The 67269-nt window shown below is 42.0% G+C and overlaps 1 protein-coding gene across 1 annotated transcript; it reads left to right on the top strand.

Moving 5' to 3' along the window:
• The first annotated feature begins 27467 nt into the window (after window positions 1-27467).
• Window positions 27468-60448, top strand: ATAD1 (ATPase family AAA domain containing 1). The gene is made up of 10 exons (XM_030569618.1): window positions 27468-27762; window positions 34190-34363; window positions 38151-38249; window positions 38710-38830; window positions 41011-41211; window positions 46401-46507; window positions 53727-53816; window positions 55610-55660; window positions 57998-58131; window positions 59218-60448. The coding sequence occupies exons 2-10, from the start codon at window positions 34202-34204 to the stop codon at window positions 59336-59338; spliced, it is 1086 nt and encodes a 361-aa protein (XP_030425478.1). The 5' UTR covers window positions 27468-27762; window positions 34190-34201; the 3' UTR covers window positions 59339-60448.
• The last annotated feature ends 6821 nt before the right edge of the window (window positions 60449-67269 follow it).

Consider the following 67269-nt stretch of genomic DNA (forward strand, 5'->3'; position numbering starts at 1 on the left):
ACTATTTGAAAACAGCATTCTCCAAATTCAGATGAGCTAGGTGGGAGAATGAGAATCCTGAGATAATATCTTCAAAGAAGCAGAATTACAAGGTAAGTAATCTTCTCTTCTTTAAAGATACTCTGTAAGCATAAGAATCCGGTGAAGACAGTAAGTAGCTTGAAGAATAGTGCAAATAAAATGAAAATAGTCTACACAATAGGCCTCTTAACAAAGACCTATTGAAAAACAAGAGCCATGTTCGTTTGCTTTTTCTTAAATAAAAGGCTGCAGTAGATAGCTACAACAACAATGAAGCATAAATACAAGAGTCCTTGAGGGGCTCCGTATGGACCCAAAAAAGAAAATACATCCAAATTAGCCAGAGTAGGGACTTCTTGAAATCACTAGTAAAGCCCGGTTGACTTCAATGTTGCAGAAGCAAGCCCATCAGACATCACCCATAACAATGTACTAGTAGTAGAAGGAAAAACAGTATCATGCCATGTGTATTCTACCTTACCTTGTTTAATGAGAGGTCAGGTCACTTGTATCTCTTCCACTATGATTTTTTAAATCCAAACAACTGATCAGTTGTGAAAAATATCCTCCCCATTGTTGTTCAGTGCAAGTGCTCAAAATCAGCACTTACATTAATTGCATGTATTATATTTATTTTTCAAAAATGTTCCCTTTCTCCATTGTAAATAAACAAACATAACCCAGCAAGTGTTCCAAATCTGTTTCCATTTATATTACTGGTTTCTAAACACATCTTTCACCAGGAAGTATACCATATGGGCTAGAACCTCAGATGTGGTTGACATAGGGTCAGCACATTTGGGGTGACAGCAACAGTGTCTCTTAGCCACCTTTGCATTTCCCTGATCTTGCCATCTGCCATGGGCATGTTTGGGCCCTGGAGTAACATGGATGTTGCTTTCGGTTACTCCTAACTTCCCACAACACAGAGGGTACATTCTAACAGCTCAGGCTTGCCAATAGCTTGGTGATGACCCGACTTCACTTTTTTTCTTCCATGGGGTTATGTTGGGCACTTTGATAGAGCCACTTCTGATAGCTCTGTGTAACGTGTGAGTTCCCCTTAAACAAATGGAGTCTTTAGGGACCTGGTTAATTCAACTTTCTAGTTGGTTTGTGAATGACACCAAACAGGTGGAACAGTCCTAGAAATTGGGCCCTATGTGTTTAGAAAGCTATAATATAATGCAGCAAAGACATTGACTTCAATGGGACTACTCATGTGAGTAAAGTTCCAATATATCCATATTTGCAGGATTGGCGAATCAGATTTTGGACATTTGTTTGTCAAAATTTGGGATTAGGATGTGGGTCCTTTAGGGGAAAAAATAAAAACCAAAACTAAAATTTTCTAATGTTTGTACTAGGGTTGACAAGTGATTAATCATTCAATTAAAAAAATTAATCGTACTGTTAATAATAGAATACCATTTATTTAAATATATTTTTATGTTTTCTACATTTCAAATATATTGATTTAAATTACAAAATGCACAGCACTCATTTTATATTTTTTTATTACAAATATTTGCACTGTAAAAAACAAAAGATAGTATTTTTCAATTCACGTAATACAAGTACAGTAGTGCAATCTCTTTGCCATGAAAATTGAACTTAGAAATGTAGAATTATGTACACAAAAATAACTGCATTCAAAAATAAAACAGGATAAAACTTTAGAGCCTACAAGTCCACTCTGTCCTATTTCTTGTTCAGCCAGTCACTTAGACAAACAAGCTTGTTTACATTTGCAGAAGATAATGCTGCCCGCTTCTTCACAATGTCACTGAAAGTGAGAACAGGCGTTCACATGGCACTAGGGTGACCAAATGAGAGGAAGAAAATATCGGGACACATGGGGGTCCACCGGCAGAGAATTAAAAAAAAAAAGCCGGTTGCTGTCAGTGGAGCGAAATATAGGGACAAATTGTGTTCTGACCAACGATCGGTCGGGACATGGGACAAACACCTAAATATCAGGACATCTGGTCACTCTACATGCCACTGTTGTAGCCAGCATTGCAAGATATTTACATGCCAGATCCACTAAAGATTCATATGTCCCTTCATGCTTCAACCACCATTCCAGAGGACAAGTGTCATGCTGATGATGGGTTCCGCTTGATAACAGTTCAAAACAGTGCAGACAGACACATGTTCATTTTCATTATCTGAGTCAGATGCCACCAGCAGAAGGCTCATTTTCTTTTTTGGTGGTTCGGGTTCTGTATTTTCCGCATCAGACTGTTGCTCTTTTAAGACTTCTGAAAGCATGCTCCACACCTCATCCTGCTCGGATTTTGGAAGGTACTTCAGATTCTTAAAACTTGGGTGGAGTGCTGTAGCTACCTTTAGAAATCTCACATTGGTACCTTCTTTGCATTTTGTCAAATCTACAGCGAAAGTGTTCTTAATACAAAGAATGTGCTGAGTCATCATCCAAGACTAATATAACATGAAATATATGGCAGAATGCAGGTAAAACAGAGCAGAAGACATAAAATTCTCCCTAAAGAGTTTAGTCACAAATTTAATTAACACTTTTTTTTTAACGAGCATCATCAGCATGGAAGTATGTCCTCTAGAAGGGTGGCCGAAGCGTAAAGGGATATATGAATATTTAGCATATCTGGCACGTAAATACTTTGCAATGCCAGCTACAAAAGTCCCACGCAAATACCTGTTCTCACTTTCTGGTGACACTGTAAATAAGAAATGGGCAAGGTTATCTCCCGTAAATGTAAACAAACTTGTTCGTCTTTGCGGTTGGCTGAATAAGAAGTAGGACTGAGTGGATTTGTAGGCTCTAAAGTTTTACGTTGTTTTATTTTTGAGTGCAGATATGTAACAAAAAAAATTACATTTTTCAAATTGCACTTTCAAAATAAAGAGATTTCACTACAGTACTTGTATGAAGTGAATTGAAAAATACTATTTCTTTTGTTTATAATTTTTACAGTGCAAATATTTGTAATAAAAAATAATATAAAGTGAGCAGTGTACACTTTGTATTGTGTTGTAATTGAAATCAATATCTTTGGACATGTAGAAAAACATCCAAAAATATTTAATACATTTAAATTGGTATTCTATTCTTTAACAGTGTGATTAAAACTGAGATTAATCATGATTAACTTTTTTTATCGCAATTACATTTTTTTAGTTAATCGCATTAGTTAAGTGCAGTTAATCAACAGCCCTAGTTTGTACCTTTATATTCACAGTACCTTTGGCCTAATGTTAGCTAACAATAGCAAGAAACTAAGGGATGAGAGTGCAGAGTCTATAAACAACTTTTCTTTTTGTATAAATCAGTGTTTACCAGCAACTATATTCCTTATCCCTTTCTGCAGGAGAATTTTACTTGAAGATATTGATTTAAATCTAAAGCCCAAATGCTGATCTGTGGGTGGACCTGCAGAGATTCACTGATTTTAGGGACCAGCCCTTATGCAGTCACTTGCAGGATCAGAGTATTAGAAGTAAGAAATGTTAGTGTTGTTTAATATGTTCAATTAGTTGTTTTAATAATGTATTTCTAAGGTTATGTTAAGTGAATCACTAGCTTTAACAGAATTTAATATGGAGTATATGGACCTGGACTCCACCCTTGAAAGCAAACGTTTACAGCTTAGACACTGGAGTCCTCTGGCTCAGACTGGACAGAACCAGTTTTTCCTGCCAAAAAGACTATATAAGAGCCTGCTCAGTGCCTGCGTGGGGCTATCCATTCCAGTGGCAGTGCATGCATGGTCAGATCTTCCTAACACTCCAGAGCTAGTGAGAAGAGTACCATCTATCCCACAGCGAGGTTGAGGAAGGAGAGGCCTGTCATCACTATCCCCGTCACAGCGAACTGAATCCATTTTACCTGTGGAGGATCCTGCTTTCCTGGTGTCCATCTTCCCAGAAGGTCTCCCACCTGCAACGAAGTCCAACAGTCATCGGGACTCCCCAGTAGTCCTCCTTGAAGGCTCTAAATCAGCTGGAGAGAAAGTCCTGGGTTTCGCACCTGTACGCTGTGTCCATTGCACCTAAATCATAGGAAAGGTTTCTGTATTGGGGTTTCTTTTATTGTTTTCTAAATGCCAAGGGAGGTTTTGTGGGTCTTAGCTTCAAGCTCCTAAAGCCAGTCACTGAATCACTGTATGGTTAAGTTTGTGTTTCTTCTCCTCCCCACCATTTTCCTCAGTTTTCTGTACCTTTGCCCTTAATATACTTACTTTTGTTTGCACCATATTACCTTGTCCCTTTTCATTTTTATTATATCACACAGGGAGGGAGGGACACCCTTATGATAAGCTAAATCCACTGGTGACAGACAGGGAAGGAAGTTGAGTCTGCTCTTCTGAGAAAAGGGGCTTTCCTTTTCCCCTACCATTTTTCTAGTATTTTCTCTCTGAAGCATTACCTTACTCCCCTTGGGGTAACAAGAGCCTAAAATGAAAAGTCCTGTGTTGAGCCTCCAATAGGGTGACCAGCTGTCCCAATTTTATAGGTACAGTCCCGATTTTTGGGTCTTTTTCTTATATAGGCTTCTATTACCCCTCACCCTCTGTACTGATTTTTCACATTTGCTGTCTGTTCACCCTAGCCAAGGATATAGAAAGTATTAAACTGATTTTGCTTCAGTAAGGCAGCAAATATTTGTACAAAAAACAATGTTATAAATAATGTTTAATTTTTGACAGAAATCAACACACAATCCAGTTTGTGTGGCATAAAACATAGGCATCAACCTTAACTTTGAAGTGACATTTGTTGGCTTGTGAAACAATTCTATTATTTTTCTTTGTGTACTTCTTCCAAAATTTTTCTTCATCTGTGAAGTTTAGTGCCAAAGTGGCCAAGCAGTTTAGTGCTAAGATTTGGATTTTAGAGTTATTTTGTTGTTGTTCTTCTAAAATGTGTATGTTTGAATTTAGTTTATTCTTAATTTCAGCAAACAGATCTTTTTGGGGAGGGGAGGAGAGGGGAAGAGAGGTGGAGCAGGGAAGAGTTCTAAATATTTTCCTAAGTGCTGGTAAACCAAACACAACAGCCATTATGCTAGTGCACAAAACACAGAAAGTAAACTGATCAGTTTAATTTCACTGTTCAAAATGAGCAAGTACAAAAAGTAAATAGTATAAATGGAGTAAATTAGTAATGCAAGATGTCATCCTCACATTTTTTTAATTTATGCTGATTCTCTTGACAGTGCTCTTTGAGGTTTTTAAAAAGAAACAGGAAAGAAAATATTGTCTAGATTATACATTTATTTGCCCTTTGAGACTGCAGCAGTTCTGAAAAAGGATGGTCTTGTGTAAACTGATATGCATATTTATGCTGTCATGGTCTCTCCCTGTCAGGCTCAGAGGGGGGCTACTCTGCCTCACTGCATCATACAGCAAACAGCCCGTCAGCGGTCTAGAGGCTCTGGCCTTCTTGGTGAGGCCACACAACACACAGACTTTAGGCCAGAGCCTCCCGGAAGGGGAAGACAGCAATTCACAGTCTAGGGGCCTTCGGCCTCCTGGCTGGGGGAGTCGACAAACCAGGCACAGGTCTTCTGGCCTAGAGTGAGTAAGCCACCACCCCAGAGGTGGGGGAACCTTGGCCCACCCTACTCCAGAGGGTCCCAGTCCAGCGCCCTAACAGTGGCAGGTGGTTTTGCCACTGGATCAGCGGGGATCCCACTGAAACATGTAGTCTCTGCATGTCTCACCGTTAGGGTATGTCTGGACTGCAAATGAAGGTGTGACTGTAGCACAGCTTTAATCTAGCTAACACAGGTAATAACAGCAGTGTAGATGTGGTGGCATGGGCTTCAGCACAGGCTAGGAACCTGAGTACAAGCCCTATACTGTATAGTAAATCCAGGTCTATGCTGGCCCTCCTGCCCCCCACCTACAGATCCACTCTTTCCAAGCTCGCACTTGAACATCCACATAATATTGATACATGAGCCTCATATCTGTGGTGATGCATCCATACTGCAGTATGCACACGAGTCAGATGCTGTGGTTTCTTGGGACATATCTCAGGGATCATTGCACCCTTACTAGCTATAGGTGCTCTAGGGCTTGGTTCATGGCGTATTGTGGGAAACCTGTCTGTCCATCCACAGTACTTGACTGGAAGTATTCTTAGACCATCAACACAATCAGCCAAGACATTTTTTAGGCGTGCATGCTCCCTGCAACTGGAGCCAACAATATGGCTCCAGCACCAGTGAAGAACTTCTGCTCACACTTTCACTCCTGTTTTAGGAATCAGGCAGAACATCTGTGAGGCGCTGGTGGACATTTTGGCAACAGTATTTGTCCTATCAAAGGCACCCCTCAAATGGGGGCACAGATAGCATCCATGACCCATCTGATGTTGCTCTGGCATAAGCACAGATTCCCCATATGTAGACTTGAGCTTCCAAAAACTGACACGAGCACAGACTGATGGGATCACAGGGACCTGGGATGACCAGCAATGGCTCCAAAACTTTTGCATGAAGAAGCAGATATTCTCAGAGCTGTGTGAGCAGCTTGCCCTGATCCTCCAGCATCAGACCACACACAGAGGGAGGCCATGCCAGTCCAGAAGTGGATCTCTATTGCCATCTGGAAGCTGGCTATCCCAGACTGCTATGGGACCATAGGTAGCCAGTTTGGTGTTGGCAAGTCAACTATGAGGATTGTGGTGGTGGAGGTTTGTGGGGCAATCAGGACTGTGGTTTTTCCAAAGATTGAGGACATAAACAATGTCCCTGAAATAATTGCTGGTTTTGAGAGAATGGACTTCCCAAGCTGTGCTGGGGCTATCAATGGCCATAGTGCCCTCTGTAAGGAGCACAAGAACAGAAACCACAAAGAGTACTAATCCATCATTATGCAGGCCCTGGTCACCCACAAAGCAGGTTCATAGGCACTACTGTGGGATGTACTAGCAAGGTGCATGGTGCCAGGATTTCCTGGAAATCATAACTTTACCTTTATAGACAAGCTTCACACATTATTTCTTCCAAAGAACATTGTTATAAATGAAGTCACCGTCCACACTGATATTCTAGGGTACACCAGGTATTTCCTTCTGCCATGGCTTACAAAATTGTATCCCAGGGGTCTGCAACCTTTCAGAACTGGTGTGCCGAGTTATCATACCTTTAGTCCCAGATTTGGACCTTAGCGTCCAAAATATGGGGGTTAGCATGAAAACCTCCAAGCTTAGTTACCAGCTTGGACCTGGTACTTGCTGCCACCACCCAAAAAATTAGAGTGTTTTGGGGCACTCTGGTCCCCCTGAAAAACCTTCCCTGGGGACCCCAAGACCCAAATCCCTTGAGTCTCACAACAAAGGGAAATAATCCTTTTTCCCTTCCCCCCTCCAGGTGCTTCTGGAGAGATACACAGACACAAGCTCTGTGAATCCAAACAGGGTGACTCCCCCTCTCTGTTCCCAGTCCTGGAAACAAAAGCACTTTCCTCTTTACCCAGAGGGAATGCAAAATTAGGCTAGCAATCCAACACACACAGATCTCCCCCTGATTTCTTCCTCCCACCAATTCCCTGGTGAGTACAGACTCAATTTCCCTGAAATTTCCCAGTAAAGAAAACTTTAACAGGTTTTAAAAAGAAAGCTTTATATAAAAAAGAAAGAAAAATACATACAAATGGTGTCTCTGTATTAAGGTGACAAAATACAGGGTTAATTGCTTAAAAGAAATATGAATAAACAGCCTTATTCAAAAAGAATACAAATCAAAGCACTTCAGCACTTATATTCATGCCAATACCAAAGAAAAGAAACCATATAATTTACTATCTGATCTCTTTGTCCTTACACTTAGAAACAGAAGATTAGAAAGCAGAAACTACTTCTCCAAAGCTCAGAGAAAGCAGGCAGACAGACAAAGACCTCAGACACAAAATTCCCTCCACCCAAAGTTGAAAAAATCCGGTTTCCTGATTGGTCCTCTGGTCAGGTGCTTCAGGTGAAAGAGACATTAACCCTTAGCTATCTGTTTATGACACGAGTCTTCATTTATTCACTGTAATTTAAGTTTTCACATGCCGATAATACATTTTAACATTTTTAGAAGGTCTCTTTCTATAAGTCTATAATATATAACTAAACTATTGTTGTATGTAAAGTAAATAAGGTTTTTAAAATGTTTAAGAAGCTTCATTTAAAATTAAATTAAAATGCAGAGCCTCCTGGACTGGTGGCCAGGACCTGGGCATTGTGAGTGCCACTGAAAATCAGCTCACGTGCCACCTTCGGCACACGTGCCATAGGTTGCCTACCCCTGCTGTATCCTGATCTCAGAGGGCCTTGTCAAAGAAAGTTTAACAACATACTCAGTCGCTGTAGGATGGTGGTAGAGTGTGCATTTGGCAGACTGAAATCCACATGGCAGTGCCTCCAAAAGCATTTGGATGTCAATGTCTTGTGCATTACTGGGGCGTGTGGTGCACTATACAACATCTGTGAGGCCAGAGGAGAGCCATTTCACCAGAAGTGGGCTCAAGACACTGTTGAATTGCTGTAATGGTGCATGAATTCAGAAAGTACACTTGTTATTACTGGAATAGGATCCACACACATAAGGGAAATCAGAGATGCTTTGTGTGCCCACATAATAGGTTTGCAGAATGACAGGATGAAGTTGAATGACATAGTATAATTACCCCACACTTAAATTATGCCCATTTATCCCACAATTTCTGAGGATAGGGCAGCTCAGGAAGATTTTTTTTAATGAATTTTATTATGCATTTTATGAAAACTGTTTATGTACCTCAACACACAGTTTATGGATTACTTTGTTTAATTTTAATTAATTTAACAGAACTTGCTCATGTACCCTTGTTTGCAAATTAGACACTTTATTTTAAACATGCACGTACATAAAAATAATTTTAAAACTTTTATAGGCAGACCAGCTGTCATGAAGATGTAAAAGACAGTAAACAAAAACTGTGCATGTTAAGAAAACGAACAAACAAAAGTGCAAAACAGCCCAACTACAGACATTGCAACCATAGCAGTTTCACTGTTGCTGGAATTGTGTCCTCCCTGGGTTCCCGTTCTCCTTGGCTCTTCTGGTGTGTTTTGCACATGTGGGTTGTAGCTGAACAGGCGAGGAGGAATGAACAAGGTACATTTGACTGTTTCACTGTAGTGTTCATTGCTTAGGCCAGGGGTAGGCAACCTGTGGCACATGTGCCAAAGGTGGCATGTGAGCTGATTTTCAGTGGCACTAACACTGCCCAGGTCCTAGCCACCGGTCTGGGGTAGCTCTGCATTTTAATTTAACTTTAAATTAAGCTTCTTAAACATTTTAAAAACCTTATTTACTTTACATAAAACAATAGTTTAGCTATATATTATAGACCTATAGAAAGAGACCTTCTGAAAACTTTAAAATGTATTACTGGCATGCAAAACCTTAAATTAGAGTGAATAAATGAAGACTCGGCACACCACTTCTGAAAGGTTGCTGATCCCTGGCTTAGGCCATCGACCAGCCAACCCCTGGATTGTCCAAAAGCTGCATAGGCTGAAGGACTTTGTAGCACTGAGCGGACTTAGTGTGGAGAGATTGGAACTAGAGCTTGCAGCGTGGTGGCCATGAGAGCAAGCTCTAGCTCCTTCTTCTTTCTCTGATAGCCAAGCTGTTCATTGGCTGTGGCCAACACATCCTGCATCTTTTCATCCCCAGCCAAGAGAGACAGGACACTGAACCACAGGGAATCAATAAATCAATTAAATGCTGTATTTGAAGGGAAGGGTGTATTTACCCCAGCTAATAAGCTGTAATATACTCTTTAAAAGAACAGCAAACTTAATATCTTCTGTGAATGTAGAGCAGGGGTTCTCACAACTAATTTTTGGTGGCCTCAGTGTGTGGCCACCAGCTCTTGTCTTTTTTCTTATTGTTTCTTTGGCTTTTTTGGTTTTGTTTTGTTTTTTAGTTTTGCTAGCTATTAAGTCTGCTGTGAAAAGTGATATTAACAAACACAAATATCACTGTATCAGAGGGGTATACGTGTTAGTCTGGATCTGTAAGAGCAGCAAAGAATCCTGTGGCATCTTATAGACTAACAGACGTTTTGGAGCATGAGCTTTCATGGGTGAATACCCACTTCGTCGGATGCATGTAGAGGAAATTTCCAGGGGCAGGTATATATATGCAAGCAAGAAGCAAACTAGATATAACGAGGTTAGTTCAATCAGCGAGAATGAGGCCCTGTTCTAGCAGTTGAAGTGTGAAAACCAAGGGAGGAGAAACTAGTTTTGTAGTTGGCAAGCCATTCACAGTCTTTGTTTAATCCTGAGCAGATGGTGTCAAATTTGCAGATGAACTGAAGCTCAGCAGTTACTCTTTGAAGTCTGGTCCTGAAGTTTTTTTGCTGCAGGATGGCCACCTTAGGATCTGCTATTGTGTAGCCAGGGAGGTTGAAGTGTTCTCCTACAGGTTTTTGTATATTGCCATTCCTAATATCTGATTTGTGTCCATTTATCCTTTTCCGTAGAGACTGTCCAGTTTGGCCAATGTACATAGCAGAGGGGCATTGCTGGCATATGATGGCGTATATTACATTGGTGGACGTGCAGGTGAATGAACCGGTGATGATGTGGCTGATCTGGTTAGGTCCTGTGATGGTGTCACTGGTGTAAATATGTGGGCAGAGTTGGCATCGAGGTTCGTTTCATGGATTGGTTCCTGAGCTAGAGTTACTATGGTGCGGTGTGCAGTTACTGGTGAGAATATGTTTCAGTTTGGCAGGTTGTCTGTGGGCGAGGACTGGCCTGCCACCCAAGGCCTGTGAAAGTGTGGGATCATTGTCCAGGATGAGTTGTAGATCCCTGATGATGCGTTGGAAGGGTTTTAGCTGGGGACTGTATGTGATGACCAGTGGAGTCTTGTTGGTTTCTTTCTTGGGTTTGTCTTGCAGTAGGAGGCTTCTGGGTACACGTCTGACTCTGTTGATCTGTTTCCTTATTTCCTCGTGTGGGTATTGTAGTTTTGAGAATGCTTGGTGGAGATTTTGTAGGTGTTGGTCTCTGTCTGAGGGGTTAGAGCAGATGCGGTTGTACCTCAGTGCTTGGCTGTAGTTTCTTGTACTTTCACCGTCTCCGACTCAAAGAATACTTTCAGGACAACACTGAATAGCGCACTGGTACACAGTTACCCTCCCACCAACAGCACAAGAAGAAGAACGCCACGTGGACTCCTCCTGAGGGTTGAAATGACAGTCTGGACCTATACATTGAATGCTTCCGCCGACCTGCACAGGCAGAAATTGTAGAAAAACAACATCGCTTGCCTCATAACCTAAGTCGTGCAGAACACAATGCCATCCACAGCCTCAGAAACCACCCTGACATTATCATCAAAGAGGCTGATAAAGGAGGTGCTGTTGTCATCATGAACAGGTCTGACTACCAAAAGGAGGCCGCCAGACAACTCTCCAATACCAAATTCTACAGGCCACTTCCCTCAGATCCCACTGAGGAATACACTAAGAAACTGCACCATCTACTCAGGACACTCCCTACACTAACACCGGAACAAATCAACATACCCTTAGAGCCCCGAACAGGGTTATTCTATCTACTACCCAAGATCCACAAACCCAGAAATCCTGGATGCCCCATCATCTCAGGCATTGGCACTCTCACTGAAGGACTGTTTGGATATGTGGACTCTCTACTTAGACCCTATGCCACCAACACTCCCAGCTATCTCCGTGACACCACTGATTTCCTGAGGAAACTTCAGTGCATTGGTGACCTTCCAGAAAACACCATCCTAGCCACCATGGATGTAGAGGCTCTCTACACAAACATCCCACACACAGATGGAATACAAGCTGTCAGGAACAGTATCCCTGATGATGCCACAGCACAACTGGTTGCTGAGCTCTGTGCCTTTATCCTCACACACAACTATTTCAAATTTGATGACAATATATATCTCCAGATCAGTGGCACTGCTATGGGCACCCGCATGACCTCACAATATGCCAATACTTTTATGGCTGACCTGGAACAACGCTTCCTCAGCTCTCTTCCACTCACGCCCCTTCTCTACCTACTCTACATTGATGACATCTTCATCATCTGGACCCATGGGAAGGACATCTCTGGAAAAATTCCACCACGATTTCAACAGCTTCCACCCCACCATTAACCTCAGCCCACAATCTACACGGGAGGTCTACTTCCTAGACACCATGATGCAAATAAGTGATGGTCACATTAACACCACCCTATACCGAAAACCTACCGACCGCTATGCCTACCTTCATGCCTCCAGCTTCCATCCCGGGCACACCACACGATCCATTGTCTACACCCAAGCACTGAGGTACAACTGCATCTGCTCTAACCCCTCAGACAGAGACCAACATCTACAAAATCTCCACCAAGCATTCTCAAAACTACAATACTCACACGAGGAAATAAGGAAACAGATCAACAGAGCCAGATGTGTACCCAGAAGCCTCCTACTGCAAGACAAACCCAAGAAAGAAACCAACAGGACTCTACTGGCCATCACATACAGTCACCAGCTAAAACCCTTCCAACGCATCATCAGGGATCTACAACCCATCCTGGACAATGATCTCACACTTTCACAGGCCTTGAGTAGCAGGCCAGTCCTCGCCCACAGACAACCTGCCAACCTGAAACATATTCTCACCAGTAACTGCACACCTCACCATAGTAACTCTAGCTCAGGAACCAATCCATGAAACGAACCTCGATGCCAACTCTGCCCACATATCTACACCAGCGACACCATCACAGGACCTAACCAGATCAGCCACATCATCACCGGTTCATTCACCTGCACGTCCACCAATGTAATATACGCCATCATATGCCAGCAATGCCCCTCTGCTATGTACATTGGCCAAACTGGACAGTCTCTACGGAAAAGGATAAATGGACACAAATCAGATATTAGGAATGGCAATATACAAAAACCTGTAGGAGAACACTTCAACCTCCCTGGCCACACAAGAGCAGATCCTAAGGTGGCCATCCTGCAGCAAAAAAACTTCAGGACCAGACATCAAAGAGTAACTGCTGAGCTTCAGTTCATCTGCAAATTTGACATCATCAGCTCAGGATTAAACAATGTGAATGGCTTGCCAACTACAAAACTGGTTTCTCCTCCCTTGGTTTTCACACCTCAACTGCTAGAACAGGGCCTCATTCTCCCTGATTGAACTAACCTCGTTATCTCTAGCTTGCTTCTTGCTTGCATATATATACCTGCCCCTGGAATTTTCCACTACATGCATCCGATGAATTGGGTATTCACCCACGAAAGCTCATGCTTGTCATAAACAGATAGCTAAGGGTTAATGTCTCTTTCACCTGAAGCACCTGACCAGAGGACCAATCAGGAAACCGGATTTTTAGACCAATCAGGAAACCGGATTTTTTCAACTTTGGGTGGAGGGAATTGGGTCTCTGAGTCTTTTGTCTGCCTGCCTGCTTTCTCTGAGCTTTGGAGAAGTAGTTCTACTTTCTAATCTTCTGTTTCTAAGTGTAAGGACAAAGAGATCAGATAGTAAGTTCTATGGTTTTCTTTTCTTTGGTATTTGCATGAATATAAGTGCTGGAGTGCTTTGATTTGTCTTCTTTTTGAATAAGGCTGTTTATTCAATATTCTTTTAAGCAATTGACCCTGTGTTGTATCATCTTAATACAGAGAGCACATTTGTATGTATTTTTCTTTCTTTTTATATAAAGCTTTCTTTTAAGACCTGTTGAAGTTTCTTTACTTCAGGGAAATTGAGTCTATACTCACCAGGGAATTGGTGGGAGGAAGAAATCGGGGAGATCTGTGTGTTGGATTGCTAGCCTGATTTTGCATTCCCTCTGGGGGGAATAGGAAAGTACTTTTTGTCTCCAGGATTGGGAACAGAGAGGGGGGAGTCTCTGTGTAGTTTCACAGAGCTTGTGTCTGTGTATCTCTCCAGGAGCACCTGGAGGGGGGAAGGGGAAAAGGATTATTTCCCTTTGTTGTGAGACTCAAGGGATTTGGGTCTTGGGGTCCCCAGGGAAGGTTTTCAGGGGGACCAGAGTGCCCCAAAACACTCTAATTTTTTGGGTGGTGGCAGCAAGTACCAGGTCCAAGCTGGTAACTAAGCTTGGAGGTTTTCATGCTAACCCCCATATTTTGGACGCTAAGGTCCAAATCTGGGACTAAGGTTATGATATGGTGTGCAGTGGTGGGATATAGACAGAATCCAGAAGCCAGTAGGAATATTATATTTTTCTTTTCTCTGCTAAGGGCTTTTTAGCAGAGAGAGAAACAGTTGGTTTTAAAAGGGAACCAGAGAGAATTTTTTTTTCTGCTCTCTCTGGCAGTTTGTGGCTTGCATGTTAAGCGAGAAGCCATTAAGAGACTGTTGAGGGTCTTTTGTCATGCAATAGCCCTCCCATTAGGAGGCAAGTACCAGCACTTATATGCATGCAAATAAAGTGGTTTTTCTGGTTTCCCTTCATTGAACATTAGCTAGAGAGAGAAAAGGAAAAAAGCACTGTTGCTAGGCAGACTTCAGGAGGCAACAGAGCCTGCAGTGCAGAAGATAAACACCGGAGGGCACCCCAACACAAGAAAACAGGAACCATGACTTCTAAGGCAAAAATTGACGCTGAAGAACAAATCAAAGAAGCTGAACACAGGCGACAGATGGAGATGAAAGAAAAGGAAGAAAGCATCAAACTGGCAGCCTTCCAAAGATAACAGGCAGCCCAAGAGGCAGCACACAAAAGAAAACTAGAAGAAGAAGAGGTGGCCTATCGAAGGAAACAAGCAGAAGAAGAGTTGGCCCACCGCCGAGAAATGGAAAAACAACAAAAAGAAATGGAAAAACAACAAAAAGAGAATGAAGAGAAGGAAAAACAGAGAAAACATGAACTGGAGATGGCAAAAGCTGGGCTGCATGTGCCAGCCAACCCTAACAACCCGGCGCCAATTATTGCTCCACAGCACAGGAAATTTCCCACCTACAAGGCAGGTGATGACACCGAGGCCTTCTTGGAAAATTTTGAAAGAGCCTGTCTTGGGTACAACATCCCCGAAGACCAGTACATGGTAGAATTGAGGTCACAGCTCAGTGGACCTTTAGCAGAGGTGGCAGCTGAAATGCCTAAGCTGCAAATGAATGACTATAAACTTTTTCAAACCAAGGCCAGATACCGAATGGGGATAACCCCAGATCATGCCCGTCGGCGCTTCAGAACCCAAAAGTGGAAACCAGAGGGGTCGTTTCCCAAACACGCCTAATACATTGCAAAAAACTATGAGGCCTGGATAACAGGAAACAACATTCAAACCTTGGAAGAACTGAACCTCCTCATACAAATGGAGCAGTTCTTGGATGGTGTTCCTGAAGACATCACACGGTACATACAAGATGGAAATCCCAAAGATATCGCTGAGGCGGGGGAGATTGGAGCCAAATGGATGGAACTGGCAGAAAGCAAGAAAGCTACTGTCAAGGGGAACGATTACCCCAGGGGGCACACAGACCATAAACCCTACAACCGAGGACAGCCAAAGACCCCACATACCACCCAAGTAAAGCCACAGATACCCTACCCTTCAACCTCACCAGTCTCCAGTAACTCACCTCGGCCCAGTGACCCATCAGATGGAAGATGCTTTAAGTGTAATGAACTGGGACATATCAAGGCAAACTGTCCCAAGAACACCATGCGAGTGCAATTCATTACACCACCATCACACCAAAGATCCCCAGGCCCGGATGCCTCTCAAAAACCCTTGGAGCGAAGGGAAAATTTGAGAGTGGGCGGAAAGAAGGTTACTGCGTGGAGAGACACGGGGGCACAAGTGTCAGCTATCCACCAATCCTTTGTTGACCCCAAATTCATCAACCCAAAGGCCAAAGTTACAATTTACCCCTTCATGTCACAAGCTGTAGACTTGCCTACAGCTCAACTGCCTGTCCAGTACAAAGGCTGGTCAGGAATGTGGACTTTTGCAGTCTATGACAATTATCCTATCCCCATGCTACTGGGGGAAGACTTGGCCAACCAGGTGAGGTGGGCCAAGAGAGTGGGAATGGTTACACGTAGCCAAACCAGGCAAGCTTCCAGACCCATTCCTGTTCCTGAGCCGTCCACAGACGCCCCGTCTGTGTTACCAGAGACCCAGACAGAGGTAGTGGATCCAGATTCCATGCCAACCACTGAAACAGCCACAGCATCTCCAGTCCCAGGCCCGGAACTGGAACAGCAACCAGCAAGTGCAACCACATCTTCAAACTCAACGCTAGAGGGCGCCAGCGAGCCAGAACTGGCAGAAGCAAAAGACAGCCATACCCAAAAGGCTCAGCCAGAGCCTGAAATACCCTCAGGTGCACCAGCGGAGAGCGGTTCACCAGCAACGGAAACAACCCCATCACCTACATCGCTTCCAGAGGGACCAAGCCCAAGTCCACAGTCTGAGGAAGAACTGGTGACCCCAGCCTCAAGGGAACAGTTCCAGACTGAGCAGGAAGCAGATGACAGCCTTCAGAAAGCGTGGGCGGCGGCACGGAGCACCCCACCGCCTCTCAGCTCTTCTAATCGATCCCGGTTCGTTATAGACCAAGGACTTTTATACAAGGAAATTCTTTCTGGTGGACACCGGGAAGAATGGCAGCCGCAAAAACAGTTGGTGGTTCCAACTAAGTACCGGGGGAAGCTCTTAAGCTTAGCCCATGATCATCCCAGTGGGCATGCTGGGGTGAACAGAACCAAAGACCGGTTGGGGAAGTCCTTCCACTGGGAGGAGATGGGCAAGGACGTTGCCAAGTATGTCCGGTCTTGTGAGGTATGCCAAAGAGTGGGAAAGCCTCAAGACCAGGTCAAGGCCCCTCTCCAGCCACTCCCCATAATTGAGGTCCCATTTCAGCGAGTAGCTGTGGATATTCTGGGCCCTTTCCCAAAAAAAGACGCCCAGAGGAAAGCAGTACATACTGACTTTAGTGGACTTTGCTACCCGATGGCCAGAAGCAGTCGCTCTAGGCAACACCAGGGCTAACACTGTGTGCCTGGCCCTAACAGACATCTTTGCCAGGGTAGGTTGGCCCTCTGACATCCTTACAGATTCAGGGTCTAATTTCCTGGCAGGGACCATGGAAAAACTGTGGGAAACTCATGGGGTGAATCACTTGGTTGCCACCCCGTACCACCATCAAACCAATGGCCTGGTGGAAAGGTTCAATGGAACTTTGGGGGCCATGATACAAAAATTCATCAACGAATTCTCCAATAATTGGGACCTAGTGTTGCAGCAGTTGCTGTTTGCCTACAGGGCTGTACCACATCCCAGTTTAGGGTTTTCACCATTTGAACTTGTGTATGGTCACGAGGTTAAGGGGCCATTACAGTTGGTGAAGCAGCAATGGGAGGGGTTTACGCCTTCTCCAGGAACTAACATTCTGGACTTTGTAAGCAACCTACAAAGCACCCTCCGACACTCTTTAGCCCTTGCTAAAGAGAACCTAAAGGATGCTCAAGAAGAGCAAAAGGCCTGGTATGACAGACATGCCAGAGATCGGTCCTTCAAGGTAGGAGACCAGGTTATGGTCTTGAAGGCGCAACAGGCCCATAAGATGGAAGCATCATGGGAAGGGCCATTCACGGTCCAAGAGCGCCTGGGAGCTGTAAACTACCTCATAGCATTTCCCAATTCCTCACTAAAGCCTAACGTGTACCATGTTAATTCTCTCAAGCCTTTCTATTCCAGAGACTTACAGGTTTGTCAGTTTACAGTCCAGGGAGATGATGCTGAGTGGCCTGACGGTGTCTACTACGACGGAAAAAAAGACGGTGGCGTGGAAGAGGTGAACCTCTCAACCACCCTGGAACGTCTGCAGCGGCAACAAATCAAGGAGCTGTGCACTAGCTTCGCCCCATTGTTCTCAGCCACCCCAGGACGGACTGAACGGGCATACCACTCCATTGATACAGGTAATGCTCACCCAATCAGAACCCCACCCTACCGGGTGTCTCCTCATGCCCAAGCTGCTATAGAACGGGAGATCCAGAACATGCTACAGATGGGTATAATCCGCTCATCTACCAGTGCATGGGCATCTCCAGTGGTTCTGGTACCCAAACCAGATGGGGAAATACGCTTTTGCGTGGACTACCGTAAGCTAAATGCTGTAACTCGTCCGGACAACTATCCAATGCCACGCACCGATGAGCTATTGGAAAAGTTGGGACGTGCCCAGTTCATCTCTGCAATAGACTTAACCAAGGGGTACTGGCAAGTACCACTAGATGAACCTGCCAAGGAGAGGTCAGCATTCGTCACCCATGCGGGGGTGTATGAATTCAATGTCCTTCCTTTCGGCCTTCGAAATGCACCCGCCACCTTCCAGAGGCTGGTAGATGGTCTACTAGCTGGACTGGGAGAATTTGCAGTTGCCTACCTCGATGATGTGGCCATTTTTTCAGACTCCTGGCCCGAACACCTACTACACCTGGAAAAGGTCTTTGAGCGCATCAGGCAGGCCGGACTAACTGTTAAGGCCAAAAAGTGTCAAATAGGCCAAAACAGAGTGACTTACCTGGGGCACCAGGTGGGTGGAGGAACCATAAACCCCCTACAGGCCAAAGTGGATGCTATCCAAAAGTGGCCTGTCCCAAGGTCAAAGAAACAGGTCCAATCCTTCTTAGGCTTGGCCGGATACTACAGGCGATTTGTACCACACTACAGCCAAATCGCTGCCCCATTGACCGACCTGACCAAAAAGACCCAGCCAAATGCCGTTAAGTGGACTGATGAGTGTCAAAAGGCCTTTACCCAGCTTAAGGCGATGCTCATGTCTGACCCTGTGCTCAGGGCCCCGGACTTTGACAAGCCATTCCTAGTAACCACAGATGCATCTGAGCGTGGTATAGGAGCAGTGCTCATGCAGGAAGCAACAGATCACAACTTCCATCCTGTCGTGTTTCTCAGCAAGAAACTGTCTGAGAGGGAAAGTCACTGGTCAGTCAGTGAAAAGGAATGCTATGCCATTGTGTACGCCCTGGAAAAGCTACGCCCATATGTTTGGGGACGGCGGTTCCAACTACAAACTGACCGTGCTGCACTAAAGTGGCTTCATACTGCCAAGGGGAACAACAAGAAACTTCTTCGTTGCAGTTTAGCTCTCCAAGATTTTGATTTTGAAATTCAACACATCACAGGAGCTTCTAACAAAGTAGCTGATGCACTCTCCCGTGAGAGTTTCCCAGAATTCAGTAGTTAAAAAGTGTTCTTAAAATGTAGAAGTCTGTTAGTTATATACTTAGGAGTATATGTAAAGGTCTATGTGTTGTATTAATCTGTTTATTTTCAAGTTCTAGAAGGAAATCGCCGCCAGTGAGCTTCCCCACTGTCTGCAATTTGGGGGGCGTGTCATAAACAGATAGCTAAGGGTTAATGTCTCTTTCACCTGAAGCACCTGACCAGAGGACCAATCAGGAAACCGGATATTTAGACCAATCAGGAAACCGGATTTTTTCAACTTTGGGTGGAGGGAATTGGGTCTCTGAGTCTTTTGTCTGCCTGCCTGCTTTCTCTGAGCTTTGGAGAAGTAGTTCTACTTTCTAATCTTCTGTTTCTAAGTGTAAGGACAAAGAGATCAGGTAGTAAGTTCTATGGTTTTCTTTTCTTTGGTATTTGCATGAATATAAGTGCTGGAGTGCTTTGATTTGTCTTCTTTTTGAATAAGGCTGTTTATTCAATATTCTTTTAAGCAATTGACCCTGTGTTGTATCATCTTAATACAGAGAGCACATTTGTATGTATTTTTCTTTCTTTTTATATAAAGCTTTCTTTTAAGACCTGTTGAAGTTTTCTTTACTTCAGGGAAATTGAGTCTATACTCACCAGGGAATTGGTGGGAGGAAGAAATCGGGGAGATCTGTGTGTTGGATTGCTAGCCTGATTTTGCATTCCCTCTGGGGGGAATAGGAAAGTACTTTTTGTCTCCAGGATTGGGAACAGAGAGGGGGGAGTCTCTGTGTAGTTTCACAGAGCTTGTGTCTGTGTATCTCTCCAGAAGCACCTGGAGGGGGGAAGGGGAAAAGGATTATTTCCCTTTGTTGTGAGACTCAAGGGATTTGGGTCTTGGGGTCCCCAGGGAAGGTTTTCAGGGGGACCAGAGTGCCCCAAAACACTCTAATTTTTTGGGTGGTGGCAGCAAGTACCAGGTCCAAGCTGGTAACTAAGCTTGGAGGTTTTCATGCTAACCCCCATATTTTGGACGCTAAGATCCAAATCTGGGACTAAGGTTATGATAATGCTCCAAAACGTCTGTTAGTCTATAAGGTGCCACAGGATTCTTTGCTGCTTTTACAAATATCACTTTTCACAGCAGACTTACTCAGCCCTAGCAATCGCATGGACAAATTGAGCCCTGGATGGGGCGGTGGGTAGAGAGGCAGCACAAGCCAGGGGCAATGAGATACTAGGGGAGGCAATGGGGATTAGGGGTGGTGGGAGCAGAGCCCAAAGCCCCGTGGCTGGAGCCTGCCATCCACCACCCCAGGGCTGAAGCCAGACCCCAGCGTTCCTGGGAAGATGGGAAACTCACTGCCTGCCGGCTCCTCCAGCTTGTGTGTCTGCAGATAGGGACTGCTGCTTCCCCCCCCCCAATAACCACACAGAAGGCTGTAGCCAAAAGAAAAGGCTTTGGTGGCCACATGCGGCCACTGTGGCCACATTTGAGAAACACTGTGAGTGATATGTGCTGTGCATTGCAGAGAGACATCTCTGAGAAGCTTGGAGACCGGAGTTCATTGATTATTACCTGCTAGGCAAGGTAAAGACTGACAGAGTCTCAAGGAGTTTGCAGGTAACAAAGACAGGCAGGGGTGGCAGAGAGCTAACACAAAGTCTAATCTCCAGTAAAGCTCACTCTTGCTGAGGCAGAGAGGTAACACAGTGGCTCACAACTCTGGTTATTCCAGCAGCATGCTATGGGTGCTAGCGCTTCTTGTGCAGAGGGCTGTTCCTCAGGACTGTCCACAAAGAGGTCTTCTGAATATGGCCCCAGGATGTGCTGAAGCTGCTCCAGTGGCATAGCCTGATCCAGGACAAATATCAGCAACAGAGTTATTTTGTGGGGGTTCATCCAGAGGCTGCAGGCTATCTACCAGTGGTGTCTCTGATTCTGGGGTTATAAACCTGCTCAGGAGATTGTCATGCAGCACTGCGGTCTCTGTGTGTGAGACAGTTCCCAGCACTTGATCGAATTTCTCTAGAAGAGACAGGCAGACAGGGCTTTCCTTGAGGTGAGGTTATCATCCATGGTTTGGCGGTAGGCAGTCTTGAGGTGCTTGACCCACTCCTAGCATTGGTTGGGTGGCTGGTAGATCCCCATTGCCACCAGCCTCTCCAAGATTCCTGTATGCAGATGTTCTTTTTTATGCTCTTGCTGAAGCCATGGCTTTTATTCTCTTCACATCACAGATTTACCAGAATCTGGCTGTATTCCTCTGGCCAGCTAGCAGCATGCTTAGCTTAGGTCTCTTAGTGCTGGTTATAACTAATACACAATAGGGTTAACTATGTTTACAGTTGAGCAGCCCATGTGGAAAGGAAGGGTTAAAATGCTTAGCAGCTGTATTTGGACCAGGAGGCTGTTTCCAGTTCTTGGGAATAGAGGGAAATTTGGGCATAGAAGGGCCAGGAAACACAGGCCTAGGGGATCATAGGACAGCATTGGTGGACTCTCTGAACATGAGCTTGGTGACCTGGGCTCTCACTACATCTACACTTTAAAATGAGTGGGCTTGAATCTGCCCCACAACAGGACTCAGGCTTGGACCCATGCCCCTGCAGGCCTGAGCCTTGAGAGGTTTCTGTTGCATTTCAGAAGGCTTCATGTGTGGACAGTAGGTGGGTTTGGGCTTAAACCTGCGTTTAAGGTTTTCTTTGTAGTGTAGACATACGTCTTGGAGATGCTTGGGTACTCTGGTTGCTAACCTATGCTGAAGCTCATGCCACCACATCTATACTGCTATTGTTACCCGTGCTAGCTAGCTACAATCAGACCTTCACTTGCAGTGTAGAGATACCCTTAGTAGAAGGGAGAGGTTGGATGAATCCTCCAGCTTCGGATACTGCTCTGCAGTGGATGATATTTAATAATATCCAGTAATAAAACTATTAACTTTGTAATAAACTACCTATCTTTCAATAGCCAAGGTGAAATAGAATCCCAAGTCAGTCAGTGGCTATTTTGACTTAGGTACTAACCCTCTTTCCAGCACACGAGAAATTCTAGGTAGGGACAAAATGGAGCCACACAGCTCTGTCTCAGAGATAGGCTAGTTTTAAAACACTGAAGAAAACAAATTAAACTGATGCAAGTACAGACTTATTGAAGACAACAGCAGATAAATGGCTCAAAACCTCAGAGTTTGTATTCATAACATGGCTTCTCCTTTAACTTTTTCTATTTTGTATTATTATTATTGTTGAAATTATAATATAAAATGAAAAAAATAGGAAGATGAGATTTGAAGAGAATTGCCTCAATGTCTCAGAGGGAGCAAAATTTTAATTCTTCAATTTATGTGACTTTCATCATGAGATATCCCAATGGGATTTGCAAGCTTCTCCATTTTCAGAAATTGCATTATTCACCTCTGAATTGCATTACTAACCACTTTGGAGATGAATTGGGCCAACTGTTTACCAGCACATAGAAACACTATATAGTAATTTAGGACAAGTAAAAAATATCACGGTAGTTCTCAAATTGTGGTTCATAGAGCATTTCCTGGTTGTCCACTGACAGCTAACTGGTCAAATGGCTTTGGTTCTCCTGCTTGTTCCCAGCTGCTAAATTACATGAAAAGACAGATAAAATTACATTAAATATTTTCCTAATGTTACATTTCTATGTAAGCAATTGCTGTAGTTGCCATGGGGATGTAATGTGATCTGGAAATGGAGGGGAAGTGGTCTATATGATCATGAAGGGAGGTGGTTCAAGCAGTTGTGGATGTGAGAAAAAGTGATACATGGGACAGTCTATTAGTGGTACACAATATGAAAAAGTTTGAAAAGTTGAGCAGTAAAGTGTATGATTTTCCTTTGAAACAAAATTCTGAGCTGGGTGGCTGGGGCTTCTAGCAACATTCCATCAGGATGCACCATGGCAACTAGACAGAAATGGAAAAAAAGTCTTTTGGAAAACAACATTCAGATGTGGGGATGAGGGGATGGGGAAGGAGCTGGAGGAGAGTCATCTGGGAAGAATGTGAAGATAAGAGCTACAGTGAGGATCAGTGGACATGAAAAGGACACCAAAGTAACCACAAGTAATGTAAAGTAAAAGAATTAAGAGCTAATTGCGGAGTCAGGTCACATGAAGAAAAAATGTAAGTAAGAAAGGAAATTTAATAATTAATTTGGAGTCAACTGGGAAAATAATGCCTAAGAATAAGTTATAAGAGTAAATAGCAGGAGCTATCACTGTAGCTTCTTGGTGGGTGAATAATGTTTGAATATCTTAAAGACCTAGGAAACCAAGGGAAAAAAATCTGATTTTCTAACAGGTATTTGAACTGCAGATAACAACTGAGGAATAGTGGTCCACATTTTCAGGACTGGCTGTCTGATGCCCAGTGTAGATTGGCGGGGAGGGGAGGAAGAAGAGGCTGCAAAGAAAGCTGTAAGTCACATTTTTATGGCTCCTTGGTCCTTGGGGCACTGGGTGCTGATCCAGTCCTGAAGGGCACCTTACAGCAGCTGCAGTTCTAAAGGGAGTTCCATATACTTCTCTTTGAGCAGAATTATGATGACATAAGGCACCAAAAGTAGAAGGTTGGTGAAAAGCACAATAATAAATCAGAAAAGTCCTCAGGGCTCCATGAGAGACATGAGACATTAGGGGGTAAGTATTAAAATAGTTATTTCATTAAAAAATGAACTAAAGGAAAAGCTTTCTCACAGTGTAGTTAATAAATAATATACTTTCCACTTATTTATATAGCACTTTCCATCTGAGGATCTCAAAGTATTTTACAAATGTTAATGAGTTAAGCATCACAAGACCCCTAAGTTAGATCTCCTTACCACCACTTTGCTGATCAGGCTAAAGCTGAAAAGATGATTACTAACTTGCCTAAGGTCACACAAGACATCAGGTCAGAACCAGGAAAAGAGCCAAAATCTCCTGGCTCACTGTTCTGTGCTTTCGTTGCAAGACCATTTTTTCCTTTATTTAAATTACACTGGAAGGGTTCCAGTCCGCCTTCTAATAGAGTACTTGTGAAATGGAAGAGTGAAGATCCTGTAACCTGTAATGACAATTTCATTTAATGAGGTATCTTCCAAAAGTAATCTTTCCAAACATATTTGCACTGATCACTTAGTCAAGCTGCTTGCTTTTAGGGTTAGAAACCCATCTTTTTTTCAGATTTTTAGAAATGAGATTAAGTGTCAACCCACCATTTTCCAAACACATTCAAGGGCATTTTCCCATATTCAGGTACATCTGAGAATGCAGGTGGCCTACTTACAGTAAAATTGCTCCAGGTTATAGAGATAGAGAAAAATGAGCACAGATGAATAGTTTGGAAACTGCAGCATCTGGAACCATTTTATGCCTCATCTATCAATCTGCGTTTGTGGGAATTGAAAATTAACATTTCAAACCACACTTCCTTACTTCATGACTGACGAATCCCAGATCTGAGGTCATTATTCCATCCCCAAAGCAATATGGAGAGATATTTGTAAAGGTCACACTAAAGAATCTTTGTTAACTCTCACTTATGTTGTCTTTTCAATTAAAAGGCAATAATGAAATATATATTGTTAAGGTTGTAAGAAACATTCTATTGCAAGTCCGTTTCCACCTTTCAACTTCTGTCAAAAATGCTTTTTAACTGATACTTCTCATAGTGTGGGTCTGAACAAAGATGAATATTTTTTCTGGAAAGTTTGAATAAAACCAAGTAAGTAGGTTACAAGATACATAAGATATATCACAAGTTTGTTCGTTCATTATTAATATTAAATATTTGTTCTCTGCTAGTAAAATAGCTTTGTATTACCAAATTAGAATTGTTTACATGTGTGGTACTGAGTGTCCACTTAATGCTAGGAAAAGTTTTTATACTAATAAGGTGTTTGAAGTGTTAAACTGTTTTTGCTATGCATTCTGGTCACACAACTATTTTATTATGGTTTTGCTAGTCAGACAGCTATTGTATTATTATTATGCGTGTGCTCGTCAGACACCTATTGTTTAATATGTGCACTTTGTTGATTTTACACCTGTTGTATTATGTGGCTGTTGGGTAGGCACACAATGTGAAAAAATTATCTAAATTATAACAATTGTACAAAATTTAAGATTTGGACCAGAAGAAAAGACTGGAGTGGGGTAGGGGTATGAAGAAGAGTGAAGGAAGACAAAAATGATTTTCACTAGTTCATCTTTCAGACTTCAAGAAGTATTACACAGCAACTGTATCTAAAAGGCATGGACAGTTTTTACTCAAGGCAAGACCTACTCAGACCTTTCTTTTTAGGTTTATTTACCATATATAACTAACACAGAAGGTAAGTGTATTAAAATCTTAATTTTTCACCCTTACTTTTTTTAAACTAGTAGATGGTCCTGCGGTAAACAGATAGCTGAGGCAATGAATTAAAAAACAAATAATAAATGCTTCTTGATTAAGTAGTTTCCTTAAATTTTATATATCACTAGCTATATAAAATCTTAGGGAGATTTGATGCTGTAACCTTCAATCCACTCAAATCCACCAAGTTAAACCCCTTCCATAAAAACTATATCCTTTTTTTGGTCAGAAAACCGCGGACATATTTTTCAAGTCTCTTCCCTTTATCAAAACCAGAGAAATGAGGATAATATTAACAATAACAAATGTGCCCAACCTGGAATTATATTATCAAATAGGAGATGTGAATTTTGGTTCTGAGCCAGCAGGAGATAGAAATACTTTGGGAGCAGAATGCTTCTCCCCTGGGGATAATCTTGCTCTTGACAAGCAACCCCACCCCATCATGCCTAATCCTAAGAGTGTCACTGATGGATTTGGGAGTGAACCATACAGACACATTCCTTTTTGGGTGAATGAAGAATCAAAACAATTTGATATTTTTGAAAGATGGGAGAGTAATGTTAGAAGAATCTGATAGATGACTGTCAAACCTTAGAAGTGAAGTTGGTGACAAACTAAAATACACATTTTCTGTATTTGGAATAAGATTAATTTTTTATTTATTGAGGTATTATAGTTTGTAATCATACAATTATTGTACTTTTAGCATAAAGCTACTATATCTTCACTTGGAATAATATTTCAGTCAATTTTAAATTAGAAGTTAAATAGGGAAGATCCTCAGCTGGTGTAAATTGTCATAACTCCTTTGAAGTCAATAAGCTAAGGATCTGTCCCATATTATTTGGGAAGCCAGTTAGCTGAAGCATGCTTATGGAATCCATTTTTGTCCATGTGATAAGACACAGCTCAGATATAATGGGTCCCAGTCTTAAAAAGATTTATGTATCTGCTTAACATTATTAGCATGAAGAACACCAATGAAGTCAATGAGAGTACTTGTGCATAAAGTTAAGCATGTATAAGAGTCAGAGGATCAGAGACAATCATTAATAATTTATATACCTCTATCTGCTTGTTCCGAGTAGATTAGTTGATCTATATCAAGCAGCTTGCACTTAGCTGTATGAAAACATATGTATTGCATTAGGAAAGTAGCATGTTGGTATATAGATGCTAGAACGCAGGACTAAGAAAGAACTGTTGGGAAAAAACATTCCCAGCCCTGTCACTTACTTCGTATGTGACCTTCAACAACTAATTTTCTCTCTCTGGGCCTACATTTTTTAATCTGTACAACGTGGATAGTAATCAAGGGCGGGTGTGTTCTGCACCAAGTCAGAGCTAAATTCCGCAGCAGTTCCACGTACTATTTAAAATGCAGGTCTTTATGCAATTAAATATAACAATGAATTATTCAATTATTGCAGCAGCACTTGTACTATTTACATTTGACAGTACGTTTAGCTTTAACTGAGTTGTATATTGAAAAAGGCGGAACTGTTGTCGCCGGGAGCAGGAGACTTTGGCAGGCGCGGCTGGGGGCACCTCAGGGCGCAGCGTGTAGAGCGGCTTTGGGGCTGTCCCAGCGATGTGCCGCGGAACGAAGAGTCCGGGGCAGAGGCTGTAGCGATTAGCGCGCAGGACCAGGCTGCCGCGGCGGGACCGGTTCCCCCTCAGCGCGGCGGCAGCGTGACTTGCCGGGGAGGCAGAGGCATCATTTCGCAGCCCAAGGTTGTCGCGCCTTTCGGCGGCGAAAGGGCCTCGGCCGAGGGGCCTGGGGCGACGCAGAGCCCCGCAGCGGGGGGCCCATCCGGCCGCGGGTGGTTGCCGGGCGGCGCTCAGCTGCCGGGATCCCTGGGGCCGGCAGCCCCCATGGGCAGCAGCAGGGTCCGCGTCGGCCTCCAGCTGTCGGTAGTGGCGGAGAGAAGCCGGCCCAGCTGCGCGCCCCGCGCCCCCTCTACACTGTGCGCGGCCGGCCAAGGCGGAACCTTTGTGCGGAGCCGCCTGCTGCAGGGCTGGGGGAGGGAGTTAACAGGCACTCGCCGCCGGGGCCGGCTGCTTCCTTCCTTCCGGCTGGCACGCGCCGCCCGTGACCCGCCGCCTCACGCTGCCGCCTGGCTCGGGGTGAGTGTCCCGTGCGGAGCGGGCTGTGGGCCGGGCTGTGGGCCGGGCCGGGGCGGGGCAGCGGGGAGGTCACAGGCGGGGAGTCCCGCACTTACTAGCGATCCTTGTTAACCCGCGGCTCGGGGTGGGGGAGGGAGAGCGAGACAGTGCTTCCTGCCCGCCACCCACCCGGCACTGCATCGCCGGGCTGCCCCCGGGCCTGGGTGCTCCTTCCCCCGCCCCTGCCCTCCTCCTGCATCGTTTCTCGCCCGCCTCTGCCCCGAGGCTCCAGAGGTCATTCCGGGCACTCTCTGGGCAGTCAGTGCTGCTTCCCCAGTCAGCAGCCACCCTGCTCAAGAGGTGCCAGCGCTAGTGCCCTTCAGTGACTGGCGAGAATATTGTGCCCCTATAGTCTTCTCTGTCTTCAGTTTTTAAAGCACTTTATACTCTGGGATCGTCCCAATACCCTGTCGCTCCTGTTTTGCAGATAGGGAATTTTAGTCTGTAGAGATTAAATTATTTGCACAGGGTTGCATAGGTGGTCTGCAGTTGAGCTGGGAATAGACCTGACATCTCCCGACTCTGCCGCTTTTGTTTTTTCCTAGTTTACCAAGTTTGGCGTGAACGGACAGTGTAGGCCCACACTGGTGATCAGCCTATGGTGTTCACACTAGGTGGGAAACAGCACGGATAAAAATCAGTGGTTTAAAAAAATGGAATTTTTTATTTAAATTGGGCGGAATAGATCTGGACAAAGAGAAGTCAAAATAAATGGGAGAAGGAAGGGACAGGCTGTAGAAACAAAAGTGAAACTGTTTGAGCAGTGTATTCTAGAAGTCTTGAGGTCTTTCTGAGCATAGCCTTCATTGATTTGAGATTGACTATACCTTGCTCTCACTGGAAGGGAAAACCTATAATAGCAGCAGGCCTTAAGAGACCCAGTTTGGGGCTCATCTCCCTCTGAATTGTGAAGAATATGTATTAAGGTTATAACAATGAACAAGAATGCACTTTTATGTAGAAATCCATGATTAAATTGAGTCTTCCTGACTAGTGATTTAAATGAAATCCACCCTGCTGGGAAGAGTCTGCATGTTGCTTGAGAGAATCCTTTAGCTCACCCAAACACTATCAAGCTTTCTTGTATTAGATCAAAATAGTCTGGGTTTAGACTTTGGTTGAAGGTGAACTGGTGATCTCGGGCATGTGTAAAATAAGAACAAAAAGTGGTTTGACAGTTTCCAGATGAGGAGAGGTGAGGGGAAAAATAAATTTGCAAATTATAAAAACAAATCTCTCCCTGTTTTTTTTTTGTTTTTTTTTTAAAGTACACCTCTACCCCAATATAATGCAGTCCTGGGGAGACACAAAAAATCTCACTGCATTATTTCGAACTTGCTTTGCTCCCTGCCGTTCTTTGTTCCCTGACCGCCCCCTCCAGAGACCCCTGTCCCTGATCACCCCCAGGACTCCACCCCCTAACCCAACCCTCCTGTCCTCTGACTGCTCCGACCCCTATCCACCCCCACTCCACCCCCGACAGGCACTCACCAGCAGCGGCCCCAGCCTGCTCCACTCCGCCACCTCCCAGCTGCGGCGCTCTGTTTCCCACTGCCAGTGAGTGTGGGGAGATTGTGGAAAGGATGCTCCCCTGCATTCAGCGTGTCGCTGTGGGGCAGCTGGGGAAAGGTCCTGCACTCACCTGCCTGGTGGGAAGTGGAGCACCATGGCTGGGAGCTGGCGGAGTGAAGCTGGCTGGGGCTGGGCTGCTCAGCTTCCCGCCACTGGTGAGTACAGAGGGCGTCCTTTCCCCAACCTCCCCGCACTCACTGGCGGCACCACTGCTGGTGAGTGCGGGGGGGACCCCTTCTCCCAAACCCCCTTCCCTGAGCGACACGCTAATCCCCCAGGCCACTCTAGGACTGTGGGGCCCCCAAAAGTGCCCTCCCACAGCTCCTGCCCCCCAGACCCTGGGGGGCGAGGGGGAAGTCCCTGACTACCCCCAAGACCCTCTGCCCCTTATCAAAGCCCTCGGCCCCGGTTTGGCCCGGCACCCTTAACATGCTGCTCAGAGAAGTGTGTCAGAGCTTTACCACCTTGTATGCGAACCCCCTTTATATCTGGTTGTGTTATATCAGGGTAGAGGTGCCATAACAGCTGGGAGATAAAAAGCTGAAATTGGCAGGAAAATAGGCCTTAGTTTGATGTTTGTAAGGAGTCAGATGAAAAACATGTTTTGATTTGACTGAGTTATTAGGATTAAAATTCAACATGGTCTTATGTACTACTGTACTATTTTTGGTGGTGTATAACTTTTTTAGCACTTTTTACTGACGGTCTGAGCAGAATTGGTATAGCTAATTTAACTGTTCAGGCACATACATGCTTCCAAACAGCGCATGTTGGATGAGCAGTTCTTCTATGGAGCCCATTTTTAACATGTATTGGCAGAGTTTTCTATGACCTTAAACCCTTTCCTCATTGACTAAAGTGCACATGCAAAAACCAGTGGTCCTTTGCATGAAGTGTTAGTTTATGCTACTATACCTGCCCTCTACTGTATATCCTATAGTCTTTATATGCTTTTGATATTGGGCAGATTATTTGGGGAGAGTCCCCTGAGAGGCACTGGATATTTTAAAAGCAGAGAAAGCATGCTGTAACCTCCCCACCAATCTTGTGACCTCCTGATGTCCTTGGTGTGGTCTCTGACTCTTTTCAGACAATTTTTCCCCAATAAAAACAATGTTATTTATAGTGAATGAAACAACAATTGGAAAGAGAAATGACACTTTTAGTACCTTTTTTTTACATTTATGTAAGAAACTATGTGTAACTTAATGAAGACTTCCATTATAAGCGAGCCAGGGGGCTTGTTTAGGGATTAGGATTTAAGGTAGCCAAGGACTGTATTGAGGTGTTTGGTATTACTGTGACAGATTCTGAAGACTTGATTACCAATGATTTTGGCACTCATACCTGCTGGTTAAAGAGGGGATGATGGAAAGCGGGGAGGGATCAGTGGTTTGAGCATTGGCCTGTTAAACTCAGAGTTGTGAGTTCAATCCTTGAGGGGCCCTTTAGGGATTGGTCCTGCTTTGAGCAGGGGGTTGGACTAGATGACCTCCTGAGGTCCTTTCCAACTCTCGTATTCTATGATTCCAAGAGAAGGGTGGAAAATATAGCAAATGGAAGAGAGGGAAGGTCGCTGAATAAAAGCACTCAGCTTACATCTTGAAAAGAGGAGCATTTGTTCTTGCAAAGATGTCCATGGGGAGAGTGTTTTTTTGTTGTTGTGTTGTTTTTGTTTTTTTTTTAATGAGAAGATAAGCAAAGTATGTCTTGGGAGAGCAAGAGAAACCAGAGCAGCTGCCCAATTTTGTATGCTTTTAGAGGGCTCTTGTACAGGCAGGTAGAATGGTGCAACAACAAACAAAATTAAAATAATTAAAATGCAGCCATTGGTCAGACAAAACTTTCTTAGAACAGTTAATCAAAGGTTCAATTCTTTCTCAGTGAACTGACAGAAAAATCCACTAAAATACATTGGGCAAAAGGTCTTAAAATACACCTCTACCACGATATAACGCTGTCCTCGGGAGCCAAAAAATCTTACCGCATTATAGGTGAAACCACGTTATATTGGACTTGCTTTGATTCACCGGAGTGCGCAGCCCCGCTCCCCCAGAGCACTACATTACCATGTTAATCTGAATTCGTGTTATATCGGGTCGCGTTAAATCGAGGTTGAGGTATAGTTTAGAAAAATTAACAAAAACCAGTTCTCAGTTTAAAAGCTTTTCTTATAGTGCAGTATTTCACTGCAAGCGATTTGATCATGCAGGGATTGCTAAATAAGCTTCTTATTGGAGATTCTTTGGTGTTGAGTGATTATTTTTATTCCCTTTGCTTCAACAAACCAAGTTTAACAAAATTAAACTGTCTACATGATTCTAATGAGTTAATCTCCTAAAAAGGCAGGCTGTATCTCATGTGTAAGTATATACTTGGAAATTTAAGACTAAAACATATTCCTAAAAGTAAAGATGACTTTAAAAGAGTTTAAAAAAAATTGTTTTAGTGATCAGTAGTAGAACATGTTAGCCAGCTCTAGCAGTCCTCTGGTAGGCATTGAACTGTAGTGTTTTTTTTATTGCGGTCTGCTGAATCCATGTATGGCAGTCACGCAGAACAGATTGGCATCACTGTCTTAACATGAGTGCAGGATCTTTGCATGTATGACTGAATAGCAGTTAGCCAGGAGAGGGAAAAAAATAAGGGTACTTTGGTTTTAAATCATCCAGTTTGGCCCTGGCTGTCAGCTCAGTTTGGAACTCAGCCGTGGAGCAGCAGAAATGGTTCATGTTGCTGAAGGATCTCTTACTCCGTCACCTGAGACCACTGGTCTCCAATCTTTTTATACCCAAAATCACTTTTTGAATTTAAGGGCAACCCAGGATCTTCCCTGAGGCACCCTGCCCCGCAAAGCATGCCCCCCCATTGCTTGCTCTCCCCCACCCTCACTCTAACCGGGATGGGGCAGAAGATTGGGAGGGGGTGTGTTGGCTTTGGTCTGGGGATGAGGAGTTCGCAGTGTGGGAGAGGGCTCTGGGCTGAGCCTGGGATGGGTTGGTATGCAGGAGCGGGTGAGGGGTACAAGATCTGAGAGGGTGTTTGGGTGCAGGAGGGGGCTCTGGGTTAGGGCAGGGGGTTGGGGTGAAGGAGGGGGTATGGGGTGCTGGCTCTGGGAGGGGTTGGGGTTACCTCTGTCAGCGGCGCAGCGAGGCTAAGGGAGGCACCCTGCCTGTTGCAGCCCCACACCGCTCCCAAAAGGGACCAACGTGCCCCTGTGGCCCCTAGGTGGGGGAGGGAGGCACGTGGCACTGTGTGCTGCCCACAAAACTCCCATTGGCTGGGAACAGGGAACTGTGGCCCATGGGAGCTGTGGGGATGGTGCTTGCAGGTAGGAACAGTGCGTAGAGACCCCTGGTCCCTTCCTCCAGGCTGTGGGGGCGTGCTGGCTTCTTCCAGGAGCGGCGTGGGGCCGCGGCAGGCAGGGAGCTCTGCTGTACCACAGCGGCCAGAGATCGCGATTGACTGGGAGAATTCCCCAGGATCGACAGGTTGACGACCATTGCCCTAAAAAGGAAGGCATCAGTGGTTGAATGAGGCTGCTGAAAGTTTTCAGACTTGAGACTCTCCTAGTTCAGTAGCACATAGTCCTGGTCTACACCTAAAAACTACATTGACCAAGCTACCTTGCTGAGGGCTGTGAAGTTTTGCAACCATGTGATGCCATTAAATTGAGATTTCCTTCACTGAGAAGCAGCTAGGTCAACAGAAGAATTCTTTCACTGACCTAGCTACCGCCTCTCAGAGGTGGATTACCTACATCGTTGGAAAAAAAAAACCCTTCTGTTGATATAGGAGGAGTCCACATTACTCCAGAATAGGTGCAGCACCATAGCTGTGCTGCTGTAATGTAGACATATCCATAGATGGTATCCTTCCACTGACCCCCAGATTGCAAATCTGATGATTTTTTACATGTTAGGACCAGGATAATTTATTACTTCTCCATATGGTGTCACACTTCTCCATATGATGGAGACTGCATCGCCGAAAGGAACTTTATCAAGGGATAAAGGTTGGCTTCAGAGAAGCCAACAGTAGAAAATACTGTAGTTAAGTCTGCTACAAAGCCAGCATTTACAGCCTTCTGGGGAACTCTACAAATCAAGAGTACAGATGTCTTGTAATGGATCCAGCCTACAATTCTCTACTTTCTAATACCCAAATGTGGACTACAGGTCTTAAAAATGTGACAGTGAGACACATACAAAAGTAGTAGAGGAAGAAGTTTGAAATACTGTGTTAAAGAAAGATATAACAGGCAGTTCTTTTCCTTGTCTTTTTGAGTCAACATTTTTGATGTTGTTAAATCACAGCAGTAAAGCAGCAGGCTTGAATAGGAATGGGCTAAACTTGGAACTAAAATGTGGCATGTTCCTATTAGTAAGATATTGTATGATTGAAAGGAATGCAAAATTTTTAGGAAACAACTTTTCTGAAATGAGGACCTTGTTGAATACATTAAAATACAGAAGCAAGGATTCAACTGGTTGTCTTTTGTACTCTAACAGAGATGAAAATGAAACCAGAGGTTGAGTAAGCATTTAACCCTTTCCATTCTAATTTTTGTGCTTCTGTTTCCAGTTTAAGGATGATCATAAGTTTACATATTGTCAATCACAAGTGTGTCCTTCAGTTGTTTAGTTCCAGATTTAACTAATTAGTTTAGCAAGAAGTTACATATGAGCTTGTGCCACCACTGTAAAAATAGTCTAACTGTTACATAAGTGGATAAATATTTCTAAAATGTTTTTTAAAGAAAATAAAGTGCATATTTTTCAAGGCTAAAGCTTTTTTTCTTCTGACTTCTGTTTAGTATTAAATCAAAATGGTTCATGCTGAAGCCTTTTCTCGCCCCCTGAGTCGGAATGAAGTTGTTGGTTTAATTTTCCGTTTGACGATATTTGGTGCGGTAACTTATTTTACCATTAAATGGATGGTAGATGCAATTGATCCAACCAGGAAGCAAAAAGTGGAAGCCCAGAAACAGGTAAGACCAAACTTTCATTTTTTTTGCTTTCTAAGAGCACTTTTGTACAAACCACTGTATACATGCACAGAAGCCAGTTCACCAACTGCTGAAGCACATTTAGGACAGAGATTGAAAGAATCCACTCAGTAGAAATGAGTGGGAACATTTCGTTGGCAGGTATTATGGCCTAAGCTGTCAGTCTCTGCAAAATTTAAATTTTAGTTTAAAATCAACTTCCTAGCTCATATAGTTGTGAAAACCTTCCAAATGTAAAGTGATGCAATGTTGTCTTCCTCAAGTCTGCAGACAGCTACAATACCTTTTATGCTGCTAATAGCTTTGCTTAATTAGCAGCAGGGTGAAATTAATACTCTGTCTCACTGCTGCTGTTTAAAACTTTGTGAGCAACTGTAAAACTAAAGAAACAGTCTAATTCTCTGGTACTGCTGCAGCTTTGGGGGAATTTGATAGGCAGTCATAGCAGATGTAGGATCAATGGGAAGAATAAGAAGAAGCCAGTGTGGCTCCATCAGGAGCTATTTACCTGAAAAAATCAAAAAGGAATCCTACAAAAAAAGTGGAGACTATGGCCACGTCCAGACTAGGTATTAAAATCGATTTTAGATACGCAACTTCAGCTACGGGAATAACATAGCTGAAGTCGAATTTCTAAAATCGAGGTACTCACCAGTCTGGATGGCGCGGCATCGATGTCCACGGCTCTCCGTGTTGATTCCGGAACTCCGTTTGGATTGATGGAGTTCCGGAATCGATGTAAGCGCGCTCGGGGATCGATACATCGCGTCCAGACTAGACGCGATATATCGATCCCCGAGCTATTGATTTTAACCCGCCGATGCCGCGGGTTAATCTGGACGAGGGCATGGATGAATTGCTAAAGAGGGGTGCAAAGGAATAGCACCAACATGTAGGATTGAAAACAGAAAGGCTAAAGCCCATGAGTTACACGTATCAAGTGACAGAAGGCAATAAGAAGGGATTCTTTAAATACATAGGAGCACAGGAAAGGAGGGGGAAAGTGTAAGTCCTTTACTTAACAGGAAAAGAAGAGCTAATAACAGATGCCATCAAGAAAGCTGAGGAGTTCAATGCCTAGTTTGCTTCAATCTTCCCTAAAAAGGTTAATGGTGAGCAGATACTCAACACAAGAAATATTAACAAGGGAGACTGGATGCAAGCCAAAATAGAAAAGACCAGATTAGAGTATTTAGATATGGTAGATGTATTCAAGTCGGCAGAGCCTAATGAAATTCATCCTAGGGTACTTAAGGAACTAGCTGAAGCAATCTAGGAGCCCTTAGCAATTATCTATGAGAACTTCTGGAGAACGGGTGAGGTCCCAAAAAACTGCAGAATGGCAAACAGAGTACCTATCTTTTAAAAAGGGGAACAAAGAGGGCCCAGGGAATGACAGACTAGCCTTACTTCGACACCTGGAAAGATACTGGAACAAATTATTAGACAATTAATTCATAAGCACCTGGAAGATAATGGTGATAAAGAATAACTAGCATGGATTTGTCAACTAATCTTGCCAAACCCAACCTAATTTTGTTCCTTGACAGGTTTATTGCCTGGTAGATAGGGAGGAAGCTGTCTATGATATGTCTTGATTTTCATAAGGCTTTTGACACAGTCCCACGTGACATTCTCATAGGCAGAGTATGGAAATGTGGTCCAGATGAAATGATTTCAAGATGGGTGCACAACTAGTTGAAAGAGTAGTTATCAATGGTTTGCTGTCCAATGGGAGGGGAGGGTGGTGTGGCATATCTAGTGGTGTCCCACAGGGGTCAGTTCTGGCTCTGACACTAGTCAATATTTCCATGAATGACTTAGATAATGGAGTGGAGAGTATGCTTATACAATTTGCAGATGACACCAAACCGGGAGTGGTTGCAAGCACTTTGGAGGACAAGATTATAATTCAAAATGATCTTGACAAATTGGAGAATTGTTCTGAAATCAACAAGACGAAATTCAGTAAAGACAAGTGCAAAGTAGTTCACTTACAAAGGAAAAAATTCAAATGCACAACTCCAAAATGGGGAATAACTGGCCAGCTGGAAGTATGCTGAAAAGGGGTTATAGTGGATCACAGATTGTATCAACATTGTGATGCAGCTGTGAATTAATCTGTTTCTGGGGTGTATTAACAGGAGTGTCATATAAGACATGGGAGGTAATTGTCCTGCTCTACTCAGCACTGGTGAGACCTTAGCTGGAGTATTGTGTCCAGTTCTGGACACCACACTTTAGGAATGAATCAAGAGGAGAGCAACAAAAATGATAAAAGGTTTAGGTCAAGTTTCCTTTGAGGAATGGTTAAAAACCTGAGCATGTTTCTTCTTAAGAGGATGGGGGCAGGAGTGGGGGGGGGGGAGAAGGAGCAGATCTGATAAGTCTTTCAAGTATGTTAAGAGCTGTTAAAAAAAGAGGACAGTGATCAATTGTTCATATCCACTGAAAGTAGGATAAGTAGTACTGAGCTTACTCTACAGCAAGAGATATTTAGGTTTGATATTAGGAAAAGCTTGCTAACTAAAAGGGTAGCTAAAATCTGGATTATGCTTTGAGAGGTTGTGGAATCCCCATGATTGGAGATTTTTAAGAACAGGTTGGACAAACACCTGTCAGGGATGGTCTGAGTTTACTTCGTTCTGCCACAATTCAGAAGGCTGGACTTGAAGACTTCTTGAAGTTCCTTCCAGACCTACATTTCTATGATTCTCTACAGGAGCTAAGATGCTCTGGACAGGAGAGAAGAGACAGAGACAAAAGCCTTCTTAGTGGGTAGAGTGGTTGGAGTTTTTAATTTCGATCACCTACTAACCAGAGGCTGATAGTCTTCAAGCAGAATCTGTCTACAGCACCCTAGTAGCAATCCCACATCCTCCCCATTCCCAGTACTTCTGGGAAGCAGTGGAGTAACCTGGACCTGGCTATTTCATTTCCTCCCTCCTAAGTCTCTTGCATCTATCTAAAGTTTAGTCTTTTGATTAGTAAGTGGTATAAATTTTTCAAGCCCTGATTTAAGACAGGAAGTGAACACTAGCGTATCCAACTGCAATTTTGTATTTTACGTAGTGCCTTGGTGCAAAGGACTTCTAGATAAATGGAGTATACTTACCCCATCATCTTGGCCAGACTAATTAGAGTTAACTCCTTTCATGGGTTCTTTGTTTGATAAGAAGTGGTCAGGACCGCTCTCCAGCATCATTTAACAAACTGCAGCTTTAATGCAAACTTCTTTATACTGCTGGAGCAGTACTTTTATACAGGCAGAGGGAGGAATACCCCCTACTGCAGAGGTCGGCAACCTTCGGCGTGCAGCCCATCAGGGTAATCTGAACATGGGCTGCGAGACATTTTGTTTATGTTGACTGTCCGCAGGCACGGCCCCCTGCAGCTCCCAGTAGCCGTGGTTCCCCATTCCCAGGCAGTGGGAGCTGTGGGAAGTGGTAGCCACCACCCATTAATGTGCCAGTTCTGAAGGACTGAGACAAAGCAGGATTTTTATGGCTTTTCAGTCTTGGATGTGTCTGCTGTGAGTGGCACTCGGAGTATTGTCTATGTAATTTTTTGATGTGACATTTGTTGGAAACTGAGACCACTGATTAACTTCACATAGGCCACTGAGTAGATGGACAGTAATGCCTTTTTATTGCAAAGGACTCAAGCCATATTGAATGAATGACTTCCTATCTCATTTCTAGCTCCTAACGTCCAACTGTTTAACCATTTTCTTTCTCTAATGTTCATGGCTTCTGTTCTCTCTTTCTAGGCAGAAAAACTAATGAAGCAGATTGGGGTGAAAAATGTCAAGCTTACTGAATATGAAATGAGCATTGCCGCACATCTAGTTGACCCTCTTAGCATGCATGTAAGACACTATATTCACTGCTCATTTTCCCTTCATTATTCCTATAAGAAGTATTGAATTTTATGTATGTATAAAACAGTGCAACATTTGATACGTGGAAACTCTTAACAGTGTCATTGGTAGTCAAATCTATCCTTCAACTAGGAATTATATTTTCATAAATATAGAACTTTGAAATTTTTAAAGCTCATCATTGTCCCAAGTGGAAAATAATTTTCTACTAGGAAATCTTAACTGCATCATAGAGAGAAACCTGCATTTTTCTCTTCATTTTGTTACATTATGTATAAAAATGATTAAATTTACATGGTTTTGAATATGAGGTTTCACACTGAATTTTTTTGTTGTTGTTTGTTTAATGATTCGCTAGAGGCCATTTAGGAATCAGGGTTATGTTTGCTGGCAGTGGGTATGATACATACATTAACTTTTTTTTTCCAATACTGGTTTTGTACATCAGGTAACCTGGAGTGATATTGCAGGTTTAGATGATGTCATTACAGATCTGAAGGACACAGTCATTTTACCCATCAAGAAGAAACATTTGTTTGAGAATTCCAGACTCTTGCAGCCACCAAAAGGTAAGGAGAAAGCATTCTAGATCAGGAGTTCTCAAATTGGGGGTTGGGACCCCTCAGGGGAACGTAAGGTTATTACATGGGGAGTTGCAAGCTGTCAGCCTCCACCCTAAATCCCACTTTGCCTCCAGCATTTATAATGGTGTTAAATATATTTTAAGTGTTTTTAATTTATGGAGTGAGTGCCGCACTTTGAGGCTTGCTATGTGAAAGGGGTCACCAGTACAAAAGTTTGAGAACCACTGTTCTAGATATAACTTGTCCGTGGTTTCTTTTATTAACAAAAATTGTAATGACTATCTAGGACAAAAAAATTATTTAAAATGTATGCTTTCAAGATGACTGTTCCAGACAAGTTGGGTATTATCAACAATGGCCTTGTGTTAAGAAGAAGGGTCAAATCACAACCTGATATTTAAAGTGTAATTCCTCAGAATGGTGTTTTTCTGTCACCCTAATTATGAGGATTGACATTATACAATCACCTTTTGCTTATTGCCTGAGGTTTTTTATTTCTTTTGTGAGATGGCCGTTTGTTTATGTTTAGTCTAAGATCTTTGCACTACTTCACAAACGGTCTTCAGTTATTATATAATGTCAATTTTTATTGACGTCATATCCATGCATGTTCTACCAATCCAAATACACATTTCCAAGAGACATCCAACTTGTGCATTAATTCTGGATTTCTGGTGGTGGGTTTTTTTTTTTATATGCTCTTTACATTTAGTTTTGTTCTTTTTGCTGAGATCAGATATAACTCTATGGTATATGCCTGGAAATGTTTTCACACTTTGATAAGGATCACCAGTGCACTGATAAAAACGAAGGCCTTAAATGAGAAGATTTACTGCAAACTAATTTTGCAGGTTCTTTTGACCTGGACCCAGATCTCCAGTAATCCAGGCAATAAGGGAATGCAAATGTGACTGTATAGACCCTTCATCCCTCCTCTGGTGTTTAGTTACATAAATTCACTGCCAACTTAACACAACCTAAGAGAGAAAAGGTCAAAAAACTGCTCTTATTTATAGTGTTGTAAAGTTGAACTGTCTCCACTGAAGTTCTTAGTCACAATTGCCTTGTACTCATGTACATGAAAGCAAAATTTGGACCTAAGTAGTTAGATAGGAGGACAAGAGTGTAAGGCTTATTTTTTATCAACAAGATCTCTTCCATCTTTTCTTTGTATTATGTGAAAGCCTTCTTTGTATAATTAATTACTCTGTACATCTATCAATTGTCCCTTTAAAGTGTTCAGTTCCATTTTGCTTGGAAATAAATGTTTCAGTTTTATACAAAATTGTTCGCTGTTAATAATTCATCTTGGCTGGAAAATTGGTGTTCTGTCATGTGCTTTAATAAGATGATGAAAGGAGTATTTATGTAGACCTTCCAAACAGACCATGTCCCTCAATTTGATCAGTCATTCAAATCATGAAGCTGGCAGACGCATCTCTTAAGTAATTTTCCTTATGTAGATATAGAAAGCCTCAAACATTTAAATTAAGAAAAAACTAACTCACCAGCTTCTGCAGCTATGTTTATAGAGGACACCCATTTAAGTCTAACTAAATAAGAACCTGTTCACTGCAAGAAACTATAATAAACTGTTTGATTAATTTTAGAAAAAAAATTGAGATTAAGTACTTCTAAATAATATGCATGGAATTTTTAAAAAATGCTTTTAAAATAACTTGTATGGCTTTCTTACCTCATTACAGATTTTTTTTTCCCCCATAAGCCTTTTCAGGAAGGTAGAGTGACTATAAACAAAGTCCTAGCAAATGCCCCAAGTAACCAAACTGAATTTTTCCCCCCTCACTAGCTTGTTTGAATCATAGTAATGTAGAGTGTTACTTATAACTGTAATAGGCACAAAACAAAGCTTCCGATGTTTCTTAAGTTTAAAATGAGCTGTTATGTATTAACTCTTCACTAAGAAACGAAGGTAAAGCTCTCTTGAATAATTTGAAATTATTGCTTTTTTTAATATTAAGACAATAAAATAATTGCAGGACAATTGTTTTACATTGAGTTTGGTGGTGGTTGCTGAAAGGTACTCGGATGCCAGCCGTAGGGAAATCTAGATAGAATGTGAGTTCATACATCGCTATGTTAGTCACACTGGGGTCTTTCCTTCCTTCCAGTGATCCTAAAACTTTAATACTGTTGTTTTTCAGGAGTACTTCTCTATGGCCCTCCAGGTTGTGGTAAAACTCTGATTGCCAAAGCTACAGCAAAGGAAGCAGGTTGTCGATTTATTAATCTCCAGCCTTCAACATTGACTGATAAATGGTATGGGGAGTCTCAGAAACTGGCTGCTGCTGTCTTCTCCCTTGCTGTAAAACTCCAACCTTCCATCATTTTTATCGATGAAATAGGTAACGTACATGCCTTTTTCTTAGTCATAGAAATGCAACATTAAACTTTTAAGTACAAATTGATGTATCTGATGATATCACTAATTCTCAGAAAACATTTGTATTGGCATATAGAACAAAATGGTGGTAAAACAAGGTTTAATAGCATAAAAAGTATTGAAGAGCACCCCTTGCAAAGTAGCATGTCTCATATTGCAGAAGTCCTCTGATAAGAGTTAAATTTTAAGTGAAGTTATCCCTATACAATGTCTTTCTTAAAGAGCCTTTCCTTAAAAGCTTTTCCAGCATTAGTAGTTACTGTTTGTGAATTTACACCTGGGGTTAGTTATAGGAGAAATAACACAGTGAACCGAAGTTCCTAGTTTGAGTGTCAATTCTGGAAATATATGTTGGTGGGGTACAGCACCACTGTTCATTCTTTCTTTCTCCCTGGGGCTAAGTTGGACCTTTTTAGGAAGCTCATGTTTAGAGAGGAAAGGCTTTCCTGAAATGCGTAGTTATCACTGGAAGGCCCGGGCAGGTTAAACTAGACCTTCCACTGGTAGAATGTTGAGGAAGCTAAGGGCTTGGAATTAGAAGACTGCAAAGAAATGGGTGGTTAGAATTAACAGAACGATCGGTATGGTATCTGTGAAGAAGACATCTGCCTTGTCCCAAACCTCCCTACATATCAGTTCATCTCTTATAATTACTTTCCTAGCAAACTGGGAATAAGTTGGTCATAAATGTAAATTAGATTCCTGGATAATCTTCAAACTGCTTCCAGTGAAAAAGTGAGGCAATGAAAGACCTAAGCCTGAATCACTGAAGCAGCTGAAAAGGGAAGCACAGCAAAATCTAGCCTAGGCTATCATGGCATTGAAAGAATTTCTCAGACAGACAGGATTCAATCTCAAAGGATATTTGTGGCCTCTCTAAAGATGTGTGGGATATCAAATCCCAAATGGTTTGCTCAGAAGAAAGATAGATAGTATCAGCTTTCTTCAGAAGCTGCTCCATACCATATTTAAACTGGCCCCTGTAATGGGCTTCACTCACCGCTAAAGTGCCTCATCTTGGCTGCTGTGGGGATTACTCCATCCAGGTCTGTTCCCCCCCCACGCGATAGTTGCTCACACTGTTTCCCCTCTTGTTCTGTCTCTGGAACTCAGGTGCTCCCTCTTAATGACTTAGCCCTCTGGCCAGGTCACTGTGTAGTCCTTCCTTTTCAGACTATCAAAACCCCACTGGATCTGCTGTCTTCCACTTTCCCAATGGTTGGTAGAGGAACCTGGCCCAGCCTGCTATTTTGGGTTCCAGTTCCAGGACTCATGTCCAGCAACTATGGTCTGCTTGCTATTTCCCTGGACTCCTTCTTACTTCTGTTGTGACTCCCCTGCTCTCTAGGTTTCCTAGCCCAAATTCCTTCCTTCCAGGGAGTAATTGCAGACTATCTAGCTCTGTAGCTTTAAACACACCTCACTTCCCTTTCAGCTCCTTTCCGCTGCCAGCTTCCTGATTTGTATATCTGCCCTGCATGTTCCTTCTCAGGGGCTCCATCATCAATCAATCTTCAAAGCACTGCACCTGAGGGAGAGCCAATCAGGTTAATTGACCCCACTTAATCTGCTCTGCTTTGTGTGGGGTAGACATCACCATGGACCCCAGCTGCCATTAGTTATTGAAAGGGCCCATCAGCTGCCTGGTACTAGAAGGCAGGAATCTGACAGGCCCAGACCCATCATCTTCAAGCTGCTGAGTTCAAGGATAAAATAATGTTAATGAATGCTGCCAGAAATGCTAAAACCTTATGTATAAGGACCACAGAATTTCTCTTTTTTTTCTGACTTCTCCTCTGATCTTAACAAAAAGAGCCCTGCATTCAATGGAATATAGCAAATCCTATGGGGGACCACTGTCAGATGCAGCATCAAGTACCCTTCCACCTTCACTGCGGATTTAGCAGCCTTCACAAGATTCTGGATTCTTCCTCTCCTTCCTGCCCCCCCCCCCCCCCCCCCGAAACTTGGCAGACACTTCAAAGACTGAAACCAGATTTGACCAAAAATAGCAGATTTTTTTTTCCTCATCATGAAAAGCATACCTCAACAAATTTAGAAATCAGTTTGTTTTTCGTATGTATTCTTGTGGATATGGTAATATTCACTTATATAATCTTCCAACTCTGAACTCCAGCTAGGCTGAACTCTTCCATTGACCACCTTTTGGAACTGAGCAGTAACAACTGTTTGGCACTGGAGAGAGTAACAGATTAACACTAAACTGGGTGATAACACACTATCTATTGATTGTAGTATTATCTGCACTGATCATCACAACTTGCACAGCTAGACAGAACCTCTTCACTAGAAACTCTGATGGATCATGTTATGTCTAACCACAAATCCCTTGGAACAATCCATACTCCTGATATGTAACCTTAAATAGCACTAGTTATTCAATTTGTACAGGACATCTGGCATAGAACTGATATGAAACTTTTTAATATATATTTAGATTTTGTACTAATTGATATTTGATTTATCAAAGTACTTGAATATATTTGTGTTTAGAATATTATATAATATAGGAGGGGTAGGAACAGAGGGAACAGAAGCAGTCAGGGATCTGATCATGCTCACATTGACTTGTTTTAAGTCTGTGAGGTTTTTTTTGTTTTCTATTACAAATATACTTTGGAAGGCACCTATTTAACTATAGAACTTTTTGTATACCTGACACCCTTAGACTCAGTTGAAGGCAAAAATTCACTCAAGACTAACCAGTATCAAATATGTATAAACACAGATAGCAGCCTAGAGATGTGGCATTACAATATTAGTGGAGACATATATGTCTTTAAAGTAAGGCTATACACCTTAAAATTAGGGTTGTTGATTAATCACAATTAACTTGTGCAATTAACTAATCCTATCATTATTTAATGTAGTTGAATGTAGTTGACATTTTTGGAGATATCTCTGGTTTTTGCATTAACTGGAAAACATCACAAGCAATGGATAAATCACTAAAGAAAAAAAAATTTCTTCTCAGTTTCAGCATTTTCCCTTTAAAATGTGCAATGAAATAACTTATTCAGTAGTTAAGATTTGTCCTAATCTTCATTAAGTTGCTTCTATAGATATGGACTATATATTAAAAGAAATTTCCAATGATGTGAAGAGGTGCATCTTTTCCCTCTTTCCTTGCTGGGGGAGAATAGAAATAGCCAAAATGAATATCTAAGATTGACATATATCATTAGTCTATTGCTTTTCAAGGTCTCTCCGTCACTCTTTGCTTGAATAAAAAGCTTATCATGCAATTTATATGGATTTTAAATCTTTATTACTCAGCATTCCAAATGCTTCCTGATGTAAGGTAGTTCCCCTCCAGTGGTTTTACATATCACCAGCCTGGTTTGAAATTGAAGGAGGCTTAGCAATGCCATTTCTGTTCTTCTTCTGTAGCCCTTAATAGGCTACCCATGCCTTTAAGGAAAAATCTTACCTTTACATATACATGGGGCACTCTCCAACGCATTAATAGGATTATAACCAATGTTACTAATTTTCTTCTCATATTGCTATAGGATAACCCATGCCTCAGGATCAAGGCCAATTTCACACTTCTCTGGCTTAATGTGAAAGATACTTCAAGCTCTTTATCCCTGAGATCCTCACAGAACAAGATATTAAATGGATACTACTGAACTCCAGAGCATTTGTTTAAGGCTAGATTGGCAACACACAGCAAATGTTGGAGATGTAAACACCACATGCCCAACCTTTCACACATCCTCTACACGAGTCAAAAAATGCATGTGTTCTGGAACACCATATTAAGTGCTCTCTCAAAAACTCTATCACTATCTTTCCTCCTCCAAGCTTGTGAATTTTAGGGGTGCAGGATAAGTTGGTATTACCAATTAACAGTAAGAAATGGATTGCAATAACTATTTTCGTGGCCAAAAGAGTTATTTTGAGAAAATAGAAACCTTCAGTTCCTTCCCTCATATGGAGGCTGGCTTAGTGAGCATTCTACTGTTGCATTATTGGGAAAAAGACTAATAGAAACATTTGGAAAAAGTATGAGGATTTATGGTCACATGAAACTATGGAATACTTTTGCAGTTTAGTATGCATTAGTCTCTGATACTCCTATGTTATGCCCTACATTACCTTTTGGGGTTAAGTTTTTGTGGTTTGGTTTTGTTCCAAGTTTTGCAAATAATTAATGTTGTATTTTGTTATTTATATGCTATTTCTATCGTGTGCATGTATTTTTTTTGTTTTATTTGTTTTTTATATAAAACAATAAAAATAAAGTTTAAAGAATTAACAGAACAAACGAGAATGGGGAAGGAAGAAAATTTAAAACAAAAAAAAATCTATATAAGGATTAGGGAGAAAGCAGTGGTGCTATTTGTTAGAAGCATGAGGATTTGTCTTTTTAACATTGAAGTCATGAATCCATAACAAAGTGAAACAAGAACACTTCAGTTAAAATTGGTCATTCTCTCTTACACCAAGCACTTCTTAAAATGACACATGGGACACAGAGAAGCAAGATTCACTGTGAAACGTGGAGTGAAACTACCACGTTTCTCCAATTTCATATTTATGGTGGAGTCTTTTTCCAAAGACAATCTATTTTCCTTCTGGAAGCACTCTTACTAACTCTTTTAACAACAGTATATGCTTCTGGAGATGATTAGTAGAGCTAAAACGCTGCATGAAAAGTGAGTGGGCCACTTTACATTAAACATGCAACTATGCTGTAATAGTCTCCTTTGATGGCTTCTTAGCTTGTCTTATTCTCAGAGGGAGCATGATAGTCTGCATGAGGAGGAAGGATGAAAATATCTAGGAATAGAAGCTGCCTAAGATATTAATTATATATAGGAAGTGCTAGTAAGATACCTGATAATGTAAAACGCTGGCAAATGCAGATTTTTCTCCTAGGTTTTCTACAATATTTTGTGATTATTTCACAAAATCTGAGACAGTTTCATGTGATATTTCATGTATTTATATAGTGCTTAGACAATGTAACTGAGATGATCTGAGTAAAATGTCAGTTTCTGTCTCCTTGGTCCTAAATTATTTTTCTTTTGTGATTACAATCTTATACATTTGCCGTTGAGAAATATATAGTTGCTGTAGTTGAATGTGAAGGTAAATAATGCTCATTGAATCTCTTTCATTTAGATTCCTTTCTACGAAGCCGTTCAAGTTCTGATCATGAAGCTACAGCTATGATGAAAGCTCAGTTCATGAGTCTGTGGGATGGTCTGGACACTGACTATAGTTGCCAAGTGAGTTAAAAAAATAAGATGAAAACTACCGTAATTCTCATGGCGTAACTTAATATATTTTTTTCTCCATTTAGGAATAGACCATTTTTGACCAATTTGACATAATAGCTGCCAGAGCTACTCTCTGTTTTGTTGCTGGATGGCAGAATATGTAGGAACAAGAACCCTACGCTAATAGTCATTTCATGCATTTGTGTTACTGTGGACAACAGTAAATTATAGACACTTTAAAAAAGTGTTTTGTTTGTATAACCACAAGATTTGAGATTATTTAAATTTGGAGAGCTTTATTACTTGAAACAAAATCACATGAACAGCTGTTTCAGGCTAAATGTAGTAACTAAGACAAATACAAACCACTCTTGGCTTGTCTAACTGGTAAGGAAATAAACCCACACTGTTCCTTCTGAAATTCACTTGCATGACTCCTAAATCTTACACCCCAGGAGCCTTATTGAAAGATTTGAATATTAATCCCAGTGATATCAATATTCATTATAGAAAAGCCTAGACATCCTCCCTCCACCAGCCCAGCCGTTATGCTCCTACAAAGCACACGGGATCTTTATAGAAGAAGGTAAATACACAGCATTTATTGAGAATACAACAGTTAGCATATGCTTTTTAGTCACGCACACACTCCTGCCAGTGATGTTCATAGTTACCACTCTGTTGTAGCTCAAGTCAATCCAGTTAGATTGAGCACGAATGTGGAGCTGGGCTCTTATCGGTCGTGATCCGGTGCTCCTGGAGTGTGGCAAGACGAACCCAAAAACCCATGGCCAAGCACCCTGGTTCTTATAGGTTTTTTTCATTTGTAGAAGTCTATGGATTTTGCTGTGTCAGTTTGTGATCGGTTACTTCTTAATTGGTGTAAACATTTCAATACACCTCCGAGAGGGTTATTCTGTTTTTTGTTCTGATTTAATCAATTGTCCTCAGGGGTGCCAGCCTTTACCTCAGAGTTGTCAATCTTTTCTTCATTAGGGATATGCGTTGATGATTCTTTGATGTCCTTTAAGTCTCTTTACTTTTTCTTCCTTGACTCTGGCTATAACAATGTTTTCCTTATGCATACATCCTCATTCACACAAACAGATTGAGAATACAAACAGTAGTATTTTATATTGAGCAAAAAAGGCATTGCAAATTAAACCTTGCTAAATTTTACAATCAATAACCAAGACCAGGTCTTCCATGTTCCTCTAATCTACTTAACATAGACACAATAGAGAATCCTGTCTCTTACTTAGTAAACCTTAAAACAAAGAAATATATATTTAACTAGAGTGCCTAATTTGTAATACATATTAGGAAACCATAGTAGACATTATAACACATCCTAAAACAAAAGGGTGACCATAATCACTCATAAGGATTGTTCTGATCTGTCATTCCTTTCTGCTATTCAAAAAGGGGTGGCTAGCAGGATGAAATCAAATCATACATCAATTCTCATAGCACATTATAAAATCCAGCTCCTACACAGCTGCTTCTCCAACAGAAGCATAATCCTTACGCTTACTGAGCTGAGCCTAAAAGTTCAGGAAGCTGATATTACCAGAGCAGGAATTTTGCCTCATTTATCCAACCCTTCCTTTCTCATCTAACTTTTGGTAACAATATCAAATTAGAAAATAATAATTGATGCTGCTTGTAAAAAATACTTGAGAGACTGAAATTCTGTAGGCTAGAACAGTTAGAGAGTGACAGAGCAGCCAGCCCCCACACCATCCTATCTCTATTTTTCAAATTTGACTCAGAGAAACCTTCTTATAAAGCTGAGACGGTAGTTCTCTCTCCATATCTGTTAAATGCTTGACCACTGTACTCAGTGTCAAGATGACATTTGAAGTGATAGTTTTACATGTAGAAATTAATTCACTAGGAACTGTACAGATGACCATATTTGTTTCACATAGACCACCAAGCAGTCATTGGATGGTAACCACAATCACAATGCAGGGCTAGAGGTGTTGGATAAGGGGTGGGGGCAGTCAGGGGATGGAGCAGGGTGGGTTGGATGGGGGGGTGGGATCCTGGGGGAGGGGGATGACTAGGGGCGGGGGTCTCTGGAGGGGCAGTCAGGGAGCAGGGGGGTTGGATGGGGCATGGGAGTCCTGGGGTTTGGGAGGGGGCAGCGGGTGGATAGGGGTCAGGGCAGTCAGGGGACCGGGAGCAAGGAGGGTCCGAGGGGGGGCAGTAAGAGTGTCTTTGGAGGAGGTGGTCAGGGGACAAGGAGCTGGGGGGAGTTGTATGAGTTGGGAGTTCAGGGGTCCTGTCAGGAGGTAGGGGTGTGGAGAGGGGTTGGGACAGGCAGGGAGTGGGGCGGGGGTTGGATGGGGCAGGGGAGTCCTGTGGGTCTATTTGCGGATGGGGGTGTGGGTAAGGGTCGGGGCAGTCAGGGGACAGGTAGGGAGTAGGGTCCAGTCTGGGGACAAGGAACAGGGAGACTTAGATAGGGGGTGGGGTCCTGGGGGGCATTTGGGGGCAGGGATCCCAGGAGGGGATAGTCAGGGGACAAGGAGCAGCGGGGTTGGGAGTTCTTAGGGGGGCAGTCACCCAGCTCCCCCCCCAGCCCTGACCCCCGACCCTCCCCCCCCACACACACACCACACCTTCTGCCCTGAGCCCCGCACCCCACCCAGGCCCCTGCCCTGAGCCCTATACCTCCCTCATACACACCCAGCCCTCTGCTTGACTCCTTCATTCCCCCCCCCCCCCCCCGCAACCCTAGCCCTGACTCTGGCACCCCCACCCATACCTAGCCCCCCTTCTGCCCTGACACCTCCAGCCCTGACTCCAGCCCTCTGGGTCCTGGCTGCCGGCCCTGTACAGTCCGCTGCTGGTCTGGGGTTCTGGCTGATGGGCCCTTGCCAGCCGAGGTCCCGGCCACTGGTCTCGCTCAGCCCGCTACTGGCCTGGGTGAACAGAATCCCAGACCAGCAGCGGGCTGAGCGGGCCGGCGGCGTAAGATCAGCATTTTAATTTCATTTTAAATGAAGCTTCTTAAACATTTTGAAAACCTTGTTTATTTTACAGTACAACACTAGTTTAATTATATAATATATAGACTTAGAGAGAGAGACCTTCTAAAAAACATTAAAACGTATTACTGGCACGCTAAACCTTAAATTAGAGTGAATAAATGAAGACTCGGCACATCGCTTCTGAAAGGTTGCCAACCCCTGCAATAGGATGTTAGTGCTAATAACTATACCACACACAACTTGAAGTTAAGGCTGAGTAACCTGATGTTCCCTTAGGCACAGACTCTTCCCAATGTTTTTAATAAGATACCTCTTTAAACATTGCGAAAGTTTCTTGGAAATAGTCAAATGAAGAATTCCTTTCATTCAGTAAAACATATATCTGGTCTTGTGCTTCCACTACTAAGTCTAGTGTACTGGGTCTGAAGAGTCATTGTGGCCCCTCACTCATACTTCTTGGCACAGTGGGAGCCCCATTAGAGTAAAATATAGTACAAAACACCTGGTTGGAGAATTTTGGGAATCTGTCATGAAAATCTATTTAAAATATGTTTTAGAATTATTGGACATGTCCTTTTAGTACCAGGTTCAGGCTTTTCCCATATTATACTTCATACTGTTTAGAAAAATCTTTCTTTTAAACAATGATTTTGAAATGTCCAAAGCACTTTTAAAGACTGCCCCATATTTGTTGAGAGCTGAAAGTTACAATTTCTTCAAAATATTTTATTGATAAATGTTAGTTGGGAGTGTTTTGCTGTGTCTGGATCTAAACAAAATTCCCTCTGATAGCAAGGATTTTTTCCATCTTTTATTAATGTTGCAGAATTCTTAACATTCTGAGGAAAATATACTCGGATCTCAGTACCTTAACCAATAGAACATGATGGGCAACATATAGACCATGTTAGTTGCCTCCTGCCTCAAGTGCACCTGAGAAGGAAAAGTATTGTGCACAATGTGCGGCCTGTTGTATCTTACTGAAATTAAATGGTTTTTAAATTAGACTTATTTCAGAAATTAGCTTTGAAATTTGGAGAGTTTTGTGTGCAGCAAATTGTCTATACATTTTCCCTTGCTGATACAAGCCGTGGTGATGATCTAAAACTCCCTTTATGAGTTACAAAGCTATGCATTGTGCCACTTGCATGAGGAAGCAGGAAGGGGAAGGTGGATGGCAAGGAATTATTAGGGCTCCAAAACTGGTGTAGGTTGGATTGCCCTAGAACAGTCTCTCCCTATGCTGACATGAGGTGATTCAGTACAGAACAAGAATCCTATTGTAGCCTGTCTTCCTCAGTACCTTGTGCCCTAGAACTGCTTCGAGAAGGAGAGAGAATCCTTAGATGAGGGTGTGACTGGGGATGACAGATCACATTCCCTGTCTTGAAAGTGGAGGGAAGTCTGTTTTTGTCATTCCTGCTGTTACAACAGATGTTCATCTGCTATGTTGTAAGAAAGGGGCAGAGTTTCTCTAGGGATACAGAAGAGAAAAGAGCAGTTACTGAACTTTACAATGTAATCTCTAATTATTTTAACTTTTTTTTTTTTAAGATCTAAATTGATCATAGCCTGTTCCCAACCTTCCCTTTGCATGAATGGTGATATGTTTATATTCGTACTTGGGGCTAGATTTTGGCCTCAGAACAAAGCAGCCATAAAGGAGTCAAATCTGGTCATCTTTTTGTCTTGTGTAAGAGAACTATCCAGATGCCACAGCTGATTTAGTCGCTATGTTGTGCATCTGCTGTGTTCCCAGAGGAAAGGTGATGTGGCCAGGGTACTTCTATGCCCAGGTGATTTGCCTGCTGCCAAACATACCCCTGGGGCCAGACAGCAGAAAGAATTGTTAGATCAAACTTCAAACTCCTCTAACTTTTGCAAAGATACTGGCCTGCCATCTGGCTGGCCCCAGGAATAAGGGATAAGTGTGGTTTTCACCTCCTAATGCTGTCATTTGCAGACCAGAGAATCTGACCCCTTAACTACTTCTATATGTGGTTGTAATTACTGGACCATTGATTAAATGAACCTTTCGCTTAAAATATTTTGTTGAACGTAAAACTTTTTTAAAATGTCTGCTTACTGTTAAACTATCTAAAGAACAGGAGTACTTGTGGCACCTTAAATACATTTATTTGTTAGTCTCTAAGGTGCCACAAGTACTCCTGTTCTTTTTGTGGATACAGACCAACGCTGCTGCTACTCTGAAACCTATCTTAGGGCTTGTCTACATCACAAAGTTGCAGCGCTGGTGAGGGGGTTACAGCGCTGCAACTTAGGAGGTGTACACATCTGCAGGGCATCACCAGCACTGCAACTCCCTGTTTGCAGCGCTGGCCGTACTCCCGTTTTGTCTCGGGTGTAGAGGATCCAGCGCTGGTAATCAAGTGTAGACACTTACCAGCGCTTTTCTTGACCTCCGTGGAATAAGCAGGTATCCCAGCATACCTGAGGAAGGCTCTGGTAATCAAGCAGGTCTCCTTCCCCGGTTTGCTCTCGCGTTCCCTGAACCCCCGAGCAAGCAGGTCTCCTTCCCTGCGGTTTGCTCTCGCTTTCCCCGAACCCCCGTGCAAGCAGGTCTCCTTCCCTGCGGTTTGCTCTTGCGTTCCCCGAATCCCCGAGCAAGCAGGTCTCCTTCCCTGCGGTTTGCAGGGGGGTTCGGGGAACGCGAGAGCAAACCGCGGCAAAGCTGGTCTCCTTCCCTGCGGTTTGCTCTCGCGTTCCCTGAACCCCCGTGCAAGCAGGTCTCCTTCCCTGCAGTTTGCTCTCGCGTTCCCCGAATCCCCGAGCAAGCAGGTCTCCTTCCCTGCGGTTTGCAGGGGGGTTCGGGGAACGCGAGAGCAAACCGCGGTGAAGCTGATCTCCTTCCCCGGTTTGCTCTCGCGTTCCCCGAACCCCCCTTGAAGCCGCCCAACAGCGCTGCAGTGTGGCCAGATCTAACACCACTTGCAGCGCTGGTTGCTGTAAGTGTGGCCACTCTGCAGCGCTGGCCCTATACAGCTGTACTAATACAGCTGTAACAACCAGCGCTGCAAAATTGTAGATGTAGACATACCCTTACTGTCTAGTAACTTGTGCCACAATTGTGCCTCTAGGTGGCAGCATCACTCTAACTCATGAAAGCAATATAGCTCTGATGCATAGCTCTCAACTTGCCAAGGCCAGTTGTAGAGCAAAGATCCAAAATGAGAGCACTAAAACAATAGGTTTTTATGAATCTAAAATCATATGGGATTAATTCTTTGACATTTGTGTTTTTTTTGACTGAGCATTTGCAATGTACATAATTTATAACAAAAAGTGAGAAAATAAGATGTGTACACTATAGGTAAATTTGCTCTTAAAATGACAGTCGAGGTGTAGTCCAATGGTGTAAATATTGTTCCTGTATTAAATATGGATTATACAAATAAGATGCATTCATCTTACATTATATGAAACCTCTGTAAAGCTTCCTGTAGTTCAATGATCCTCAAACTTTTGTAATGGTGACCCTTTTCACACAGCAAGCCTCGGAGTGCAAGCCCTCCCCCTCTTAAAAATTAAAAAAAACTTTAATATATTTAAACACCATTATAAATGCTGGAGGCAAATCAGGGTTTGGGGTGGAGGCTGACAGCTCACGACCCCCAGTTTGAGAACCCCTGCTATAGCTTCACATCTAGTTAATACTACAAAAAAAAGTTTATTTTGGCTTTTCAGCTGTTTAGTTTTTAAAAAAACAAACAAAACAAAACTTTATATTTAGTGAATTTAGTGCTTGTGAAAAATGCCATATTGCTAGTCCTGGAATCCAGTCTGCTTTTTATTTACATAGGAAAAGAGATAGTGGTTCCTCTTGCTACCTTACCAGAGTGCCTCCCCATTGTTAGTTCTGGAGGAAACTTGTTCAGATACCAAATGTTAGTAACTAAAAATTGTTATATTCTGCCTGTTGACTTTGACTGAATTTGAATTTGCAGACTGGAGGTGAAAGGCTCCAAATACTTTGAACTAACTAGCCCGCTTCCAGCTGTTTAAAATAACCTCATAATGTGTTTGTTTAAATCCTGCTGCTGAAGCCAGTGTCAGAAAGCTTGACACAACTTCTCTGTAGGCTGATTTGCTTGATGGAATTTAGAAGAGCTACCCCATTTGGCTTGTGTGTTTTTGAACCCCCATTATGATAATTCTTGAAATAATAGATTAAATAGTGGAGAGAAACTTTCTTTTTTTCCTGTACTAAGGTAATAGTGATGGGAGCTACCAATCGCCCTCAGGATCTTGACTCTGCCATTATGAGAAGAATGCCTACGAGGTTTCACATTAACCAACCAGTAAGTCATAGCAAATTGTCTTAAATAATGTTGGGTTGTTTGCCTAGTGGATTAACAATGGGTATGTACTGTACCAAATGAGAGACCTGTGTCTTTACTGCCCAGGCAAACAGGACCAGAGAGTATTGCTAAGGTTTGTTTTCAGTTTCTCACAACCAGAGATAATCTTGCTTTTTAGGGTGACACTTCCCATGACACTCAAGATGTACATATTTCAGCTGGAACCAACTTGTGCCACCAGCAGCTTCAAAACCGATTTCCTGCACTCATCCTGTACAATGGAGTTGGTGCATACTTTCCATTCTGTCCATCCACACCAAGGGGAGAGCAACTAAAGCATTGATATCCCTGCATGCAAATTTATATATACTTCTGTTCAATTTTTCTTGAAGTTGTTGGCAGTTATCTTTGACCATAAGACCAAACGTCAGCATATCTTAGCTTAGGGGTTGTCAAAATGGATCAGACTATGTATACATCATGGTTAGACTTGGCAGCTGTTCAGCCACTAGAGATATCAGAGAATACTCAAATTCTACAGAATGCCTACTCACTGTTCCTGATATAAATAAGGCTCTTGTGTTCTCTGTACTCAGTTTAACTCCTTCAACTTGGTTTCTTCATCTGATGCTCAGGTCAAGAGAGCAGTTATGTATTGTGACAAAGTTCCTCCTCTACTTTGGTGGGTCTTGTGCTTATTGGCAGATTTGCTCACCACAGTGATCTTCCTCTCTCATGGAACCCAGTCTGGGTCAACTCCTCCTGCATCTGATCAGGAGTTGGGAGGCTTGGAGGGGGGGGGAAGAACCCAGGCCTGCCCTCTACTCCAGGTTCCAGCCCAGGGCCCTGTGGATTGCAGCTGTCTATAGTGCCTCCTGTAATAGCTCCAAGATGGCTACAACTCCCAGGGCCTCCTCCAAACACCTTCTTTATCCTCACCACAGGACCTTCCTCCTGGTGTCTGATAATGCTTGTACTCCTCAATCCTCCAGCAGTATACCCTCTCACTCTCAGCTCCTTGTGTCTCTTGCTCCCAGGTCCTCACACACAAATCTCACTGACTAACTGGGAGGCTTTTAACTAGTTCCAGCCAGCCCTTGATTGGCTTCAGGTGTCCCAATCATTGTAGCTATCTCCACTGCCTTCTAGAAAGATCTTAATTGGCCTCAGGTGTCTTGATTAGGAGCAACTGCCATTTGGTTACCATGGTACCAGGGATTTGTGTAGCCTGGGGCTAACATACCTGTTCCTCACTACTTTACTGTAGCCATCTGGCCTTGCCCCATCACAGTATTCACAGCCTCAAACCTGGAAAGTTACTACTACCCGTTAACCTCAGAGAGAGGATCCTTATGGGTGATTCTTGAAACAGGAATAAGTTACTTTCTGTGGTAACTCTGGTTCTCTGAAGTGGAAAGGTGAATAGGGAGCGTGGATCCATGTGGGTAATTATCTGCGTTAGATGGGTTCAAGTCCCATTCAGGAACGAGTAAGATCTAAAGTATTTGTCAACTATTTTTTTCTCTTTTCCTATAATTAATGTAAACATTGTTTCTGGACCCAGGGGATAAAAAGCAGACTTGATATCTTGGTGCTGAATAGCACCATTGCCATCAGTAGCATACATGCTAGGAAACTGACCTCTCATTTCAGGAGATCAACCTGTATTTCTGAAGGGCATGGGAGATGCAAAATAAATATGTATCTGTTGAATGATTTTAATAGGTAAAGAAATGTCATACTCTATCAGTCTTTCTGTTCCATAATGATTGAAATCTTGTTTTTATTTAAAGGCTGTGAAACAGAGAGAGGCGATTTTGAAACTGATTTTGAAAAATGAAAATGTAAGTAACTTATTTGTTTAACAAAATATTTCTATACATTATCATGGCCATGGGTGCAAACCTTCAGGGCATTTGAAAAACATGCTTTCGAACCAACCATCTTTGGCCATTGTATGGATTTAAATCAGAAACATGCTGGTAGATAGTGTTTGAGTGCACTGTATTTGACTGGGAAGCCTCTGGATTTGGGTGTGATCTCAGATTTCAGAGGTAGAGTTGTTTAATAGATTAAGCATGAAACTGTCTTTAGAGAAATTAGATTTCTACTCTCAGTTTTGACAGTGATTCACTGTGGTTTGGGGCAAATTAAATAATCTCTCTGTCAATGGAACATTCTCTCTAGTTGACCTGGGAAGTAACAATGTGTTACACTGCTGCTTTTACCTCCTGCTTGTTCATCAGAAAGAAAAAATGCTGCTTCACATTTATCTTCAGTATTTTAGATGCTGTTGACAAAATGTAAGGCCTGGTCCTGTCAACCTTCTGTGTGGAACTCCTCTTTAAGATAATAGTTCTATGCATGCAGCAAAGAGTCCTGTGGTACCTTATAGACTAACAGACATATCGGAGCATGAGCTTTCGTGGGTGAAAACCCACCTTGTCTGTGCATGGAGAACTTGCAGGATTAAGACCCACCATATTAGTAATTCCCATATTAGTTTACAAAACACCCTAGATTAATGTCTGTACAATAAAACAAATACATTTCAGAAGTAAAACTAATTTTAAATCTCATTAATTTTAGTGGGAGTTGATCCCTATGAATGGTTAAGTATTAAGAAGGAAAACATTTCAGAAACTGTCAGGATTGCTTGCAGGTGATAGTTGGAATGTAAGATCCTTCTTGCAAAATAAGTGAGCACTAGAGATATGAAAACAGAATTGGTATTTAAAAGAAAAGTGTCAACATAAATGAGTCTTAGAGGAAGGCTCAAACTTACTGATGGTGATTTTAAGTTTGATGGATACAGTATTGGGGAAGTCCATAGAATTATAGACATTAGGGCTGAAAGGAATGTGATAGGTCATATCAAAGCCTCTAGACTTAAAGAGCATGCTAATCTTCCAGACTCTGTTCTTTTTTCAGAAAATATTTTTTTCCTTTTATTTGAACGTGTTGCTTAATATTGACTTTTTTTATGTACTTGAAGCATTGTAGTTTTAATTTTTCTATAAAGAAATTTTTTTAAAATTCCACTTGCTTTTCTGATGGATCTGTGTGAAAGATGATTGGCTTCTAGAAGACACCATTTTCTGATGGAAAATATTTATTTAAAGTTAGGAAACCCTGGATCCTGATTAGAACTATCAAGAGGGAGTTAAGACTCCTGGGTTGCTTTTGGATTTTGCTTGACTTGGTGCATGAACTTGGACGAGTTATGTTGCCTCTCAATAGTTGAGCTCTCTGATTTGTAACATGGGTATAATTCTTCACTACCTCAGAATAGCACTATTAAAATTAATTGGTTTTAATGTCTTTTGATATTCTGTGATGAAAGGTGCCAACAGAAAATATTAATATGTACATTGATTTTTTTCAGACTTCATGTGTGAATTGGCAAAAGTGTTTATTAAAATGAAATGTCAATGCTAAATGTACACTTCCTAATAATGTCTGAGAAATAAGTTTTTGTGTTGATAGACATCATGAACTGAAATAAAATAACACTAATAGGCCTATGTCTAGGTCTTGTTTTGTATTATTTATAAATATATAAGGACCTGAGTGCACTAAGTACCTTTTAGGATCAGCCCCTTGTAAAGAAAGGCTAATGTTGGAATGTGTGTACACAAGAATTGGATCACCATTTCCGTGATTCAATTGTATCCACTGGTAGTTACAGGAAGTTGTCTGTAGTGGATGCAAAGTCATGTTTAACACCGAGCTGATACTTACAACTCTTCACAGCTGTGTTCTAATATGACATAATTTGCTAGTAAAGACAATCCCTAAAAAGTGTCAGAGAAGCTCTTCAATACTTTGTGCTGGGGGATCCTGTTCTCTTCAGCTGTCAGCACTCTAAATTTGTACAGGAGAAATGAAGTATAATAAGGTAATTACTGCCTTCTAGTAACTGCCAGTTCTTTTTAACAGCTATAAAGTTTTGTTAGTGAAACTTTAATTTTACTAATCACCTCCTTACTTCCCAGGTAGAGTGTATTTGTCTTAAGTTCTGATTATACTTTGCTAATATTTCCTTTTAGTTCCTCAAAGGCAAAACCTTAATAAAATCTAAAGACAATAATAAGTCTCTAATAGTGACTTTCTTTTCTGTATTTAGTAGAATATCTTACTGACTCTCAAGTTTTCATGACTCTGTCTTTATTTTCTGATAGGTGGATAGGCATGTGGACCTCCTGAAAATTGCTAAAGAAACAGATGGGTTTTCAGGAAGTGATTTGAAAGAAATGTGTCGTGATGCAGCACTCCTGTGCGTCAGGGAATATGTTAATTCTACACATGAAGAAAGGTGCTTCTTGTCGTTTGTATTATGGTTGCCAAACTGAAACTGAGCTCCCTTGTGCTAGACACTCCACAAATAATTGTCTTCAATTTCAATGTTAATAAGGAGCTTTAAAAACAAAACTAGTGATAGAAACCAGTGGTGGTTTTTCTCTACATCAACCCTCACTACATACACAAATTCAGTGAATAAATCACTTTTTTTTGGTTATGGATGTAATTAGGATTTTGTTGAAAATTGCTTCAGTACTATTGGGAAGTATCACGGTAAAAGATGAACACAAAGATAGGGCGTAACTTTATTGATTTTAATGGGACTGTTCATGTGCAAAAAGTTAAACTGTGTATAATGTTTGGAGGATTGGTCCCTGTGTGTAATCATAACAGGCTGTAAATATGGCTACTTGAATCATACAGGTTCCAATCATGCACCCCCTGCCTCTCCCAAAGCGCTAAACCAGACATTCTAATGTAAAGGCTCCAGTGCCTCTGTTATAGGATCACTGCCCTCAAGCTTACTTTTGGGTGGTGTTAAATCCAAATCCAAGGTGAGCTTGAGTGCTACATTTCACTGTTTAGTACTGAAAAGTGAACAAAAAACATTTGGTGTGTTTAGCTGGAGAACTAATTCAACATTAGTATCAAAACCAGAAATTAGTGAACATTAAGTAGTCCAGAGTTTCCTTATAAAATGTTGTTTAGCTATAATTTTTTAAGAGCCAAACTTGATTTTCAAATGGGTTTCTTTCCTGTAGAATGAGTTCCTTATTTTAGTGTCCAGAACTTCAGAACTTTGTTTTTCACAATACAGTAAGGTACTTAAAGAGGACCCACACCCTTATGTTGCATAGACCTTGATCCTTTGTTACATTATGTGATTCCAGAAAGTTGCAGCAAGTAATAGCTCTTGTGAACACTTGTCTCCTACCCCTGGTTAGGTCAGTTACATCCACTGATACAGCCAGACATTATCTATTTAGTGTTCTGTGGCTTCTGGCACTGTATGTACAGTTGAGGATTATTTTATAGCATGTAAGTTAGATTAATTATGTAACATTTGAATCAGTTGTATTTTTTTGTTGTTTTTTTAAAGCCATGATGAAGATGAAATTCGGCCAGTGCAACAGCAGGATCTGCACAGGGCAATTGAGAAGATGAGGAAGTCAAAAGATGCAACACTTCAGAATGTTTTGATGCATGTTAGTTTAGACTAAGACTAAACAGTGTGTTTGCAGTTTCTGATGTGGCCTTGTTTGACTTGCGCTGTGATCAGCTAGTTAACAAATTAGTGGGGAGGGGGGCAAGGAAACTCTTTCAATAAGGGAGTTAAATGTTTCATTTCTAGAGGGTTTTTATACACTGAATTCTAAATTATTGAAATCTGGTAATCTTACAGAAACAGAGGTGGTCTACAGCTCATGAAGTAGAATAATATAGTCCAGTCTAAGAGTGAATGCTTGTGTTTTGTCCAGTTAGCAATATGTTGTAGTGGCCTTAAAGTAGGTTCTAATGTGATGCATGTTTTTTGGGGGAAGGGGAGAATGATTGAATACCAGTTCATGTATATATGTATGAATGTGTGTGTGTTTATATTAAATGTATATATCCACACATTTTTTATATATAGACATAATCTGTAGATAAGTTGAATATGGAAAATCTTTTTTTACTTAATTACTGAATGAAATTAAATCAGAAGATGTATAGATTAAAAGACTCTGAATTCAATGCATATTTACTTTTTCTTTTAGCAGTTTATACAAAAGGCAGAAATTCTGTTTGAATTGAGATTTTATTTTACAACTTTGAAGTGGTGGTGACTTTCACATGGATGTTTGACGTCTACATGCAGTAGAGGTAGCAAACTAATGCATAATTGTTTGAATATTTTTCATTTTATATGAAATCCTGCTATTAGGCTTTTTTGTTTTAAATGCTGTTTTTACATTTTTCCTCTCTGAGTTGAGTAAATACTCTTGCAAACTGGTCTTTCATTAAACCCTCCATGTCATAATTCCCTAAAAAATGTGGTTCTCCTATTTATTATACACTAGTTGGGTTATGTAGTTCTGACTCATTTTCCTTAGAATATATATTGCAACATCTTTACACGATGCTATGGATTATCACGAGTTTTATTCTAACTTGGAGGAGGAAGTATATTTTGTGGTGGTTTTCTTTGTTTCCTCATACACTAATTTGCAAAGCTGAGAAACGCTACCTGGGTCTCCCAGTCATTGTGAATTAGCAATGTTCTACTGTACTTGGCAACAGTTTAACAATTTATATAATTAAGAGATCGATAATATAAAATGTAAAACTTTTCCAAGCTTAATATTGTTTAATAAAAGTGTACCTTTATTTTTATAGCAGCACTATGAATTATGCACTAATCAAGTGCATATACACTTCCTAATCTAAGTGCCAGATATGTTCAGACCTATGTATTTTGTGTACAACTGACATATGCTACTGATAAGAGGAAAGTTAAATAAGCATTGAAAACAAGTTTAAAAATTAAATGAAGAAATTTGAACCAGCCATCCTAGGATATAAAGGGCTAAAACTGGCAATTCCATCAAAAGTTTACAAACACTTTATTTTATAATATGTAAAAAGTCCCTTTTCTCCGAGAACTTCTTCCGTTAACTCTGTTATATATCATCTGTTCAAAAGATGTTACTTTGACTCAGCAACTCATCCTGTCAAAGACTGCCTTTCTCCAAGCTAAGGCTGGTTTCCATTTTGACACTGGAAAGCTCTAGGGTAAATGCACCTAGCTTTCAATCATAGTGGGAAAGGGAAATGAGTTTATGCCCCAGTAAAGAACACTAATTGGGGGTATTTGGGCATTTTAATCTCAAGTATTTCAACTATAGAAAAGTTTTAAACAAACGATAGTTGAGGAGATCCAGTAACATACAGAATTGTATCCTTTTTAAAAGAATTCCTCTAATAGGAAGGGGAGCTCTTCACTCCCTAGGAAAATAACAGAAGCAGCAGTGAGAGAATTTGTAAACATCTAGAGGAAAAGCAGCAGGGATTTATAAGGAACAAATGACAGGGAAACTTAGTTGTTTGTGAATTTTGATTAAATTTGTGGATGAGGAAAATGCAGCAGAAGCAATACAGCTTTAATAAAGCATTTGGTACTGTGAGCTCTTCCCCGCGCCCCCTTACCTTACATACAGTAGCACTCAGCCTATTAAAATTAACTTCTTTGGTTTTAGAATCAGTTCAAACTGCATGTATTATGACCACCTATTATTAAATATAGATAGGCAAATTCAAATAAACTTACAATACTAATCCATTTTAGCAAAACACTTAAGTAAATACATGCTTAACCTTAAATCTCTGGGTAGTCTAATTGAAATCAATGGGACTGCTCACCTATTTAAAGTTAAGCATGTTTATATGCTTTTGCTGAAGCAGGCCCTTTTGGACCCAATGGTTTTCCCCCATTCCCTTAAACATGATACTATCCTTTCCGTGTGATGTGTGTTTAATTTAATTTAGGTCTCTTCCTACTCCATTCAGTAACCATGATAGCTGCAGCAGTCAGTGGCTAAAAGGCTGATCAAATTATCCAGTCTAGGAGGAAATCCTGGTGTCTTCTTTTCACAAGGTCCTTGCTATTCAGTGAAGAATTCTTATAGATCAGTGGTTTTCAACCCTCCCCCTCATTTGCGGATCCCTAAAAAACTTCAAATGGAGGTGTGGACCCCTTTGGAAGTCTTAGCCTATGGACCCCCAGGGCTGCACTGACCACAGGGTGAAAACCACTGGAGAACACCACTTGAATTGCCCTTCTGCTATTTAAGATTCTTTTTCAGAATATGCGTGAACTTCAGCTTTTTCCTCCGGTGCATGGGAGTAAAAGTAGGGACAACAATTCACCCACACTAGATACACGAATAAGCAGGGGATCATGGTGTCTGAAGTGTATCAGCTCATCCTCTGAGCAGAAAAGTTTACTCTTAACCACTCAATTTTTGAAAATTTAGTCCCTGTAGTTGGTCCTGAGTACTTCACCATCTGGCCAAATTTGCACTTCTCACTGACCTAGAGTGGGAGCCCTTCATGACTGTGGGTGGGATTTTTCTTCACCAAGCCCTGAGGGCAAAATGCCACTTGGAGTCTTGACTAGAGCAATTTATCTTTCTGTGCCTGTGTGGGAAGAAAGCAGAGTTCTGAGATTAGAGCTTCCTCTTGTGTGGCCCTGAATGATGATGCTCCTGCAACCACCATTAGGTGAAGGTACACACAGCTGGTTAGTTTCAGTCCAAAGGGTCAGGGTACTTTGGTATGCCTCACCACCTCTAAACTCACACCAGCAGCTGTGCATAATGCTTTCTACCCTACCTTGGGGTTCAGAAGAATCTAGCCTCTCCTGGCAGATGGTGACCTGCCCTCAGTTACATACACTGTCATCACTTCCAGTCTGGGTTACCGCAATACACTATAGCTGGCAATGAAGCTCTTAGGAAACTTCAACTAGCACACAGTGCTGCAGGGCATCGCCTCAGTAATTTTGGCTATTCTAAGCCCATCAAACCTGTCCTCTGCTCTCCACACTGGCTTCCTATAAAATATTAAGTTCAAGATTGTTGTCCTTATCTTCAATATTCTCATGGTGTTTTGGGCTTGGATATCTAAATGTGCCCAGAGTTCCAGGAGGACCGTAGTCTGCAACTGTTCCTCGGCCATAATGGAGTTGTCCACCATAAAAGCAAAGTTCATGCATGCAGGAGCCCAAACTTTCCCAGGGGGCCAGTCTTAGACTGGAATCAACTTTCATAAATACTAATGACCATCACAAACCTCACCACATTCTGCTCTAAGTGCAAAGTGCACTACTTCAAGCTACCTCCTTTGACCTGCCTCCTCTTTTTTTAATATGCATGTTAAATGTGTAAATGTAAAAATAAACTGCCATAACACTAGACTGCACACAGTTTTTCCCACCTGCTCGGTAAAGGATGAGAGTGAGAACAAACCACATGTGACAGATCCAGTTACATTATTTAACGTATTACAGGAAGGCGCTTGGAACAGTGAGGAGGGTGGTATGAGACCCTCACTTGAACCCTAGTCACTTGATTCCGTCATCTTGATAGTAAGCAATGAATTTTTTTCATACCAACTGCTTCTACAAGAGGGAAGTGAAGTTTTCCACTGCTCCATTTTATTCCTGCTTTATAGAGAAAGCATGCAGGTGCTCACAGGTTAGAGTCTGAAAACTGCGCAAACCAACTATCCCTAAATTGCTTTTTATATCTGATGTGGGGTTGTTGTAATTACTAAGACGTTAGGGATTGTGTGGGGTATTTTTTAAACAAAATATCTGCATACCTACTGTTCAGAAGCTGATTTTTTTTTTGGTAAAAAAGGGAAGCATCAGAGAAGGAGGTCAGCTTATGAACAGGTATAGAGAGGGAGAGTTGGGACACACACACCCCCTCCCCACAACAGACAGGGCAAGGAGAGGCAGCAGAATCTCCCCCCCAGCCTGTGAAGCAACTGCAGCTCCAGGGCTGGCAGGCTATGGCCACACCACCCAGCCCTTACCCCACCCCCCCCCCAGAGCATTTTGTGGCCGGCCCACCCACCAGGCATTTTGGGCTGTATAAGTTGAGGCATTGCCAGCAAATCGAGGGATGTGATCATTCCCCTCTACTCCGCATTGGTGAGGCCTCATCTGGAGTACTGTGTCCAGTTTTGGGCCCCACACTACAAGAAGGATGTGGAAAAATTGGAAAGAGTCCAGCGTAGGGCAACAAAAATGATTAGGAGGCTGGAGCACATGACTTATGAGGAGAGGCTGAGGGAACTGGGATTGTTTAGTCTGCAGAAGAGAAGAACAAGGGGAGATTTGATAGCTGCTTTCAACTACCTGAAAGGGTGTTCCAAAGAAGATCTAGACTGTTTTCAGTGGTAGCAGATGACAGAACAAGGAATAACGGTCTCAAGTTGTAGTGGGGGAGGTTTAGATTGGATATTAGGAAAAAATTTCATTAGGAGGGTGGTGAAGCACTGGAATGGGTTACCCAGGGCGGTGATGGAATCTCTTTCCTTAGAGGTTTTTAAGGTCAGGCCTGATGAAGCTCTGGCTGGGATGATTTAGTTGGGGATTGGTCCTGCTTTGAGCAGGGGGTTGGACTAGATGGCCTCCTGAGGTCCCTTCCAAACCTGATATTCTATGATTCTATGACATCCGCTCCTGGCCTGCCCCAGCTAAAGTGAGAAGGGATGGGATGGGGAGAGTGTGCAGGTCCCGAGCTAGGGGTGGGGTCATGTGAGGGGTGGTCACAAGGGTTACTCCCCTGACCCCCAGCTTCTCCCCTGCAAATTTCCCCACCAGTTGCTGTCCCGGTCCATCAGGGTAAGCAGCTGGTGCACCGGGACACATTGTTTACTTAGGTTTATCTCTGTGCCTGCGGATGCTCGAGGTAAAATACCATCTCGGCCCACCAGCAGCTTATCCTGATAGCCCAGGAGCCAAAGTTTGCTGACCCCTGAATTATAGGGTTGACTGATGAATGGGTCATAAAAATTTTCCATTTTTACTTATCCATTGTGGGAGGGAGTCAGTTTATAAATGAACCAGCTTATGAATGAGTATATACGATATGTTAATCCTCATGCCGGAACCATGCTATAAGACAGTAATAAAAAGGAAAGGATAGTTCAGGAAACTGGCTGTAACAGGTACTGCTAATATTGATCCAATAAGTTTTTAACATTGTTTCAGTGGCTACTCTCCCATGTTTGCCAAACCCCTGGAGATCAGAAGGCCAGGAACAGCAAGGCATGAGTGGGAGAATTCATGTAAATTTAATGCTGACAGTCTGCATTCCTTTACAGGTAAGTTTGGGTGTGAATACATTTCTGAAAGCCTTTGGGGCCTCCTTACCTCTCTGAGCTTACTAGTTTAAAAAAAAATTCACACAACAAGCAAATATTTAGACAGAGAAATATATATTTGTACTAAAAGTAAATGTTTAATAACAGAGTATTAAGTTCAGAATATATTATGAATATACGATGCATCAGTCAAGGCACAAATTCCAGTCTTTAATAAATATACTATAAAAATACTAGCGAATGGACTCAGTGTACTCCACTATTTTAAAGGAATAATTTTTGTTTTGCTGTAACCATTTGATTTTACTGCTTTTTCACAGATCATTTCTTTGTTTTAAGGTTAAAAAAATGTGACACCACTATTTAAAATATCAAATATTAATTATAAGTCACAGTATTACTTTTGTCTTTCAGGTCCCTGCCAGAGGGCCTGAATATAAAAGGCACTATTGTTTAATATATTTTTAGCTTCTAGTGTTACATTTGTAGTATTTAATTTTTTGAGGTATAATACAACTTTTGGTTCCTTACTCTAGATTTTTAAAAGCAATAAGAAGCTGGAAACATTTGAAAAGTAAAATGCTTTAAAATAACATTTTGAATTGCTTCTGTAATTATGTGCATTGCACAATGGGCACAGCAAAACAATTTCACTTAATATATATTTTACTAAACTAAATTACAAGCAGAAGCATGATTGTTTTACTATATAGATTTTTTTTATATAATTAAACTGCAAAATGAGAAGAATTAATTTCATTTTCAACACCTTTTAACCAGTTTTTGGACACCCATTAAAGTATTCTGATATATATATATATATATATATATATATATGCAAGATCAGAGACTGAAATCACTTATATTAATTCCTACAATAACTGTGCATATTTTCCCTAGAAAATGAACAACACTATCATGTTCATGGAAGTAATAAGCTCCTACAAGTCTCCAGTAAATACCAACCATTACTTCAGCAACTCTCATATGTTTTCTTCTTCCCAGAAGCCCATGAAAGTAGATTGACTTAGAACATGCTCCAAAGCCTAAGATTTGGGCTTATCTGAGGGAAGTAGTGAGTTACAAAGTTTAGGCCTGGGTCTCCACAAGGACAACCTGTTAACCCTTCCTTCTCTTCTAGACTGAGGAGTCTCCAGTGTACACGATGCCTCTGCTGACTACAAATATGGCAATACAGTGCAGGGAAGAGAGGTGACTTCTCAAATAGGGAGATTCCAAGCCAATCAAGGCTTTCTAGATCGAAGTGAACAACCTCAACATCACCCAGAAACACAATGGCCACTAATGCAGATTGAAAGACTAATATAGTGTGTGCACGGTGAGCCTGCTTCCCCAGTGATCAGCCACATCCTGCACCAGCTTACGTTTCCAGATGGATTTATGGTACAGCTCTCAGAAGAGTTCACTTTACTAATCACAAGGTGGCAAACAAGAATTGATCACAGTAGCCAGACCCATGTCCAAAAGAAACTGTTGCAATCTCCTGGCAGGATGGGAAAAAAACCCAACATCACCCCAGTCAAATAGCACCTGGAGATCCTAGCCCCTCTCCCAGATTACAACATGAAGCAACAACAGGCAACACACACACTTGCCATTAAAGAGGCACGTACAATTAATCATATTTTCCCATCTGCCATTTTCATTACTGTTTTTTCTAGACAGAGTTGCAGCCAGCTGTTCCTCACCCTCGCCCCAGTCTCTGGCAGACGGTGATAAAACAAATGTGCCTTATTTTTTTTCCTCTTTAGAATATCAGTAAGCTGCAACATGGAGGGGCATTTATAGGCTGTTGGTCTATGACATGTACATTATGGGCATGAAACTGATGGGAGAGTGTCTTCTTCCATACTCGGTTAATGCACATGCTGGAGGGGCTTACTGCAGTTCCAGTAAATATGCTTAATTTGTAGAAAAAAACAAAACATGTTTAAAGCTAACCTTTCTGAAGGGTGATGTGGGGGATGGGGGGGAGGCGCAGCAGGGGCTAGCCTTCCTGTATGGAAAGTATAAGCAAGGGAACGGGTGTTAAACACTCTCTCTAAAATTTTTACTGCATAGCAAAGTAATTTTTCTAGCTTTCTCAGTAACACCCTTCCCAACCTCCTGGAGCCAAAATGGCCTTTCAGGAACAGGTTGTGGCCAGTTTGTTTCCTTTTTCTATTGGAAAGTGGAAGCGTTATATTTGACTAAATTAGCTTTTGTGATAGAAAGTGGCCAGAAAGAGGGGCTAGCTTGACAGTCTAGAGTGTGAACA

The sequence above is a fragment of the Gopherus evgoodei genome, chromosome 7 (genome assembly GCF_007399415.2).
Source record: "Gopherus evgoodei ecotype Sinaloan lineage chromosome 7, rGopEvg1_v1.p, whole genome shotgun sequence".
Classification (NCBI taxonomy): Eukaryota; Metazoa; Chordata; order Testudines; family Testudinidae; genus Gopherus; species Gopherus evgoodei.

Excerpts from the sequence above, each read along its gene's own strand:
- ATAD1 (XM_030569618.1), top strand. The coding sequence starts at position 34,202 with ATGGTTCATGCTGAAGCCTTTTCTCGCCCCCTGAGTCGGAATGAAGTT. Across the intron at positions 38,250-38,709 it reads TTGACCCTCTTAGCATGCAT|GTAACCTGGAGTGATATTGC; the intron begins GTAAGACACTAT and ends TTTGTACATCAG. Across the intron at positions 55,661-57,997 it reads TGATTTTGAAAAATGAAAAT|GTGGATAGGCATGTGGACCT; the intron begins GTAAGTAACTTA and ends ATTTTCTGATAG.